This window comes from Patella vulgata, chromosome 1 (genome assembly GCF_932274485.2).
Source record: "Patella vulgata chromosome 1, xgPatVulg1.2, whole genome shotgun sequence".
In the NCBI taxonomy this organism is placed as follows: Eukaryota; Metazoa; Mollusca; class Gastropoda; family Patellidae; genus Patella; species Patella vulgata.
In genome coordinates this window covers 20600640-20672728 of record NC_065879.2, presented here as the reverse complement: position 1 = coordinate 20672728, position 72089 = coordinate 20600640, and the positions used below count along the sequence as shown (strand labels likewise).

The following is a 72089-nucleotide window of genomic DNA, read 5'->3' as shown; positions in this document are numbered from 1 at the left end:
TCAACCCTTCGCAAGAAAAGAAATGAATGTGTTTCTTTTAAATCAGGGTGAACTGGTCAAAAGTTCGAAAATGAAATACATTCTAAAAAAAAGTAAATTGATAAATAGTCGGAAACAGTCTCCAATTCTACGTAGGATTCTGACGAAATCCAGATTCGATTCAGATATTTCAAAACCTTCAGTATCCAAGTGTGGGGACTCACGTGCCATTTATGCACATATTTAATTGAGGGCGATTCAATCAAGACTCCTACTGATACAAAATTTCATGTGAAGTCAAATATGAATTGTAAATCCAAGTATGTGATATATCTAACAATATGCAATGTGTGTTCTGAAAAATATATTTGGAAAACTGATGACCAACCAAATATTAGAATGAATCTCCATCGTTCGCAAATTAGACACCCAGAAAACAGAACAACCCCATTTGCATAAATGCGGACGAAGCATATCCAAGGTGTTCCCTCATTATAAGGAAAATTCTAAAAATAGTAATTTATTAGAATGTAAAGAAATGAATTTTATTTAAAAATATATGCCCTCCTTAAATCGGAAAATTGGATAACTGAATATTAATAATGTTAGATGTTGTAATATTTTATGTTTTACTATCTGGAATTGTACTTAATTTTTTCATGTTTCGTATACGCTCTGACGTAACGTCATTGTCTTATACAATATATTATATTATATCAATATGGCCTGAAGAAGTTCAAGAGAACTGAAAACGTTAGCCATAAACATGTGTTTATTTCTTTTTTCAACGTAATTTTATATATATCCAAAAATATTAGCACAACCGTAAAGCTGCACTACTTATATGTATTTTTAGATCTGTAAAACGCACGGAAAGACTTAGGAGACGACGGTGCTATGTAATGATGATAATTTAAATGTCACGGAATCCAAAGGGACTTGTATTTTCCCCACCTATTTTAGATATCGACATTTCATATAATTATTTCAGATAGCTAATCGGTTTCTTAAAGGAGAATACTAACGCAAAAAGTTGTTTTCAATATGAAAAATAACGTTAATATTAGAATATTTTTGGCCCTGCGAAATTTTGAAAGTCAGTCATTTATACATATCTGCAGCCTCGTTTTAATTTTTTTCGTGAGTGACGTCAGAGACGACAGACGTTGTGAATTTCCCTGTAGAAGGTTATTGCAACTGAACACTGAATCCCGTCATTCTGACTAACTGGAAGCATAAACATTCTGAAATGCGTTACACAATGAACTAAATAAATGATAAAATTGAACTTTTACTATAGCATTCTCCTTTAATTTCATTAGATACATTATCTGGTTACAGATAAATCATACATGTCGCCATTAAATAGATTTTCTATAAATCATTTGCCAAGTATTTTATCTTTGTCAAAAGGAAAACGTCTTGTGGTAATGTTTACCATAATATAAGGTATGGTTGGTAAGATGCGACTGATAGAATGTGTGATGTAATCAACGACCCGTTATATTTTCATGACGTCATATTTCTATGTGTGTGACATTTTATTAAATGGAAGCAGACTAAATACCTAACAAAATTCTTGAAGTATACTTGGTGTTTTCGACTAACATCGTCGATTTAGGATTTAAAATGTCGGTCAACTAGCTTAGTGTCTGTTTGCAAGCGGAGCTAATTGTAGACAGGCAGCGTAAGTTTAGTATGAACTTGTTTGCGCCAATCTTCGGAATGATGAAGATAGGTACGCGCCATGAAGTGTACCATGAGGGAACATTTACCCAGACAGCTGCGCTATGGTCTACTCTTTTTTCGACTTCCAACTGCCAAGGTTCCTTCTCCGTGTGCGCCAATCTGTACGCGGGCTTCGGTTTCGTCAGTAATAATATCTAGTCATTCGGTTGTCATGAAAACCTACGGCCCATGTACGCTTTGATGTGTACCTAAACAAACACTTGGGAGTTTGGCACAGAGTGGCAATACTGTCCCCATAGCACATTGCATGAAGTATGTCAATCTTGAATAGAAATGTTGGATGCTAAAGTCCCGAATAAAACTTCCATCGATCTATGCTGCTCGCTATGCAAATAGCTTGTTGCCAGGCCATTTTTGAAAAAAAAATCGAATTGAATCCAAGCCGCCAGCCGGGGACTTTAAACCACGTTTAATTTCAAATGATTGCTATAATTATACTGTTGTACTGATTTAGATATGTTTAGGCAAAATGGTGATGATTAGGAAAACAGGGTCGGCTTAATGAAACGGGGCAATATAAAAGAGAATCTTCCGTTTGCTGTCTTCCTTTTTTGGACATTTTACAGTGTTATAATGGTAGTCTGAAATATTACGTCTTCAATATTTTACAGTGCTAAGGTAGTGTAGTTGTTTTGAACCATCGGTGACATGACATCTGATCGATCTAGTTCGTGACATGACAAGGGATCAATCTGTTTAAGATAAATGATTGATAAACAGGATAAAACAATGATTGTGATTAGTTAGATTATAGTATAATAAGCCAAATATTGTCATCCTTAAATATCAGTGATAGATAGTATCTTTATCAGAATATGTATAATTACTCATCAGTAAAATAATAAGGCCTATTATGTCCTCGTCGTATTATGATAAATCGATTTATATCTAATTGTGGATGTCTTACTGATGCTCGTTCTTTTAAAACTATGATAGGACGCGAGTCCGCGGTGACTCAGTGAGGAATATAGGTTTATATATTTCTTGGTAACATGTGCAATACGAGGAGAATTCTGTCTGGGTAGCAGGGCATTGCGTTTTAACTCTAAAGGTTTCTTTTAAATGTACGCCGGTATGTAAACGGATAGACTGAGGTTTTACATACCATACAAAAGGGTCCTGAAAATCTCAACACAATGGGATTCTAACCCGAGACGCGGGGTTGGATGGCCGAAAAGTGCACGTATGTGCGTTGCATCCTAATGTATGCCATTGAACCAATTGGCGTGGATTCGATTCCCCGCTTGTACTTGACAAGGAGTAATATCGCTGTCCAACCTCGATTGTCTGCTCCCACTGCTAAAGACCCCTACGCGCAAGCGAATTAACGAAGTAATACAATTGATCCATATGTTAGTCCCGAAATGACCTAGTTTGTGCCGAGCGGACGTTAATCTCTCTCGACATTAAAATCTACCATGGTTCCCCAATTGGAGTAACACCACAAGTTTTAACAGATATATAATACTATATAGCCGCTTAATAATTAATTACCGTTGTCACCAATCCGATTATATTGTCTTATAGATGAATGAATAATAACTCTTACAGAAGATTTACACCAATCATATTAACACGGGGATTTATCACTATACAATGGGGTCATGAAGTTTGGATTAAACTCACTGTAGCATTTCCCGACGTTAAAACCTAAGAAGACTGGTCGGCATTCTCTAGGTTAAAAGGTTGCGCAATCGATAATTATTTTGTTGGGGGGGGGGGGGTATATAGTGGTCCAGAGAGTCGAGCTTCCAGCTCTAGCTGACCTGTCACCTCTGACTTTCGGTCATTGTTTCAATCCCCGGGTTGAGCGTATGTGACTTCGAGATAAGGGTGGGGAGGAGGCGTCATCTCAAACTCGAGAGTTTACTACCTTTACTGCGGGTTAATCCCACATAAATGACCCCTCAGATAATAAAACCATAAGAATAAGTCAACATGACTGCTATATCACCGCCGAAACAGACGTTAAACACCACTAACAACAGCACAGCTGACTGTTTTCAATTTAAATATAGAAGTAGAACTCATTAACTAGTTCTCTTGTTAAATCTTGATTTTTTTAAAAGATTTTCGCCACGGTCCTAAACCCCGATCATCCAGGCAGCAGAATGTTGGTTGTGATTAAGCTTCGTCTTGTTGGCGGTGGTTTGGCGTTTGTTGGTTGACTCCAGAATGTGCCAAAACGAAATCAAATGAAATATGACCATCCCAACTTTTTTTTTGATAAAAAAAAACAAATAGAAGATTTGAATGTACAGACGCCTTGAACAATTGCTAATCAATATAATCGCTTTATCGTTCACCGCACAGTTCATCTTATGCTTTAGTCTGTCTTTAATTAAGTCACATAATTCTAAAATCATTCCAATCGGCTTATAGCCACAACACTACAAGCAGATTTGAAAAAAAATATAACACAATGCACGTATTGAATCGTATCAAGCGATAATTGAAGCGACACGGCCGAAAAATTTAAGCGACTTTTTGTACAGTTCTGGAAGCTATACTTGTCTCCGCACACGGATCATACCGTCATGTTTTTAATGAGTATTTCTGTACATCATGCAAACAATTTGTGCTGCTTTGAAAATATGTTATGTAAAGAGTTGGTCGTTCTTGCTTTAATAGTTGAAACATAGATAATGAGACATGTATTTATTGAACATTTTAACACTATAGTCTCGATTGTCGTGTACCATTACTACGATTTTAACACAACCTTGATTAACCAGCCTTTCTTTAAATTTTAAATGGCGAGAGTTTTCCCATCCATTAAATATCTAAGTCATCCGAGAGCTGTTTAAGGCCTTGTTATGTGATAAAATGTTGAAATAGCGGCGGAGGAAACTGGGAGACCCGGAGAAAACCCGCGAGGTTGGACAGGCCATCCTACTCATTGTCCCGTACAAGCGGGGAATCGATACTACGTCACTTGATCCTGATCTAAAGCTTACACGTCAGACCAATCCACCACCCATCGCCAGCTTATAGTATGAAAGAAACCCTAATAGCCTATCTACACACCCACGATAACAACAGCAGGCGATCGCCTTTAAGTCTAAATTTCTAAGCTTATGAATCAATAAACTTTTATAAATAAGATCAAACCCAACTAGATAATAAATCTAATACATGACATTAATTAAAGTGTATCCATGATAAGACCACTCCTCGAGTTAATTAATTAATTAATTTTTAACTCATTGTACATCACAATTATCTTTATACTACCTGTCTCGCTAGAGATATCAGCACATGTACATGTACGTCAATTATTATTCTCGTTGTCAATGTATTTAGGATTGTTTACATATAAGAGTCAGGGCTGTGTGCTTCGTGTTGTGTTCAAAGAGAGGGGGGGGGGGCAGAGAGATGAAAATAAAATGAAATGGGGTCTAACATCCTACTTGCCGCTCCAACTATTATATCGAATTCCAACTGCCAAGGGAATTTTTACGTGCACGTCTATGTGTACATGGGACTTCGGCTTTTAGTTCCATCCAAACGACTATGAAAGCTTAACACGGAACGAAGTAAAAACAAGTATAAAACAATATTCTAATTGTAATAAATGAAACGAAATAAGATCAGAATAGAAATGAGCTTGAATAATTTCTGTTGTTGTTGATGTTGTTTATTACAAAGTTAAACATACGTTATGCAAGATCTAAATCTGCCTATTGCAGGTCTTTCGTTAGGTCTGTATTTCGTTTCGGTTTTTTTTTATAATTTTGATGACCTCTACGACATTAAGATATGACCAGTTGTAGTGGGAGGTCGTTTCAGGAGTCATATGAGCCGCTTTTGAACCTATGACGTTTATGTTTCAGCGTTTATGTTTCTAGTGGGATGCCCACAGTTCCGTACATCGTACGCCAAGAGCTTGCTGCAACATACCGTTTCATTGGCTAATCCGTCACATCAACCAGAACGCGGGTTATATAACAACTTTTCCATATCCTATTGTAGTAAAGAAAAGTAAAACGAATTTTTGAACTTTTAAAAGGGAAACGAAATAGGATCCGTGTTTTAACCAGATAGTTAGAGATTTTTAAAACATGACAAGACCATAATCAAATCTCGATGTCATCTGATGGGTTCTCGATTTTCATTGGATTTGAATCCGATCTGCCGTTCAACGGCCGTTCATGATTGTAACATTGTAACAATGACGATCGAGGCTACAGTGTCATTAAAATGGGTATTTCTCAGCTCAGAGTGAAGTAATGTGATTTTAAGTTTCAACATATTCCTGTTACATTATCTAATTTTTTTTAACTATTTAACGAGAACTATCAGCTCTTTATCTAATCTTCAAATAGTGCCGTTACATTATGCATGATATTATGGACAGGTGAATTTAATAACGATTATTTACATATGAAGGAGTAATAATGTGTTAATTTATTTAATATCAAACACCAACTAAAGATTGTTTCTAGAAATATTATTTACGATCCGGTAATTTGTTGTAAAAACGTCTCAAATACAAATCATTGCCAAATAATAAGCTAAGATTATAAACGGATTAATGCGATTAATACCCGTCACGCTAATTCTAGTTAATCCATAGTAACCTGGTTTCAATATAAATAATTATCGCCCCTCTACCTGATCACACGACTTGATTATAATTTTACAACCTGTACGTATAGTCAAACATCAAACTACAAGGTAAGTTTTACAATATTTCTTATTTCAATAGGTTGATGTGACAAATACACATGGTATGATTTTAACTATTCTTTATTTTAAACAAATGTCTTATACAAGTCGATGCGACACATAGTCCGACAAGAATTAATTAGTTTTATCCCAAATATTTTTTAATTCTGAGATAAAAGAGTTGGATGTTTCAGGATTCTATATTTCTGTTCCATTTATATACATCTTATTAGCATGGGTCGATACCAGTATCCATATGAATTGACAGGAATACAGAATCCCAAAACCTTAAACCTACTTTCCTCAGGACTAGAAAATGTTTGGGTAGAATTAGTTAATTCTCGATTAACGACATATACAGTGTTAAAGACAGAAAGAGAAATGGATTTTAACGTCACCTCGACACTAACTATGGTCCAATTTTTTATTTTAAGATTTCGCTTGCGCGTAGGGTCTTTAGCAGTAGGAGGAAACCGGATGTCCAGGAGAAAAATGCATGAAGTTGGACAGTCGACCCTACTCCTTGTCAAGTACAAGCGGGGAAACGAAACCATGCCATTTGACTCAATTACATCCTTCATGATGCAATGCACACGCGTTAACCATTCGGCCTCCCAACCCACCCCTATACAGTGTTAAAACAGATTTACGTGGAACATATCTCTTTTTCTAAACGTGCAGCTAATCGCATGGCTTCGGTTTTATTGTTTCACCTCCCCACCAAAACTTAATATAAACTTTAAATATAATCAGCCCAGACACACATATCATGGTGTTTAACGTCTTTTGAATATAAAAATTCAATCATTTGGAGACTAACACACAATTGTTTCCATAGTCACATGCACAATCCATTGGACGAAAAAGTTGACCTGGAAGGCTTACTGCGTTTTGACTACGTCGGGATTTTTCAATGCTGGATCTTTACTTGTGTATCCCGTTTACACATTGGCGTGCCCGTTAAAGACCCCTAGGCACTTGGAATTCGATAGAAGCGTAGGACGTAGCGCCGCTGTACGGGCAAAATTTCCCTCATAGCACACTGTATACCATATTCTCATCTTCATTAGCCCAGTCAGAGCAGAACAGTAAGAAGTTAAACCCCATTTCATTTCATTTCTTTATTTGTGGGCGGGCAAAGTATAAACGAACATTTGGCTGAGTTGGAATTGGATGAAAACTACGTCGAACCGCAAATATATTCCCCCTTCTATTGCACGGGTAACAATAGAAACAAAAATAATCGCGTGTTAGTCTCATAATGATCAACATGTTGTGTTGACGCTGGGACTTCCTAGTCATGAGATCAGTGGTCTTACCCCTTAATTACGACAGCTGAATAATATAATTATAGAAAAAGATAAATGGGGTTTAACGTCCACTCGACACAAACTAGGCCATTTCGGGACTAACTTACGATTTAATTTGATTTTAATAATTCGCTTGCGGGGAGTTGAAACCACGCCATTTGACTCAATGATAGACATTGTGATTTCACGCGCACGCGTTAAACCACTAGACCACCCAACCCCGCCCATCAGAATTAAGATCAGTGTCCTATCTAGTAACTTGATACATGAATTGACGTCTTCAATAACTATCGGTACATATTTCACCACAGAAAGCAATACAACCGCATCCTGATACCGATATCATAATATGTTCTTAAACTAAAAGCATTTCTGTCAAATAATAAAATTATTAGCACACTGAACCGACGATGGTAATGTAGGAACAATTAGCTTAGTGTGTGGATATTTACAGACATTTCATGTGAAGAGGATTTCTATCCATAGTTGACCTTAATCAACGACTAACATCATTTCCACCAAAACCAAAATCTAGAGACGAAGAGTAAATTGATTTTTTCGGAAGCAATAATTTACAGTTAGGTTAGATTCAGGGACCTTAAGTGACTATTTCAATCTAGGCTTTGATTGAGTTACTGCCAGTGTCTCAAAGTATGCGAACTCGACCATCAGTGTAGCTCCGCAGTTGATGATCAGCCGGAAGTCATGAGGAAGAAGAAAGGCCATAACGTCAGTCGGTGTTGGAAGTAATGGTGGTGATTTATTGATGGCAGTGACTGTTACACTGATTCGATTTGAACTTTGGTCGGACAACCTAAATAATGTGTTTTTGTACGCACGGTTTTTGGATAATGAGATATATTTTGAGTGGACAGCGGCACTACAGCATACTCTTATATCGAATTACAACTGTCAAAGGATCTTTTACGTGCACGCTAATGTGTACACGGGACCTCGAATTTTCGTCCTATCCGAACGACTATACATTGTCCCTTGCTAGGCACTCTATCCTGCACCACTGACAAGGCGGACTTTGTCGGCCAATGCAGGAATCGAACACGGGACTTCGCTGTAGGTTAGCGAGCCAACGTCTTTCCCAATTTTGCCCGGACAGCGGCACTATGGCATTCTCTTATTTCCAACTCCCAAAGGATCTTTTACATGCACGCCAATGTGTACATTGTTGTGCCTCCATTAACTCGCCAGCACATGGCAAACATACGTCAATGGTGTAGGCAGCGTAGAAATTGGGGTAATCGTCGATGGGCGCTTTTAATGTTCTCAGATGAGTCCAGATTTACTCTGGATTTCACCGATAGGCGTGTAAATGAGCGTCATGCTAACCTTAACGTCAGACAGCATGACATATTCGGGCGTGGGGAGGAATCACCATGACTGGCAGAACGGACTTGCATATTGTTCACTGGTGTGTACTACCGTGACCACATCCTGGCACCGATAGTTCTGCCAATTGCTCAACGTGCAGGTCGACGTTTCATCTTTCAAGATTATAATGCCCGTGCCGACCGCGCTCATGTCGTGAATGACTACCTCCAGCGTCACCATATTGTCCATATGCCTTGGCCAGTCATGAGTCCTGACCTTTCCCCTACAGAGTATGTCTGGGACATGATCGGGGGACGTGTTCGTCGACGTCAACTTCAACCGACAACACTGCAAGAATTGGCCGTGGCACTCCAAGAGGAGTGGGTCAGATTGCACCAAATCGTGATTCGGTGGTTGATTAGGAGCATGCCACGACGAATTACTGAATGTTTGTGGATTGATGGAGCAATTACTCATTATTAAGACAAAAATCAAAAACGTCCATTTTCACTTTTGACAGTGTATCTCTTTGCGAGTGAAATGGGGTCGTCAGATAAGCCGCCCATATGAACTGTTTATGTTCATGTGTATGCAATTGGCCTGTTATTAACATACACTGGTTACCTCTCATAAACACAGCAGTGCATTTCTGCAGTTTTGTATTGTTTCTCAATATCCCCTACATTTTTTAAGAGTATATTATTGCCACCCAAACCATATGTACAATAAATTCCTATAGTGTTTGCGCCTGCAGAAAAAGTCCATAATGAAATGAAATGATGTTTAAATTCCCAATTTTCTCTAAAGGATCCGTCAGTGTGCTACAAGGAACAATTTGCTGTATTAACGACGTTTTCGGTCTGGTCTCCATCGATTCCGGGATGGAAATTGTCTACAAAACAGTTTTTAACGTTTATTTTGTTTATTTAATATCTTCGGTAAAATGTTACCTTCAGTGCGACCCTAATAATGTAAACTAGACAATAAAGTTAACATGAGATGCAGTGAAATTGGGTTTAACGCCCAACGTTACTATGTCTAATAAAGAAGGGGAGCCACGGTGGCTAAGTGGGTAAGACGCTGGCTCGCTGGCCTGGAGGTCGCGTGTTCGATCCCTGCATTGACCGAGAAAATTCATCGGATGGGACGAAAAACCGAGACTCCCTGTATACATTGGCGAGCACGTAAACGATCCCTTGACAGGGGGAATTCTATAGAAAAGTAGGCCATAGTATGACCGTATTCAGTCGTAACAAAACAGTAGGACGTTAAACCCCATATCATTTCATTTCTAATGAAGGACATACTTCATACTGTGTGCTGTGACTGAAATGCGTTCCGTGCAGCGACGCCACGATCTACTCTTATTTCGAATTCCAACTGCCAAAGCGTGCAAGCAAATGTATACAGGGGACCTCGATTGTTCCTCCCATCCGGACCACTATAGGTTGTTCCTTGGCATAAGTCGCTTAGGGTGTTTTGGAAAAGGTGTGCCTCTTACGTCTCGTGCCAACCACCAGAATTTGTAACGAGATGACATTAAACTTGAAATAGTTTACTGGTGAAACAGTAATCCAATCAAACACGTGTGATTAAATATCTTTGTAAATCTTCTAAAGCACATGATACCAATTCTAACACACCCGATATCATTTCTAGAACACATGATATCATTTCAAGAACACCCGGTACCATTTCTAGAACACATTATACAATTTCTAAAACACCGGATATCATTTTCAAAACACATAAAATAATTTATATAACATAATGATACCATTTCTAAAATATCTGGATTTATATATTGCGCCAAATATATGGGGATTATGAGACACATTTAACAACTATCATATGTAAATATTTATGTACTTAAACATGCATTATGCAAGAGCAAAATCTGTTTATTACAAGTCTTTCTTTAGGCCTGAAATGTTATCTAAATTATCAATTAGACATTAATTAACTTATCCAGACCATAATAAACTCTCGATGCCAAGGCTAGCCTTCGATGTTGGCTGGATTAGATTCCTATATGCCGCTAACGGCTATTGATAATTAAATCAATAAAAGTGGATAATCGAGGCTATGCTGTTTATATTAATGATTTTAGTAATGATGACCGAGACTATGCAAAAATTACACCCGCTTCTTTCTCGGCTCATAGTGGATCAATTTGACTGAAATTTTCAGCAAATTACCTTTAAACTATCTAGTTTTTAACTATTATAGCGAGAACTGACATCTCTTTATCTTATCTCCCATAATGTATCTTTAATTAAAAACAAATATCACAGACTATTTACTGAAATAAAAACAAAAATCACATAGCTTTATGTATGTAAATAGTAAAATTTTAAAATGAAAACACGATTATATAAATAATTTAATATTTATTATAAAAAAATTATTAGATAGCACATTTTTATAACTGTGAACGACCAATTCTAGAGCATATAATACAATTTTTTCTTGGAAAGCTCACGTGGCTCAAACTTATGATTATGATGTTCATTTTGTATTTATTCAACTTGGACGGTGACTTTGCTTTTTGCCAATCTTCTGAGGTTACTTTGTACCCAGACGGTTCGACTCCAGCTCGATGGAAAAACCACTTTTCATTTATTTTTGAAGTTTACACAGCTTCTTAATTAAAGGATAAGTTGTAACCTGTATTATAGAAAGAGTAATGATATACTGCTATCATGTATGATACATACCACTAGCTAAATTGAACCATAGTTTGAATATTTATATCTCTGTTGGATATCACTTGTCATCACCCCGGGAGTTCGTTAGGTCCTTTTTGAGGTCCCCAAACATATAGACTAAGTTTTTTCGGTCACAGATGCTTCTCATAGCCAACCTTTGGGATTCATTACCCTTGACCATAAATAATTCACATTCACAATCCCTTGGCAGTTTCAAAAAGTTGGTAAAGACTCATCTTTTTCGACTGCTTATCAACATTAATTGTATTTGTGTCTAGTGATAAGTGATGAGCTAAATTCACTTTAACATTAATTTTGATGGAATTGTGTGCAATATAAGATCCCACTATTATTATATTTTTTTTTATACTATCTATACTAGCCTACTAATTCATAACAAAACGCAACACAAGGTATATATGAATATAACTACTTCTTTATTATTTAATAACGACGTTTCGTAACACATACATGTCACGTTTTCAATAGTTAACCGTGCTTCTAGATGACATTTAAAGAATTTATATATAACTAATGACTGTTTAAAAATTTTCTATATTATTATTACAGAACAAGATGAATTCCATGACTTTATTGCTGGTGGCAATGGCCGCTTTCATCACCATGTGTAAGTATAACCGCGTGAAAACACAAGGTCTGTCATTGAGTAGGGTCGTCTGGCCATCCTTGTGGGTTTTCTCCCGGTACTCCGGTCCCCGACCCCACTGCTAAAGACCCCTAACCGCAAGAGAATTATTGAAATGAAATTGAACCAGATGTTAGTCCCGAAAAGATCTAGTTTGTGTCGAGTGGACGTTACCCCCCCCCACTCTCCCTCTCTCTCTCTCTCTGTATGTGTAGGTATAGCTGTGAATATTGTCTCATTTCGGGGATATATCATACACATCGCCTTTTGCATTGTACGAGAGCGATAAATAGGGCTTAAAGGACAATATTGTTGCCAGTCATTATCATATATGTGATAGAACTGGTTAAACACGATCCAAATATTATTTTATCACATAGATCATTGCTACGATAGATGCGCAATCAATGCTTTAACAATCGGAAGTGACGAACGGAAAAGGAAAACACGCTGTCCGGGAAAATTTTTCCTCATAGCCCACTGTACCTATGGCACATGCCCGTCTCTATTAGCCCAGTAGCGACTGAAAAGTAGGGCGTTAAACCCCGTTTCATTTCATTTCATTGGTCCCTTGGTTTCCTCCCACTGCTAAAGACGACTACGCGCAAGCGACTCACTGAAATATCATTTGGATCATATCGTATACGTACTATTTTCCTGAATGGCGGGTATGGCACCAGGCAGGGTATGCTTACTCTTACGGACACCTGTTACCACTGTTCATCATGTATTTTGTACATGAACAGTCCATTTACCGATTACACTATTTTGCTTTTACTGTTTTTTTACGATTTCGAATATTGTCTAACGGTTTGGATTTTTCTTACTTTGTTTTATTTTATTTTTAAAACAAAATCAAACCTTACCCAAAATTTGAATTAAATAATGTATTAATCATATTTTTGATAGGCGGTGCAACGTGTTCCTTGCCGAGTGATCTACAAGGAAGTTGGGCGACTGAAGGAAGACTCGGTACCACGACTATAACATCATCCATGTTAATTGGACTGCGTCTTGAACAGTATCCTGATATAGTATTTAACTGTCACATAAACTCGGGATCTAAATATGTCTTTAGGTAAGTCATCCTCAGACCACAACAATTTTAATGTATGTTCGTCGGAAACACATATTAAATATTTTGCCTCTGCTTTACCCAATGAAAAGTTGTTATCTTAGCCTAGTTGCTCTTCTCAAAAACGTTTAGTTCCAAATATTAAAAGTTTTAACATTTTAACAAAAACACTGGGGCGGGGGTAGTGGTCTAGAGTGTCACTTTTCGAGCTTGTGGCTTGGAGATAGGGCCGCCTTCTCACCTCCACCCCTCCACCCGCCCCAGGAAAGACCCCTGTTAGTGCACTAAGCAAAATAAAATAAGACACCGTGTCTGTGATATCACCACCGGTGGAAGCGAACGTTAAGCACTAAAAGAAGAATACGAACTTAAAATATAAATTGCAATCTGGGCTATTTTGGGGGTGTTTAGCGCCAGAGAAATCTGCCACAGCACCCCGTCAACAAACCCAAAAGCCTGTTTTTATAATCAAATTAAATATGCATTATGTGAGCGGTAAATCTATCTATTTCAGGTCTTTTTGGGCTTCAAATGTTATATAACTTCTTTTTTAATCAACTCTCTGTGCCATTGGAGGACATCGATTTTAAACAAATAACACCACATTTAAGAGTTAATGATAAAATACATGTAGATAATCGATAAAAAAGACAATCTATGCTACATTTTGTCAAAATTCAAACACTCACCACATCGCACAGAATAAAGTAATTTGAGTGCAATTTAAAACATATTTAAGAATAACCTGATTAAAACACAGAACCTATTTCGTTTCGTTTTTTTATAGTTCAAAATTTCGTTTTACTTGTCTTCACAACACTAGAATCCGGAAGAGTCGTTATATAACAGACGTTCTAGTTGATGTGAGGAATGAACCAGTGAAACGATCTGTTACAACCAGTTCTTGGCGTTCTCTGCACGGAACTGTGGGTGAACTCCTAGAAACATCAACGCTGATTGATTAATCAATGCCTGACGTCATAGGTCAAGAGCCGCCTGTATGACCCCGACGCGACCCCCCAGTACAACTAGTCAGATCTTCATGAAGTGTAGGCCATTAAAAGTATTTTTTTAAAAAAGGAAATGAAATATAGATCTGTATTTTAATCAGATTGATTCAAGAACGTCCAGCTCTTTATCTAAACCTTACATAATGTATCTTTAAGTAATTAAAAATATATTCAAGTAGACCCACTCTGAAAATATTCTTCACTTCTAGAGAAAGATCAGTTGTAAATAATTATTTATTTCCGTTCCAGTTCAAATGTGGAAAGATTGTTCGGTGTAGCAGTTAAAATATACTTTTGCTTGGATTTTCAAAAAACGTCCTCTTCCTCCTTCGAAATGTATGAACTGACTCGTAAGTAGCACAATAAATATGTATATCTGAATTATTAATACAACTGTACTATATTATTAATACAACTGTACTATATTATTAATACATCTCTATTATATCATTTAACATAACTCTCCTATAATAATTATTATAAATCTCCTATAATTGTTATTATAAATCTACTATAATGGTTATTATGAATCTACAATTGTTATTATAAATCTCTTATAATTATTATTATAAATCTCCTATCATTGTTAATAAACTCTCATATAATTGTTATTATAAATCTCCTATAAATGTTAATATGTCTCCTATAATTGTTATTATATATATACTATAATTGTTCACATAAATCTCCTATAATTGTTAATAAAACTCTTCTATAATTGTTAATATAACTCACCTATAATTGTTATTATAGATCTACTTTAATTGTTATCATAAATCTACTTTAATTGTTATTTTAAATCTACTATAATTGTTAATATAACGCCCCTGTCATTACTTGACGCTACCTTATTAATATAAAGTTCATATAATATTTAACATAACCCCAATATAACTATTAATATAAATCTCCTATAATAACTAATATAGCCCCCTATAATTATTATTATAAATCAACTATAGTTATTATTATAAATCCATTATAATTTTTAATAGTACGCCCCTACAATTATTTCTATAAACTCTATCATAACGCCCCTATAATTTTGAATATAACGTTACTATGAATATCATGTATAGCGTCATATATTAATAGTTTTTAATATAATGCTCGAACAGATAATTAACATGTCTTTACTAAAATTATGAATATACCGCTACTATAATTATTAATATTAATATAAATTATTAATATAAATATAAATTATTAACATAACACCCTAGATGTATTAATGTAATGTCTATATAAATATACTACTATAAATATAATGTTATACCCTTTTAACCATATTAATAACAATCAAGGGGATTATCAGACACATTTATTTTTCACATTTCGTCCATTGTAGATAAAGTAGGACTATACTACGAGGATAGAGCTAGAGCATTTCTGATATCCGATGACCCCAGTGTTTCGATGAGTGATGTTTGTCAGCTGACCAGATCTGAAGTCATACCGAGAACTATCAAGCGACTTTAAATATCATCAAAATACGTATCCAGGACTGAATGATCGGGAGGGCTGACTGAACTGCAACCAAATATAAAAGGGGTCCTCAAATTAGTTCTAAAATACATTTCATGCAATAAATACCACCCTGGTAATTTGACCGTTGCATATAATTTGACTGAGGCATATAATTTATTTAGTTATAATTTTATGATTTATATTGTCCAGGCACCGAACTTCCTTGATTCAACGTGTTTATTGTCTAGACACCGAACTTCCTTGATTCAACGCGTTTATTGTCTAGACATCTGTCGTCCTGGATTCAACGTGTATATTGTCTAGACCACGAACTTCCGTCATTTAACGTGTTTATTACCTAGACACCGAGCGTCCTTGATTCAGCGTGTCTATATCTAGACACCAAACTTCCATAATTCAATGTGTTTATTACCTAGACCGTATTATCTATTTATGTACACGTATTCTCTGTATATGTATATAGATATCGACATTTATCATTACGTACATCCTGCGATTTTTTCACACTTCCTCATCAACTTTCTTTGATTCATTGTGTTCTGTTTTATTGCTAACACATATACCACGAAAGGTTAAATTCTGTGGTATGATTGATTTACTTGTGTTGGTAAACATATGTTTTTGTCAATATTGTTACGCCAGTAGATACAACCATTAAAAATATGGAATATAGTAGACAATCAACAGAGATGAAATGAAATTGGGTTTAAGACGCGCATAGGGCATGCAGTGTGCTATGAGATATATTTTGTCTGTACAGCGGCGTTTCCCCGGGGAAATTTATCGCAGCCACAAGTGGGATCTTAGTGAACCAATACCTTTCTTAACAGTTTAAGTAAACTAAGAAACTGAAATCTATTAAAAGCTAACTCAATCAAAAAATACCAATTCGAACTAAAATCTATTATTGAAATAGCTTACCAAATGTCATACATCACCTCTGTTCAATGCAGTACGGATGACCTCACAAGAACAACGCCCAGTCGTTCGGATGGGACGAAAAGCCGTATCCCATACGTCAAAGAAGGCATACGAAATAGAGAGTTACCTGATAAAATATTCTCGAGCACACTGCATGGCCTATGACCGCCTTCATTAAACAAGTCGGTGCAAATGAAATGAAATTGGTCTTCATGTCATGCAAAAACGTCGGAAGTTATACCCCATTTCATTTCACTTCAACATTTGATCTGATCTAAATCAAAATAGATTTGGACCCTTTAAATATAAATTACTTGTAAAACCCGACGTGAAATATTATTATAAAAAAAATTTTCGGTTTACATCTATAGCTATAAATCTCTTCTGCAGAATGAATCAGAACAAAAAAATGTCTTTTGAACATTTAGCAGTCATTTATTTTTTATCCATTTGGTTTTAATTTATTGGTTTGATATTTCTGTTTTATATGTCATGTATATTGCGATATTTGTAATAAATTGTCTGCATACAGTACACAATGGTGTTAATCGTTTAGTTTTGGAAAGTAAAGAATCTGACAATGATTTCTGTCTGGCCAGGTGTGAAATGCCACAGAGGGTGGACGGGGTTTATATCCACCATTCTTTCATATACTCCATCTTCATTAGCCCAGAAAGGTGTATGGTTGAACCCCATTTCATTCATTTATACATTCATTCCTTGATTAATTCGGGGGGTTGGATGGCTGAATGGTTAGCGTGCGCGCGCTGTATCATAAAGTCTGTCATTGAGTCGACTGACGTGGTTTCGAATCCCCGGTTGTACGTGGCAAGGAGTAGGGTCGCCTGTCCAACTTCGTGGGTTTTCTCCGGGGCCTCCTCATTTCCTCCCACTGCCAAAGACCCCTACGCGCAAGCGAATTATGTAAATACAATTAAACCATATGTTAGTCCCGAAATGACCTAGTTTGTGTCGAGTGGACGTTAAACCCCATTTCTCTCTCTCTCTCTCTTGATTAATTCATTAATCAATTCATTTGTTGATATCCAACGTTCCAGTACTTTCCGAATGCACGACATCTGCCAGGTGTGAACACTGATTCTGTTCGGCCTACGCCCCAATAAGAAGCCTTTTAGTGGTTAGGCCTGTCCACGCCCATCACCACGGGTTAATATGTTATATAACACATGATGCATTGCAATTATTATTTAATTGGGGTAGTCAAGACACTCTGGAAAATGAAATGAGATGGAGATTAACGTCTTACTATTCCGTACTAATTGGGTTAATGAAGATGGCAACCCATTATCAAGGATAATCTATACAGACAAAACAGGTCTAAAGCAGAATCCTGGATTTACCGTGCATTGGTAAATGGGAAATAACTCCAATCTCAAAATGTCAGTGATCAAACGTTTCAAATTTATATTAGCGGTGCTAGATCGCTAATTTAGCGGTGTTAAATGAGAAATAACAGTCCTCTAAACTCTAAAGAATCTGTGTTATTCTTCTAATTAAAACCTAGCAGTACGTTTTCCTCCCGCTTTCTAATGAAAGAACAACTGAAAGTGTATGAGATTATATTAAAAATTAAAAGTCATACATTTGATCCTAGAATTGTCGGAACTCTATTCAGCAAGCCTATTGTAGATATTCCTCCATTTGTTCTTTATTAAATCTAAAAACCCTCCTTCCACCATCTGCAGTCGTATCTTGAGCACCTTGTTTATTGTAGAAATTCATCCCTCGTTTATTGAATTCCATTACTTCCCATTGGAGTCTAATAAAACCCTCTTCTACACAAAGCTGTTATAAGTATAACAAGTACACGTATCATTAATTAGTGGTTCAGTTAGTAAGAGGTTGACGTGCACATTAAAGATCCCTTGACAAGTGGAATTCGATTTAACAGTAGACCGTAGCGCCGCTGGGCGGGCAACATTTCCCTCAAGCCAAACCTACTAGCTTATGCCCGTCTTCATTAGCCCTGTCGGGGGTCAAGGTGGCTAAGTGGGTAAGACGCTGGGTCGCTAACCTGGAGGTCGGGTGTTCGATCCCTGCATTGGCCGAGAAAGTCCATCCAGATTTTCCGGAGTGGTTCCCCCTTCTCAGTGATACAGGACGGAAGGCCTGACAAGGACAACTGTCTAGTCATTCGGATGGGACAATAACCCAAGTCATAGGAGAAAGTTTTCCGAACACGGTGACACGATGGGGCTATATTTACGTTATTTTACTCAATAATCGGCGCGAATGAATGTTTGATGCCGTCAAGGCAAGTCACAATATCTTCCACAATATTGTCACCCCGCACTAACGTGGCAGTCGGAATGTACTTTTAAGACGATAAGACGTTTTTTCCAACACTATCTCCAAGGCATCCACGTTGAGTGATTTTAAGATTAAATGAAACGAAATGGGGATTAACGTCTTGTTGTTCTGCATCGACTTTGAGATGATGGCTGTGTCCATGTCAATCACTAAATGACATTGAAACAACGTAATAGCTTAATGCACATCGTTCGAAATCTATAATTAGTGGAAAATATCATTAAGAGTTGTGTTTTATATCCATTATAAGATCATTTATAATATAATATTTATCAGTCAGATATCCCTCATGGGATTTATCCTATTATTATCGCCGCTGTTTGGACGTATTCATTTGGCAATAAAGTAGCTTTGACTCAAATGGTCGAATGGAACTCGATAGAACAGAGATATAAATGGCATACCTGTACTAATCTTTTCAGGAGAGCGACACCCACACCTTTACTTCGTTCGCGCTCTGTAACGAATAAATCTTCCATAAACATACCCTTTCCTATCCAGGAACTGTAGAATGGAAAGAATAAAGCGTGCCCGATTATCTCCCCTGAAATACAATTAAACGTGGCATTTCCAAATAAAAATTTCCAAACAGCAATGTTTTCCTTACGCCCGTTTGAGCTTTTGATGGCAATGTTTTCCTTACGTCCGTTTGAGCTTTTGTATGGCAATTTTTCCTTACGCCCGTTTGAGCTTTAATTTGGCAATGTTTTCCTTACGCCCGTTGGGCTTTTGTATGGATGTGTTTTTCCTTACGCCCGTTGAGCTTTTGTATAGCATGTGTTTATCATTGCGCCCGTTTAAGCTTTTGTTTTGCTTTTTAGGGATTGCTGCCATGGTGTCAGGGATATAACAAACTAGACCCAGAGTTCACAAGGCATTCTCAGACTTAGATTAAGAATTTACTAAACATGGTTCGCCTTATTTTAAAACTTTCGTTGTTTTAATGTATCAAATATATCAATAAAAGATATATTGATATGTGGAAAGTTTTCTGTTTCTGGATCAATGATATTTCTCATAAACATTGATTAAAAGTTGAGTAAATTCTTAAATTAAGTCTGAAAATGCTTTGCGCAATCGGGGCCAGAACTCACCCCGATAGGGCAGACCAATTGACATTCTTAGGAAGACACGATGTACGTTAATCTTTTCCAGAAGTTAGCTCATCGGGCTAGGATGAGCTTAGAAGGTTGATAAAAGACCGGAAGACATGCCCGAATATGTAGAGAGAGAGAGAGAGAGAGAAATGGGGTTTAACGTCCACTCGACACAAACTAGGTCATTTCGGGACTAACATATGGTTTTTAATTTTATTTACATAAAATGTGACAAGGAGTAGGGTCGCCTGTCCAACCTCGTGGGTTTTCTCCGGGTCCTCCGGTTCCCCCCCACTGTTAAAGGTCCCTACGTGCAAGCGAATAAATGAAATAGAACCATATGTTATCCCCGAATCCGAATGACCTAGTTTGTGTTTAGTGGACTTTATCAGCCCCCCCCCTCTCTCTCCCCTGTTACATATATGTAATCACCCAAAACTCCGCACAGACCGCTTTTACATTCATATCTAAACCTATTATACACACATTTGGTCCCATTTTCATGTAATTAGAAGTTCTGTTTCCACAGTCACACTCCGATACCAATAGCATAGCCAACTCCACTAAATATTAAAATGACAGGCCACAGTGGATGTTAATAGAATAAGGAACTCAACTATGTTACACCTTGAAGTACACATGGTATATAAACATAAGACAAGGGAATATGGGACCACATACCACGGAATATTATAGGTAAGAATGTGATACCTGAGTTAATATTTTCAGCAACCTGACATCTAAATAGAGGATTTTCACCAAAACCATCTTTTTTAAGGGCTGTAAAACATAACATAGAAATGCGGAAGAAGCTCAAAGGACATAAAGTAACTATGACAAGGATTAAGCATAACTAGGTCATTTCGGGACTGACATTGTGGTTCAATTTAATATCAATAATTCACTTGCACGCAAGGGTCTTTAGCAGTGTATGCGGGGGTGGGGGCGGAAGACCGGGAGAAAGTCCTCGAGGTTGGGCAGGCGGCTCTACACCCTGTCACATTTAAGCCGTAATCACACACACGATACCTACTGACAAGAAACAATGTACAAAACAAGCGTCCACTGTATACTGTTCTATGACAGTTTTCTTTCAAATTCTATAAACTTCCTGAACATATTCGCTGTTGGTATATTGACCATATTAGGTTAAAGGAGCTAAATCGCTAATATTTGGGATCTATAAATTGGCACAAATGGGTCGCAACACATATAATAATGTAATATGAATTTATATAAACTGATCTACATTCAATCGTGTCCGTTTTACTGTGAATTGTCGTCAGTTATGTTCGGCGAAATACTCCAGAAGTTTCAACCGCAAGTCAGTTTCTAGCGTCTGGTTATTCCAGTCAACACCGATATTATTTATTGCGCATGCTCTCCAAATAAGAATATGATATCACCGTTTGACATGACTTGTGGAATATGTCTAGCCTCATTCTTTGAGCACCTTGTTACAAATGGCGCTGAAACGCATTATGGTACACGATCGTGTACCAATGGTAAAATTTTTATTTTTTCTTAAATATTGGATATCAGAAGCCCATCTTTTCCAGGTAAGATCACAACACTAATGCTGATTTAAATTGCAAAAAAAATCGTGTTTTCAATGTCGAAGATTTTGGATGATATTGAGTTACGGACTTCGCTACTTTAAATAGTTTGACACGGCAGTGTAGGTGGGGTATGAGAAATATGGGAGAGCGATGTGATACGATAAATAGTCATGGACACTTGACATGCTTTGAGAGTATGTTCACAGATGAAGAACTTATCGCCCCAACAGAACCACTGAGCTGCATGTGCGACACGCAATAGCGCCATAAACGAGGGAGGGGTTCATTGTCAAATTTGACACTTCAAGGAAGGGTTGATGAAAACTGCCGCGTGCTGGTTTATCCTATCCATGTTTGCTTTCCTATCGGTTCTTGCATAAGATTTACTGTTAAGCGTATCTTTGCTTTAGCGTGTTTCGTTTAATTTGATCGGGAGACGTGTTCGTCGACGTCAACGTCAACGGACAACCCTGCAAGAATTGACCGTGGCACCGCAAGTGGAGTTGGTCAGATTGCCTCAAATTGTGATTGGACGGTTGATTAGGAGCATGCCACGACGAATTGCTGAATGTCTGAGGATTGGTGGAGCAATTACTCATTATTAAGACAAAAATAAAAAACGTCCATTTTCACTTTTGACAGTGTATCTCTTTGCGAGTGAAATGGGGCCTGTTTATGTTTAAGTGTAGGCAATTAGCCTGTTATTAACATACACTGGTTACCTCTAATAAAAACAGCTGTGCATTTCCGCAGTTTTGTATTGTTTCTGAATATCCCCTACTTATATATATTGTAACAACAAGAGGGCCGTATATATTACGCAATGTCTTAAGCTTGAGAGCATTAAACGACTTAAAAACAGACACCCCGCACGTGCTTTTACAGTTAGTCTAATGTTTCACTAGTATAAATAATGTACGTTTGGCAAGTTGCCCGTACGATTATTTGAAATAATGGTACGCCAACATCAAAGGGTGACGTCACATCTGTATTTTGAAATATTGGACACGCGTAACGTATTTCAATGTAAAAGCACGTGCGGAGTGTCTGTATTTTAAGTCGTTTAATGGTCTCGAGCTTAAGACATTGCGTAATATATTGTAAAAACACTCGGGCCTACGGCTCTCTTGTTGTTACAATACATTACTTAATGTCTCGCTCTCGACCATTAAACAATACATATATCACAAACAGATATGCTTTTACAGTGAGTCTAATGTTTCACTAGTATAAATAATGTACGTTTGGCAAGTTGCCCGTACGATTATTTGAAATAATGGTACGCCAACATCAAAGGGTGACGTCACATCTGTATTTTGAAATATTGAACACGCGTAACGTATTTCAATGTAAAAGCACGTGCGGAGTGTCTGTATTTTAAGTCGTTTAATGGTCTCGAGCTTAAGACATTGCGTAATATATTGTAAAAACACTCGGGCCTACGGCTCTCTTGTTGTTACAATACATTACTTAATGTCTCGCTCTCGACCATTAAACAATACATATATCACAAACAGATATGGCGTTTGTTTCCGTTTCACAAACCTCAAGGCCCTTCCGCTATGATTACACATAAACAGGTACCAGAATGATTTAGCGATATATGTGTGGGGCTACTTACTGTCGACTGTTAATTTTACACCATTTGGAGAATGATGATGGACTGCTAGTTCCTATATTTTTTTAAAAAAAAAATAATAGATGAATTTGGAACATTTTAATATAAGTTTGTTTGTAGAAAATGATGGTGTTTTTTTTAAATGTAGGCCTGCCCTTAATTGCCCGGTTACTGAATTGTGCAATCCGAATTATAACAATAACAATATCTAAGTCGTCCTTAAAGTCCACAAAGTTTGTTGCATTTCAATTTTTTGGTGCAGATAAGGTGGGGGCGTTCCATTTATAGGACAGTAAAGACAGACCACGAGTAACCACCTTTAGGTCTTAAATGTTATATACACTATTAATTAGACATTAATTATTAACTGGAAAAGACCATAATCAACTCTCAATGCCATCTTATCTGTCTGACTTTTATTGGATTTGAATCCCATCTGCTGTTCAACCATCCGTTGATGACTAAACGCAAAACTGGGTAATCGAGACTTTGTTAATTATCGTGACAGAGGTAACAACGACAATCACGACTACAAAGATGTTAAAATACGGTTTTCTTGGCTTAGAGTGAATCAATTTGACTGAAATTTTCAGCAAATTCCCATACGTCATCTAGTTTTTAACTATTATAGTGAGAACTGTCAGCTATTTATCTAATCTTCTATAATGTATCTTTAAATTATTACAATTTTATTGGTAGTTTTTTCTCGGTGTCAGGGGTGTCGACAATATGCGCCACGCCCCAATAATTATCATTGTTGTTCTATAAAACTCAATGAAATCTACACGTACTAGTGAAATAAAAGGCTCAGGGAAGCACATATGCTAATAATTGCAAGAAAATGAAATCATATGGGATCCAGCGTAAAATTATTCTGCTATTATTATGCTAATCAAGTGAACAACTGTACATGAAAGAAAGAAACAAAATGAAAAGGGGTTTACCGTCCAACTGTTCTGCTCCGACTGGTCTAATGAAGACGGACATGCGCAATACAGTGTGCAATGAGGGAAATTTAGCCCGGACACCGGCACTACAGCCTACTCTTATATCGAATTTCAACTGTCAGGGAATCTTTTACGTGCACGCCACTGTGTACACGGGACTTGGCCTCTCCGTCCCATCCGAACGATTATAAGTTGTCCCTTGCGAGGCCTTCTGCCCTGAAACACTGACGAGGTGGAACCACGCTGGAAAATCCCGATAAACGTTTTCGGTCAAAACAGGGATTCAACACGGGACCTCAAGGTTAGCGAGCCAATCTCTTACTCACTGAGCCACCGTGACTTCTATGACAGAAAGCTTAGACCCGAGTTTTTGTTATGTTATCGTTATTGTTGTACTAGAAGAATGCCCGGCTTCGCTCTGGGGTCATAACCCCGAAACTGGAAGTGGTAGACTAACGCCACCTGGCCTATGTTACTCCCCGATCCGAGCTACCCCTATATCCCAAATTTCAGACTCGGGGCAGACCTAGTGTAGCCGGCAACCCCGAACAGACAGACAAACGACAGTCACAAATATTAGTATAGACTGGCAGGATACCCGGCTTCGCTCGGGGGTCATAACTCCGAAACCGGAAGTGGTAGACTAACGCCACGTCTGGCCTATGTTACTCCCCGGTCCGAGCTACCCCTTTACCGCAGATGTAGCAGCCAACCCCGAACAGACTGACTTCGCTCAGGGGTCAAAACTCCGAAACCGGAAGTTGTAGACTAACGCCACCTGGCCTATGTTACTCCCCGGTCCGAGCTACCCATAAACCCCAAATTTCAAACTCGGGGCAGACATAGTGTAGCCGCCAACCCCGAACAGACCGGCTTCGCTCGGGGGTCATAACTCCGAAACCGGAAGTGGTAGACTAACGCCACCTGGCCTATGTTACCCCCCGGTCCGAGCTACCCCTATACCCCAAATTTCAGACTCGGGGCAGACCTAGTGTAGCCGCCAACCCCGAACAGACAGACAGACAGACAGACAAACGACAGTCACAAATATATATATAGATAGATATGATTATTTGTCTAAACTTCAAGTACTTTTCGAGGAGCACGTCAGAAATAATGTCATTGTGTATATATCCAAATGTTAAGCTTTTATTAAAACAGTGTTGAAATTATTTTGGGTCGGCATATGTAGGTTACATATAGATTAGTACTTTACCTTTATGTTTTTAAATATTCCTTCACAATCATTAATTACAGCGTCTCTAATTCTATAATCAGCCATTTTCAACTACAAATGTTGTTGTTTAAGGCCTATTTCCACCCAATTATATAATACTGAAGCCAGTTAATTTTCACAAATACATCTTACACACGGGACAGCTTTTTTACATAATGACTCCTATTCAAGCAGTATTGTTTCAGTAATGTTGGTACAGGCCTGTTGGTGTTTACACTGTGTGTAGAGTAGGCTATAGGGAGATATAGGTCAAAAGATATTCAGCTCACAAACGATTTATATAATATACATAATAATGTCAGCTGTTCTCTAGGTCACAAACCATATGCAGTGATGTATAGTATATAATATAATAAGAACTGTTCTCCACGCACAGCTAAACCCGCTGTCATGTAAATTATAGAGTTAAAATCGATGCATATCTCTGCACCCACACACAATAATTATGCGACGTTGCTTGTGTATTTCAACACGATGTAATCCGAGCAAGCAAGAGATAGAGGAGGGGGGGGGGGGGTGTAAGGTCTACTCGACACAGAACAGGTCATTTCTGGACTGACTTATCGGTCAACATTTTTTAAATAATTCGCTGCGCCTAGGGGTCTTTAGGTGTGGGAGAAAGCGTGAAGACCCGGAGGAGCCCACGAGGTTGGATAGGCGACTATACCCCTTCTCGTGTACAAGCGGGAATTCGAAATCACTGCACTTGACTACATGGCAGACCTGATGATGTATCGCGTAGGCGTTTAACCATTGATAATATATGCTGTACATATTATAATATTTGGCCTGGTTTTTTTTTTACTTTATCAACTTGTATTGATATTTTATGATATCAAAAAACACTCGTAGGAGATTCTCTATATACATGTTATCAGTAAGCCGCACTTTTCACCTTACTATACTTAAGTATGTAAGGGTACATGTTACTGTCTTCAGAACGTAGTATACTAAGCAGCAAAAGAAACGTCAGGTTGGTATGTTTCTCTGAATAGACGCATTGCATAAATCTTACCAAATGTTTTTATTGTATACTTGTGACCACATCTCCACCTTTACCTGAGCAATATATCTCCGTTCCAAACACAGAATTGATCCCAGGAAATGTTCTCAAAAACGCAACCTGACTTCTGAGATAGTAATGTGTTCTCCGTGATTTTCATGTAACCATCCTGCACGTGCTGTTCACCGGGACCAGTCCTATAAAATGCACCCCCATACGTAGTTGAATCATTCACACTACAACGTCAGCGGCATGCCACGACTCACGACAGCTCGGAGGAACCATGCGTTTGGAAGACTCGACGCTGGCCACATTGCCAAAGCCGTTGCCAATCACTTCCAGGTCAATGTTCAGACCATCTACAGACTTTAGCAACGCCACGGATGATCGCCCCCGAAATGGTAGAAGGGTTACCACAAGGCGACAAGACCGCCATATTGTACGACAACACGTGCAGAATCCCTTCACACAGGCATCTGACAGTGGGAACACACGGAAGACCCATCAGTACCGATAGAATGCGCCGATGTCTCACCAGAGAGAACATCCATTTCCGTAACCCTTACCGTAGACCGATCCTCATCCCTTGCCATCCATGTGAACGTCTATAGTTTCCCAACAACACCAGAACTGGCGACACAAGCAATGTTCTGTTCACAGATGAGTGTTGGTATTGCGTATCAACTGCAGAAGGCAGGACCAGATAATGGCGTCGACTTGGCCAGCGTTATTCTGACCAATGTGTCATGGAACGAGACACGCGTGGAGGTCCAAGCATAATGGTTTTGGGTGGAATGGGCCTGAACCAGAGTGGGCCCTGTGGAGAGGAGGCGGTATCACAGCAGTGCGCTACATCGATCAAGCTCTCAGACACCACCTCATACCACATTTCGCACGTCATCGAAACAACGTTTTCCAGCATGACAACGCACGTGCCCACACTGCCAGAGTTACTCGGGACTTTCTACAGCACAACGGTGTCAACGTTATGCACTGGCCAGCCCGTAGATCGGACTTAAACCCGATTGAACATCTTTGGGAGACTTAACAACGTCGTACCGAGACCAAACACAGCCGATGGATTGAGCCAGTCGTTTCTGAGAGTGTGGTTCCAGGTGCCAATGGCGTTCATCAATCGTCTGGTCCACTCCCATGTACAGACGCTGCGCTGTTGTTATTGACACTCGCCGTGGACACACCAGATACTGATGTATAGACTATGTACAGACTCTAAACCTTCTCGTAATGTTTTGGAATTGTGCTGAATTAATCACTAATGTGTCAACATACTGTTCACCAAAAAATTGGTTTGATCCATTTAGTAAATCGTTTTCTAGAATGATTTGATTAAAGTGCCTCTCTGATTAAGAAATCGTACTGACCTATTTTGGGTGTTTGTTGTTTTTTGCTGTATATATAGAGAATCTCCTACGAGTCTTTTCTGATATCAAAAAAGGCGAATAGGAGATTTTATTTATCATACAATCCTTTCTTACATGCACAAATAAATGAATATAATTCTTTGCTGTTGAGTTCACTTTTACTGAACCTGATTACATTACGGCTTAGTGATACATCATTTTTGACAGCAATTCAACCATTGCAAATCCTTTATATTGACCCAGTGTTTCCATCAAGGTCAATTAAATAACAATAGTTCATTTTTAATTTAAAAAAAGGTTACTTTTAATAGAAATGAACTGTTCTTTGAAAATAAAAAAAGTAGTTCCTTTTCAACTGACCAATCAAATACATGTAAAGCGATATCTGGCAGTAGATTATGAAATATATCACACAAGCAATATCTACTGTAGAATGTATTATTGGGTTATAAATTGAATTATGTCATCAGGCGTATTATTCACCTTACTCTACTTACGTATATGGCAGTGCACAGGTTACTGTCTCCAGAACGTAGTATACTCTTCAAAAATAAATAGGGGATATTAAGAAACAATACAAAACTGCGGAAATGCACTGCTGTTTTTATTAGAGGTAACCAGTGTATGTTAATAACAGGCCAATTGCCTACACATGAACATAAACAGATGATATGGGCGGCTTATTTGACGGCCCCATTTCACTCGCAAAGAGATACACCGTCAAAAATGAAAATGGACATTTTTGAATTTTGTCTTAATAATGAGTAATTGCTCCACCAATCATCAGACATTTAGCAATTCGTCGTAGCATGCTCCTAATCAACCGTTCAATCACGATTTGGGGCAATCTGAACCACTTCTCTTGCAGTGCCACGGCATTATCGTCATATCCCCAACTCCTATTTTAACCGTGGTCATATCTCTTTATTTGTACCTCCCTTATTGTACCCATCTGACAGGCATTTTTCGTCACACAATCACATGATATGTTGATCATGTGACATGTTACTGCGGTAAAGGGGGATTCATCCGCATTCTATTAGGGAAAATTTAATGGTGTTTGGGAGGGAAAATGTTGTAATCAAAGTCTTGGTATAGGACGTACATGTGTATACAAAGGAAACAAACATACAGTAGTCATTACCACACTGATCTCGTGGATCTCGTGGATTTCTAACTAAATGAAGTACGCGGTTGTTTTGTACAACCACACCTAATCAGGAAAGAAAAGTAACGGTGAGTATTTCTTTTCCGTGCAAAACTATTGAATATATTTTTTCAGTTATGGGAGCCACGGTAAGACGCTAGCTCGCTAGCATGGAGACCGCGGGTTCGCTTTCCCAGTGTTGGCCGACAAAGTTCATCGGGATTTTCCGACATCGTTTCCCCATGACAATGGTGTAGGAAGAATGGTTGTCTAGTCATTTGGATGGGCCGGAAAACCGAGGTCGCTTGTACACATTGGCGGGCACGTAAAAGGTCCCTCGAAAGATGGAATTCAATATAAGAGTAGGCCATAGCTCCGCTGTCCAGAAAAAATTCCCTGATAGCACAATGTATGGCGTATGCCCGTCTTCATTAGTCCGATCGGAGCAGGGCAGTGGGACGTTAAAGCCGTCCAAATCAAGCTAGAGATCAAGTCCAAGAGCTATATGAAATGGTTATTTTGCTCAAAAATGGCACACATTTCTCGAAACAAAAATTTTGCGGCATGGCATGATTGATTACACTCTAATATATATACGTAGTTATTCCCCTTTACTGTATTGTCTTTCGACGACACTTTTCGGCAAATCATATTTAAGGAAATTTCTCATTTGTGCTACATCGGTATTAATTAGACAATAGAACAGGGAGTTTCTGTAACATATGCTGAAGTGTGTTAACATTTTAATTAATCCTATCTGATAAAGATGATATCAAATCTCCAAGTTCGATTTTATTTACCAACGAAATGTATGTAAGAAATGAAATGAAATGAAATGGGGCTTAACGTCCTACTGTTCTGCTCCTATGCTGGGCTAATGAAGACGGGCATAAGCCATACAGTGTGCTATGAGGGAAATTTTGCCCGGGGAGCGGCACTATCGACTAGTCTTATATCGATTTCCAACTGCCAAGGGATCTTTTACGTGCATCCCAATGTATACACGGGACCTCGGTTTGTTAGATTTATAATGTGTAATATTATCGCTAGATTAAATACTATTTTTTATCGAAAATTTTAATAATATATTTGTTAAACGAATTTACATAATTCATGTAATCAATGACATGGCCATTTGTTTGATAATGCCACATATGCTAATAACTAGAGTTTCTTCATGGCCTCCTTGGTTAATATAAATATTTTTCTTCCTCCATCAAGCAAGGCCGTGTCTTGACCGTTCAGTTTATTTATATAGAAAGCAATTGCTCTGTCATTCCAATTCATTGACTCCCACTGAAGTCTAACATAATCTTCTTCTACACAAACCTGTTAAAATATAAAAGATTACAAAAACAGGGACAGGAAACATGTGCCACCACACGGACCCTGACTTATGTCGGAATTCCTACGCATCACTAATTTGTCAGCGACTATCAGCCCGTCATTTAGCGTCAAATTTACAAGGCGAATGTCTCCCTCTATTTTAAGCTTCCGCCACGCCACGTTCATCCTTCTATCTTGTAAATTCAACGTCCGATGACGCAACCTCGTGCATGTATTTTGCAAGAAACTCCCAAAAGTAGAGTGGCCGTATTATGTATTTAAATTATGGACTACATTTTGTATAAAGATAGCTACGATTTGTAAACATTAAATGGTAGGTTACAATTGATCTATACGAATATATTTTGCAGAAAATGTTTTTTGTAAACGTACTTTCTGGCATGGTAAGTTTTCCGGAAAAGATCTAGAATCTTCTTTGATTCATAAATCCGATCCATATCATTTTTCAGATGGTGGTGAAGGGTCATCTTAGCAAATACTGAAAATATTTACCTGTGCCAATCGTTTCACGAGAGCCTGACCAATGCCTATACCTCTTGCACTCTCTGTAACAAAAAGCTCTTGCATGAACATAGTCTTTCCCATAAATGAAATATAAAAGGGAAAGAACAGCGAGTATCCGACTATCTCACCTGAAATACACGAAAATATAAATGATTTTTGGTGCCTCAAAAAATGGCCATTTTCTTTAAAAATAAATCTACGATTTGTAGATAATCCTGTTTTTACATATTTGAACCCAAATTAAACAAGCTCAGAGATTTGTCAACAATTTACCTGGACCATTTTGAGACTGGCATGCGGCGTTTAGAATTTTGCAAAACAGGGCATTTTTCCACCAGCTCCTTAGTGTCGTCTTTGGTTACGTGTATGGGTTGACAAGTTATGTTCCGATCCGCTATATAGCAACTTGGATTATCTAACTTGGATTACAAGAGGTCAGAGTTGGACCTTGTGTCTATATTCAAAACCGCTTCACAATGTTTGACCAATCAATATGCCTATGTGTATATTTAAAACCACTTCACAATGTTTGGCCAATCAATGCACGTTATCGCCGTGACCTACCAAAATATTACATTACAACCAGGTATTATCACGTGTTCCCCCAATAACACGGACAAAGGTTAGCAGGATACGATCAAGAACAAAGGTAGGGGAACAGCCTCCTGCTTTGCTACCAACCTGAATCAATTTTTTCAGCTACATGGCATCTAAATAAAGGATTTTCACCAAAAGCATCTTTTCTGAAGGCTGTAAAATAGAATATAATTTTAACAATACTTTAGCTTTACATACCGCGCATTCTTTTAAATAACCTAACTGATCGTTTTAGGTACAGGTAAGTATAACACGCAACGGAGGACCGAACAAACCTCTCCAGCCAAGGGGCAGTTTTTTTTTCAGAGGCCAATCTCAACCACACCGACCACCATGCCAGCTCCAGCCACCACTTCACCAATACAAGATGAAAGTTAGCGTCATTCAAGGAACGTCCACACAGTATCAAATTCTCAGAAGCAGAACACCCAAAAATCATAAATGTATCATCCGTAGTTCTAAATCATTGCGAGATAAACCTCCTACAGAGAGAGAAAGAAATGGGGTTTAACGTCCACTCGACACAAACTAGGTCATTTCGGGACTAACCTCCTACAGAAAGGACTAAAATTCACATCTACGCCTAAAACTAATATACGGAAATTAGAGTGTGATATCAACGCCTTCTGTAGGAAACTACGACTAAAGGAATTTTTCGGCGATAGGGAAGACGGAGGATATTGTGAGGAACAAAAGTAACTCCAGGCAGGGTAAGCTTACTCTTCCGGACACCTGTTACCACTGTTTGTCGTGTATTTTGTACACGGTGAACAGTCCATATGCTGATTACACTATTTTGCCTTATTACACTATTTTGCCTATACCGTTTTTTAGGACTTCGAATTTTGTCTAATGGTTTGGATTGTTCGTACTTGGTTTTATTTTATTTAACCCCTTGGCGGTGTAAGGACGTGACGCTGAACAATTTCATCGACTATTTAACTAAGATGCCACTCCCTATAAACCGCAACGCAAAATCAAATGTGTCGAAGAGGAAGTGCGCTATAAATTCTTTAAAATCTAACGATACGATCGTTATTAAAGAAAGCGATAAAGGGTGGTGCCATTATTATCATGGATGTGGAATATTATGAGAGAAACGTCCTTAAAATACTTGAAGACAAACGGGTGTATACAACCATACATTTGAACCATGATAAAAGAACAATGGGATTAATAAATGGCTTAAATCAAGATCACAAAAACGGACAACGAACAGGATTATCTCCGAAAATTCGAGTATAAAACAAGTCAGTTTTATGGTCTTTCAAAAATCCAAGACGATCAAAGGGGCTATTTAACATCAAAATGCCGGATTCATCAGTGTTTTCCAGCCAGACGATCTCCCATTCACACCAATAATAGCCGGTCTTACTTATTGATATCTTACTTAAGCCGTACGTGCCAAATGTAAAATCTGTTATTCGGGATGACTTAAGATTTTTTTAATAGATTGCCCCAATATCTAAACGATGGCGACGTTTTCGTAACCATGGATGTTTGTCATATATATGGCAACATTTCCATGACCTATGCTTTCAGGCCATAGAATATTGGTTGGATAAACATCCTGAATGCAGTCATGAGAGAATTTCAAACAACTTCATCCTCAAACCTATACGAATCATCCCGACTAACAACACTTTTACATTTGGCGAAACAAATTACAAACAGATTCTTGGTATAGCGATGGCTACCAAGGCGGCACCACAATTAAGTAATTTAACAATGGGATTTCTTGAGGAAAAATTATAACCAATAGAAATTGAACATGTCATGGATTACAAATAATATTCAGAAAATCAGTTGAAACGATGCCTGGACGATATATTCTGTATTTGGAATGAAAGAATTGGCAACGTTGCAGATTTGTAACAAATAATGATTGATTTAGATCTAAATATCAAATTCACAATTTAGTCCAGGCATTTTAACTCTATTTCGCACCATTCCGGACAGTTGCAGCAATAGAAATGCCGACCACGGTTTATTGCCGGTCTATACCTATATTGTCATTTAAAAAGGTCCCAGTCCGAAATCCGAGCCCAAATGGGTCAAATTGGCAAAAATCCAAAATGGCCGCCAGTTTTTACTGGAAAATGCCAATTTTCATCACTCTAATTTAATAAGAACTAAAGTTATCGTGTCCCAAAGCATCAACCGATCAAATTGCTTATCTCTGCTTAGCCTAAGCAGAAAATGCTCATTTTCGAACTGCATCAAGGCATTGACCTAATAAACACCAAGTTTGAACATTCTAGGTCAATTAAAAGGAGAGTTATTGTGTCTCAAAAAGTGTGACGGACGGACGGACGGACAGACAGACCCATTTTAAATTTGAAAAAAAAATATACAAGATTATAAATATTTAACGGATGATGAGCAGGACTATCTAGTGAATTATGAATCGAAACCGACCTACTTTTATGAATTACTTAAAATTCATAAAAGTAATGAAATTCAGAACAAGTAGAGAATCAGAATTCCGAGGTAATAATCGTTAAAAAACCCAGATGATCTAAGTTTTCGACCAATTTTTGGAGGGCCAGAAAGCGTCACGCAAAGACTAAGTAATCTTGTCGATATCATCCTTAAACCTTTATGTAAATATGTCAAAAGCTGTCTGTGGGATGGTACAAATTTCCTATCAAAATTACCAAAAACAACGATACCGGGAAGCACATTAGTAAGTTTTGACGTTGTCAATCCCTACAGCAACATCGATTCTAAACTAGGAAATACGGAAATAGAGTACTGGGTCAATAAGCACAGAGATGAAATCTCAGACCGCTTTACAACAAAGTTTATTCTTGGGGCATTGGACCTAGTAATTACAAACAACATTTTCTATTTTGATGCAAAATACTACAGCCAAATCAAGGAAGTAGCTTTATATGGGAACAAACGTAGCACCAACCTATACAACGTTATCCCTTGGCTATTTAGAAGTTCTATTTTATAACGATGTGGAGAGAAGACTGGGGTTCGATAATCGACAACATTTAGAAGAATCTGGGAGGCGATTTCTAGATGACTGCATTGACATCCTTTCGGATAAAGAGGACCTACAAACAATCCACGAAATATTAAACTCTTTGGATTCATCGCTCAAGTTCACAATGAAAAGCAGCAAATCCAAATTGAGCTTCTTAGATGTTGAAGTACATTTATCGAAAAATGGTGTTATTGAAACAGACTTATTTTATAACAAAACAGATACTCACCAATATCTTAACTTCAAATCGAGTCATCCCGCACACACAAAACGAAATATCCCGTTTAATCTAGCAAGACGGATCTGTACAATTGTGTCGAATGAAACGTGGCAGAATCAAAGACTTGGTGAGCTAAACCAATTTTTCGTAAAACAAGATTATCCAATAAAGCTGATCGACAATGCCATAAAGACAGCTTTAACACTAGACCAAGATACTCTACGAGTCCCAAAACAGAAGAAGGATAACAATAACATCATGACATTAGTCCCAACATTTAACTCACACCACAATAGACCGATGAACCTCATCGACATGAATAAACAGATGCTGGATAAATGCCCCAAAATGAAGAAGATTGTTTCTAACACCAACTTCATAAGCAGTTTAACACAGTCAGTAAATATAAGGAAACTGTTGACATCGTCCCGTTTTGATATGGATAAAAATACGGAAAGACCATGCGTTCCAAAATGCGGCGATAAGCGGTGTGGAATATGTAAAGGCTCCACATTCCCCATGTCAAATAACCGAGTATTCGAAGTATAACAAAACATGAACTGTAAAACCAAACATGTGGTTTACTTGTTAGCTTGCTCGGGATGTAAGGAATATTATATTGGCAAAAGCGACCAACAGCTGAATGTTCGAATGAAATGAAATGAAATGGAGTTTAACGTCCTACTTTTCTGCTCCTAACCTGGGCTAATGAAGACGGGCATACGCCATACAGTGTGCTATGAGGGAAATTTTGCCCGGACAGCGGCACTACGGCCTACTCTTATATCGAATTCCAACTGCCAAGGGATCTTTTACGTGCACGCCAATGTGTACACGGGACCTCGGTTTTTCGTCCCATCCGAACGACTAGACAGCTTTCCTTGTCAGCCCCTCCGCCCTGCATCACTGACAAGGGAGAACCACGCCGGAAAATCTGGATGAACTTTCTCGGCCAATGCAGGGATCGAACATCCGACCTCCAGACTAGCGAGCTAGCGTCTTACCCACTTAGCCACGTGATCCCCGAATGTTCGAATGAACTTACACAGGTCCCAAATACTACATCCGGAAAAAAGAACAATTCCGCTTGGTAGTCATCTCGAAACCTGTGGAAAGAGCGAATTCAAAGTTGCACCAATATATAAATTGAATTTCATCAATGAACAGTTGCTGGAAGCCAAAGAGAAAAGACTAATAGAATTATTCTCTCCGAAGCTTAATGGTCGAAGATGAACATTCACTTTATAAATAATTAATTCCCCTTTGACATACATTATAGGATGATCCCGTGGACATATAGATATTTGTTTGTGTTGGTTGCAAATTTAGCGTTTTTTCCGATGTACAAGCTTAATAGCAATAATAATGATTTATTAGAAGCCAAAGAGGCATATTTTATTGACAAATATCGGCCAGCTTTAAATGCAAAATTGTAGTAATTTCATTGCATATACGGGGATCACGTGGCTAAGCGGGTAAGACGCTGGCTCGCTAGCCTGGAAGTCGGGTGTTCGATCCCTGCATTGACCGAGAAAGTTCATCAAGATTTTCCAGCGTGATTCCCCCTTGTCAGTGATGCAGGACGGAGGGCCTGACAAGGACAGCGTCTAGTCGTTCGAATGGACCGAAAAACCGAGGTCCCGTGTATACGTTGGCGTGCACGTAAAAGATCCCTTGTCAGTTGGAATTTCCCTAATAGCACACTGTATGGCGTATGCCCGTCTTCATTAGCCTAGTTTGGGAGCAGAAAAGTAGGACGTTAAACCCCATTTCATTTCATTTCATTGCACATAGGCCTAGTTATTGTTGTCTGATTTGATATTTAAGTTATGTTCCCTCTTTGTACTACTGTGTTGCTATGACATTGTTGTATTACCAAAATGTTGAATATCTGAAGAGCTTAATATAAGTGCTAGCCAAAGTACTAGCAATCGAATGTAGTTCTTTTTTCCAAAAACTTTTATATTTTTGTGTATTTAATACCTAAGAGTAGTTATCTTTAACTTTTCGTATATATATATATTCTAAAAGATTAAGTAGAAAATACCATTAAAGAAATTTTATTTAAATGCCTACATGTTTCGCCGTTAGGTTTTCAAGGCAATAATAGATAATGGCGTTACGTCATTATGTAGCGTCAATATGGAGAGATAGTTACAATAATTTTTCATAAAAATTTAAACGAAATAATATCACTGGTTAAGTTTGGGTTTAAATTTGTTTATAAAATACTCTTCTTTAACTCTTAATTTTGTGATATTATTATCAGACAGTTTATAAAAGGGGAAAATATGAAAATGTGGCGATTTATTTTTAGCACACTCCGTCATATGCCCACTTAATGGGATTTTGCGGTATATTTCCTCTTTTATATGCTGTTTATGTACTGTCACACGCTTCCGTAATTCATTTGTGGATCCAATGTATAATTCATTACACCCAAGGCATGTAATTACATATACTACATATGTGACAGAGCATGTCATACTACTATTTATTTTAAATAGTATTTTGTTCATTCGTTCACTACGTCTCAGTAGAGCAAAGTTATCTCGGAGTACATTGGTCAAATTCGGGTTTCGAGGATTGTACGTGGAGATGTATGGTATGCACTTTTCTTTTTTATTTTTGGTCTCACTGTTCTAAGTTCAAAGGTACGAATGGGAAGTCAATCGCGTGACCGTAACTGGCAAACTGTTAAACCAAGAAAACGGAATGGAAATACAAATCAGGACTCGAACATGGTGAACAAGAACACGAATAGAGGTAAACGATATTCCAACGTGGAAAATAATAGCCATAACAAGTCCACACTAAACAGGAATTTTTTAGCGGAACCCCCCTCCTTAAAAAAGAGACGAGAGGGACAGACCCAAAAGTGGTCAATATCACAGAGAAGACATTAAGTGAAAATCAGCTTAGTGTGTTGAAGAAGGGAATAAAATTTACTCCCACCCCATCCAAAAGCAACACACAAGAAGTCAACGAGGATGTCAAAGAATGTACTAGAAAATTAAGAAATTTAGAATATTTTTATGATAACGATAATTTACCGCCTTAATCCATAGTAAGGAACAAGACTGGCGGATGTGCTCCTCTCGGGCGAATCCCAGAACTCGATGATTACATATCATTCATAAACAAAGTTGAAATAACTCCAAATAGAACAAATAACGTTCGAAGAAATATAACTCCTCAACAAAAAACGAAATAATCCAGCTATCAAAGGATAAATCCATAGTTATAAAACAGGCGGACAAAGGAGGAGCAACAGTTCTTATGGATGCAGATCACTATACAGAAATGGTATTATCGATAATATCGAAGAAGCACAATGGAGGACAATATGAAAAGACTCCGAAAACTTGTCAATTCATTTTTAAGAATCCTTCATGAAGATGATGAAAAATCATTTCTTACCATATTTGATGTGAAACCAATCAGTTTTTATGGACTACCCAAAGTCCACAAGAGCAAAGAGATAACTGAAGCATGCGAAAAAACAGAAAAGTGATTACATTACGATAGAAAGGCCAAAAGGCCTGAAATTACGCCCCATTATTGCCGGGCCTTCCTGCGAAACCCATCGTCTAAGTCAACTTTTAGATATACCGTTACGTCCATATATACTTAGGGTAAAAAGTAATATTATAGATAGTGTTGATTTTCTGAACCAGCTTCCGCCATCGGTCGCAGAAAATGCTACGCTAGTTACTTACGATGTCACATACCTCTACTCAAATATTACTTTTGATTTAGGATTAACAGCTATCGAATTCTGGGTAGATAGATACCCACAAGATCTCCATGAACGTTTCACAAAAGATTTTATATTATGTAGTTTGAAGTTCGTACTTAAAAATAACTGCTTCTATTTCGATGCAAAATTCTATAAACAGCTAGTTGGCACTGCTATTACGGTAGATAATAATAAAGTACAAGTACATAATACTACATAATAATCATTTTATTTCTACGTCACTTACTATCTATTGTGGATGTTATGTGGTCTTCAAGGTCGTGAAAAACTGCCTGTTCCTAAGGTAAAAAACAAGGTTTCACAAGATAACATCAAAATAAATTTAACTTGAAAATACCTTTAGAAACGAGAGAGAGAGAGACTAGGTCATTTCGGGACTAACATATGGTTTAATTTTATTTCAATATTACGCTTGCGCGTAGGGGTCTTTAGCAGTGGGAGGAAACCGGAGGACCCGGAGAAAACCCACGAGGTTGGGCAGGTGACCAGCCGGGGATTCGAAACCACGCCAGTTAACTCAATGACAAGCCTTATGATACAGCACGTGCTAACCATTCGGCCATCCAACCCCACACCTTCAGAAACACTTAATGGTAAGACCATTTGTCGAATATTTACAGTTGTTGAAAGAGTTGTTTTATATCAAAACAGAAATCAAGCAAACTTAAAGGCAGGCTTTTCTGAAAGTTTGGTTCCAGGTGCCAATGGGGTTCATCAATCGTCTGGTCCACTCCATGTACAGACGCTGCGATGCTGTTATTGACACTCGCGGTGCGCACACCAGATACTTATATATATATATACTGTGTACAGACTCTAAACCTTAAGGTAATGTCTTGGAATACTGTGTACAGGTGTACAGACGCTAAACATTCTCGTAATGTCTTGGAATACTGTGTACAGACTCTAACCCTTCTCGTAATGTCTTGGAATAGTTGATTAGTTCCTTAGTAGACTGTCATCCCCTTGAGTTCACGTCTTTTGATCTTCTTGTTGTTATTTGTGCGGTTTCAGTTCTGTTGTTATAAATTGTTCTGTATAGATGTGGTTTAACGTCCACTCGACACAAACTAGGTCATTTCGGGACTAACATTCAATTTTATTTCAATAATTGGCTTGCGCGTAGGGGTCTTTAGGAGTGGGAGAAAACCCACGAGGTTGGACAGGCGACCCTACTCCTTGTCACGTACCACATGTGAATCGAAACCACGCCAGTTGACTCAATGACAGACGTGTAGGATAAAGCATGAGACCGAGGTTATGTCGGGGAACGAAAGACTGAAGAAAATAACCTGACAAAAAGAAAACCCGAGGCCGGTAGTTTATTTTGCTTATAAACCGTCTATGTTTACATGTACGTAAAATGAGAATATCCCAGAATTCCAGCAAGAAAAACCCGATATCATGTTTTCTTATGCCAAAAAAAAACCCCACCCTACCATGGAAGAATAACCCGATACAGATTTAAAGAAACACTTTCAGAAGAATAACCCCAAATTCCTCACTATATATTCAGACTGCAAGTTATTAGGGGGTTAGAATATACCACAAAGATCAAAGAGATTTACCGTTATAGGTTTATAACTTATGATAAAACGGGCACGTGCTAAACCATTCGGCAATCCAACCCCGCTTTAATGTCGAAGCCTTTGGATGATATTTAGTACATTAATTCCAGTTTTACTAATTATGCTACACGTACCTTGCACACTCTGAATATTTCTTCACAATCATCAATTACAGCATCTCTGATTCTAAAAACAGCCATTTTTAAATAATATCGTCTCCGTCTCCCAGACTCGACTCACAGCCGGCATTAACAGTCGATAGCTATTTCACGAATACCAATGACACAACACGGATAAATGATTGAAGCGTTATTTGGGTTAATAAATACTATATGGTGTTCTATTTCGGCCACTTTCCGCGTCGCGCAACGCCCTTTTTTCGATATTAAGCTATGGAGAAAAAAAGCGACGTCGACTTTTTAACACGGCGTCGCCCTTTATAAAGAGACGCGTCGCCTTGTGCGTCGTGCGTCGCTTTTCAAAATTATTTATCGATTTACTTCCCTTAGGGAAACTGCGTTATTTTGCATACATTTTTAATGTAAGTACAATAATTCTTAAAAATGCACCTACAATTTTGTAAGTTTTTTCGGTTTTGTTATATTTATAAATTACTATTTGAAAAATTTATATCCTATTATAATGTTTTATCTCAGAACTTTTGTAGTAGCCAGGCCCTCACAATTGGGGGGGGGGGGTATTGAATGGGGCATACGCCTGGGGCGACTCTTCTTTGGGGAGGGGGTGTATCTAAGTGCTTACCTTGGAGGTTGAGATAACAAATCTCCTAAACATATGTAGACCGGGACATATTTCAGTAAATAGAGGGGGTATAATTATAGGGTTTTTCGACCAATCGGAGGGTTGAAGGGGATATAATACAACACCTGAGAACCTACAAAACAACTAATGTAAATAACGGAAACAATAACCACAACGTTATCAGTACCTGTAATTGCCGAGACCACGAGGTCGCTCATTCACATCAGAGTTTACGATTTTAAGTTTAGAACATATAATCTGGGTATTATAGAAATGTAATGTTATATAAAGGATATTAATGGCAGTTCCTTCTGTCCAATATAAATTACTGTATTGAAAATAAAATACCAAAGGCCAATAAACTGCAAATGAATTCTCCTGGTACATGCGCATTTCATAACAAAACTATAAACAATATCCGTATAGAAAAAGCGAAGGGCGACGCGACGTGGGATGTGTCGCCTTTTGAAGCGCGACGTCGTGTAAAAAAGTCGACGCCCCTTTTTTTCTCTATAGCATAATCTTGAAACTAGTGACACGCAACGCGGATTTTGCGTCGCGCGTTGCGGTATTGAAGGGTGACGCGGGAAGTGGCCGAAAAAGGACACCATATATTACAGCTTGCAAATTACCCGCGTGGTGTCTGGTTTACAGTGTTATTAGGGTGACCTCGACCTAGTTCTGCACGCCACTCATGATCTTAAAAATAGAGGTGAAAGTCTACAGTGATAAGAATGAAAATTTAATGGAGTTTAAAGGCGTCGTTCCTCCTTGTCAGTGATGCGGGACGGGTGGCCTGACAAGGACAGCTGTCTAGTCGTTTGGATGGAACGAAAAACCGAGGTCCCGTTTACACATTGGCGTGCACGTAAAAGATCCTTGGCAGTTGGAATTCGATATAAGAGTAGGCAGTAGTGCCGCTGTCCGGGGAAAATTTCGCTTATAGCGCACTGTATGGCGTATGCCTGTCTTCATTAGCCCAGTTCGGAGCAGAACAGTAGGACGTTAAACCCAATATCATTTCATTTCATAGAATCAATATTTGTTTTACAAATCAGACATTTGTCATATCCGATTTGTGAAGAAGTGCCTGGTCCTGTGAGACAAAACAACAAGGCTTTATAAGGTCATAATAATATCACCCCTAGTGGAAGTGAAAGTAAAACTCTAGGGACGCACGAAACATCACAAAGCAAATGATAACGAATGTGAATATAGCCTTAAGACTACAATGATAACCAAACATTTACATACACGCCTATAAAAATCTCAAAATGAAAAAAAATAGCAATTGGAATCTTGTTCATGTCTTTAGCAGAACAGAAGTTTATTTACAACTCAGCTCATATACATGATATAGAGGTGGTGGTTTATTTACATATTTAGTCAAGGGGCATAAAATCTTTATTATTATCTGGGGATCACGGTGGCTAAGTGGGTAAGGCGCTGGCTCGCTAGCCTGGAGGTCGGGTGTTAGATCCCTGCATTGGCCGAGAAAGTTCATCCAGATTTTCCGGCGTGGTTTCCGCTTGTCAGTGATGCAGGACGGAGGGCCTGACAAGGACAGCTGTCTAGTCATTCGGATGATACGAAAAACCGAGGTCCCGAGTACACATTGGCGTGCACGTAAAAGATCCCTTGACAGTTGGAATTCGATATAAGAGTAGGCCGTGGTGCCGCTGTCCGGGCAAAATTTCCATCATAACACACTGTATGGCGTATGCCCGTCTTCATTAGCCCAGTTCGGAGCAAAACAGTAGGACGTTAAACCCCATTTCATTTATTATTATCTACAAGGACATACATTATTTTCCAACCTCGTGGGTTTTCTCCGGGTCCTCCGGTTTCCTCCCACTGCTAAAGACCACTACGCGCAAGCGAGTTATGTAAATAAAATTAAACCATATGTTAGTCCCGAAATGACTTAGTTTGTGTCGAGTGGACGTTAAACCCCATTTCTCTCTCTCTCTCACATACATTATTTGACAATTATTGGTTCCTTGGTTGAATTGAAATGGTCATTATATTTAATAGTATTAGGTCTGATATAATAATATCAGGATCTGAATTGCTGGCTTTCTGTAATGAAATAAGTATAGTTGAATACGTTATCGTTATGGTATTCATCGTCAATTGTATTTGATTTACATAAAGGACAAATTCGGTGTTCAACATCTACATTCATCCCTCTCGGCCTAAACCGGGAGTATTTGGCTATATGTTCTATATCTTATAAAAGTATATTTAAAATTAGCAATTACCAGAATATTATACTGGGGAAATATTGAGACGGTTGGAAACTAGCCTCTATAAGGTATTGAAGCATAATATGTGAAGATCTAGCGGGTTATCAATTTTACAATAGACAATTTAAAGCATGCAGTAGGCATGTACAGAATATAAACCTAAATGATCAGAGATGTTCAAATTCAATTTTGAAACGCATGTTCAAACCCTTCTCTATTCTATAGCCTGTGGAATTATGTTTACCTTTAAATATTATTATAATTAGGATTTTATTATTTGCCATATTACGTCATCTCTAATATTATCATTATTGATATATGGTTTGCGTCAGCATACCGGATTATAATTATGCACATTATTAAAATGTTTTTCAAAATCAATTCTTCGCACAAATTTAATTGGCCTTTATTGCTACTTAATTTGGGGACAGCTCACTTTCCCCACATCTATTGTTTAGAGTCTGGGTCCACCAGGCCATGACTAATTAATCAACAAAGGGGGTTTAAAGTATAGTCTGTAACAAGTTTGTGACACTTCAACAAAATGATTTAAATATTATTAATGAAAAAGATTACATGTAAAAAAATACATATAATATGGATTCTTATATTATACCATTTCCAGAATTTTAATAATATACAAATTAATACATATATAATATAATAAATAAATAATAAGTACAAATATATAATAAATATATATAGAAAAAAATAATAAAGGTAAGAAATACCTAAAGAAGGTATATACTATTGTTTAATTGTCTACATGTTTCGGGGGGGGGGGGGTTGGATGGCTGAATGGTTAGCGTGCGCGCGCTGTATCATAAAGTCTGTCATTGAGTCGATTGGCGTGGTTTCGAATCCCCGGTTGTACGTGACAAGGAGTAGGTCGCCTGTCCAATCTCGTGGGTTTTCTCCGGGTCCTCTGGTTTCCTCCCACTGCTAAAGACCCCTACGCGCAAGCGAACTATGTAAATAAAATTAAACCATATGTTAGTCCCGAAATGACCTAGTTTGTGTCGAGTGGACGTTAAACCCCATTTCTCTCTCTCTCTCTACATGTTTCGCCTGAGCTTGTCAAGACATACAATAAGTAATACATAGTAAGTGCATATATTAAAATGAGTAAATAAATAAATAAATACATTTTTATAGTATAAATATTTATAAACAGTTTTGATAAACATGACAATTCACAGTCCAACAAAATTCATAATTAATGGAGATATTTAATTTATTCACTATAATTTACGTAACGGATACCCCTTATGTTATTCAATATATTTTTAATTAACGGAGATTTCTAAGCTGACTTGGTAATTTATTCAAAGACTTAGCTGTATTTCGGTTTTACATTTCCTGCTTAAGTTATTATTCTTCCTCCATTAATTAAAACGTATTATTTTCCTATGTTTATTTATATAAAAATTAATCTTTAAATTTTATATTATCCGAGGTGCACTTCTCCATTTCTGGTTTATTCATTATAAATATTCGTCTCCCCCCATCAGCTATTGTTGTATCTGTACCTCCTATTTTATTATAAAATTTAATTGCTTTATCATTCCATCCCATTGCATCCCACTGCAGTCTAACACATCCTTCTTGTAGACTAACCTGTGACAAATATTGAAAATAAAAACTAAAATTAACATTCTCTCACATGTAAGTGGTTGGACGCTAGGATAACTCAACCCTCTGGGAATCCTACACAGAATATCGACCTTTCATTTACATTCAGTTTGGAAATGAACCGGGGTTTATTGTCCTATTTTTCTGGGGTGGGGGTGGATGGCTGGTTAGCGTGAGCGCGCTATATAATAAAGTCTGTCATTGAGTCGACTGGCGTGGTTTCGAATCCCCGGTTGTACGTGACAAGGGGTAGGGTCGCCTGTCCAACCTCGTGGATTTTCTCCGAGTCCTCCGGTTTCCTCCCACTGCTAAAGACCCCTACGCTCAAGCGAATTATTGAAATAAAATTAAACCATATGTTAGTCCGGAATGACATAGTTTGTGTCGAGTGGACGTTAAACCCCATTTCTCTCTCTCTCTCTCTCTCTCTCTCTCTCTCTCTCTCTCTCTCTCTGCACCAACTGGGTTAATGAAGACGGGTATTTCAACCCTGTGGAAATCCCTTCATCATAAGAGAATTATAAGTGAATATCAACCTTTCATTTATATTCCGTTTGGAAATTGAACATGGTTTAATATCCTACTTTTCTGCACCAACTGGGATAATGAAGAAGGAAATACGCCATACAGTGCGCAATGAGGGAAACTTTCCACAGAAAGCGGACTACGGCCTACTCTTATTTCGAATTCCAACTGTCATAAAATAAACATTGTAGTCTATCTTTATTTTCAATCACTTGTTGTTTTTGAAAAAAACACGGTTGCTGCTGTTGTGATGTTATTAAGCACCAGGAACTAAATGAGGGAGTGCAATGAAGCGCTTATGTCGATGGTTTAGAGTTCTTGCGCCCCCTTGATTTGCTGCCATCATTCTCAAATGTATATAACTCACAGGGTTTCATTACACTTTTCAAAATCTGTTCTAACATAACTAGAATTGTGAAATCATTTCGTCATACTCAAATTGCTCAACCAATGTCAAGCTACGAATTGACTCTAGCATATTCCACACCGTCAACAATTTCTCTGACTGACCCTCATAACTATAGAACCATAAATCGACACATCGAATATTTAGATTGATCGAGTGAAAAAAAACTTTGGACAGCAATTCATTTTAAATTGAAATGTCTTCAATTCTCTATTGAAGTTTCATTCCGGTATGTTTAAGAAATATCACTTCAACATTTCATTTTCCAGATGCTTGTGAGCTTTGGATGGATTCTCAAAGTAAATAAACAATTTACCTGTGCCAATCGATTTACAAGAGCCCGTCCGACACCTTTGCCCCGCTCAGTTTCTGTAACATGTAGGTCACTCATGAGCATGCATTTTCCCATCCATGAAACATAGAACGGACTGAACATAGTGTATGCTATTGCCTTGCCTGAAATACAATACACGAAAACATAGTATTCTCTATTCAGTAGAATATCCTGTATTTTACACGGTTGGGCCTACTTAAAATATAAAATAATTCAGTAATTTGTCAATAAAATATCTGTGTCGTTTGCAGACTAGTAAACGGTTTTATCTACAAGTGCTGTGAGTGTGTGTAATGTGAAGAAATGAATTTGACAAAGAAAATCATCGTTTCGGTCGACTTCGAATTTCGCCTGTAAAATGGTGGACCTAGCGTAACTGGCATCCCAGCGAACCGGGTCGTAAAGTGTTGCATAGACTCGTCAAAGTATAGAGTTATTAATCTCCCCTTCTATTCTGTCCTAATGAGGGGGGAGGGGGTCATAGGATCTGTCATTGAGTCATAATGAAAAGTTTTCTTTAAAGCCGGGATTGGCATCCTTGTTATTATTGTCGAATATGTCGGCCCATGTGAATCTTGACCACCTGCGAATACCTTGATCGTTTGTGTATTAGTAAAATAAAACCAATGCGGAGAATCGCCATTGGTTGGTTAATTTCAAATTTACCCTATCATACTTTTATAAGCAATAAACAACTGGGTCACACCACCCACAGCTTATTCCGAGCTGAGCATTTCAATAATACGTTCGCTATTTTAAAGCCATGCGCATGTCTGGACTATCATATGACATAATTTTGTGTATCGCCGAAACCCAATCGGGGCTTTGGATGGCTAAGTGGTCTAGAGTGTAAGGTGTTTGCTTGAATTGGATTTTATATTGAAAATCTGAAATGCTTACACCTTGATAATTACCTTTTTCACATACCCATTCACTAATCCCCAATGACTTTTTTCTTTTTCGAATCAAATACAGACAAAACCCTATACCATCAAAGACTTATTCATTTGATAATTTAATTTTTTTTGGACAAAAATGTCCCTTTAAGTAACAGATAAGAATCACAGCCTATAATTGCCCAAGGTATTAATGCAAATAAAAAGAATAATTCTTTTTTTTGCTTTTTTAATTCTACTGCTATCCTTTGTCAGACTGTTTATAAATACTGATGAAATTGTAAATGTGAGCACACCTTTTATAACAATATTACAGCATCTTTTTCGGTATCTATACCTTTATTAAAAAGAACAGAATTTTTAACGATTTAATATGTACACCAAATCTTGTACATGTATATATATAGAAATTAATGAAGTTAAATTATGTAATCTGACGTATCTACATTTGATTAGCTCAGTTCATAAGCCTCATTCAGTAGCAGACGATACATCGCCACCTGCGCGGTGTTTGACCTAGTTATTTACACTTAATAGTCCCATTTTTCCAGTTATAATGCTACTGTACGAAACTCTATAGACTAGACCATCCAGTACTTTTTAAACTACAACATGTAAAATGCCTATTGTAAACCTGTTTGAATCATTTCCTCTGTAAATTTCTAATTATATACAACTTTTTTGTTTAAACTTTCATTATTGTGTATCAAAGCCACCAAATATAGCAATATCTGATACTTTAAAGATCATATTTTAAATATAAAGCCCTATTTCCTGACAAACACTGCTCAGCCATTACACAGAATTTTCTACATTGAAATAACTCATTGCAAACTTGTACTGAACATTTTCTATATAAAATCCTAATTCAATCCAATTTACCTTTTCACACTAAGTCCACTTAGTAAGATTTATTACTACGAAATATTTATTTAAAATTTAAAAGACTTTCTATCATTGTTAGTGACCGAACTCAAAATCTGAATATTTTTAATATAGTATTAGTGTATAAATCCAGGCAATGTTTTTAACTGTACATAACACATTTTAACTTTATACTTTTGTACACTTTTAAATAACCAAAAATATCTGCTTTTATTTTTGTAATATAATTTTTTTGCCTGGGCGTATATATATGTTAGTATTATAGTTTTGCCTAATTATGAAATATATTTAATACCTGATATAATTGTAATATTTAATGTTTATTTTTTCTGGGAATAAATTTATAAAATAAAAAAAAAAAGAGTGTCGCGCTTCGATCTCTAGCTGACCCGGTCACCTATAGCTATGGTCGTGGGTCGTGGTCGTGGTTTCGATCCCTGATGTGAGCATATGTGACTTGGACATAGGGGCGCCTTCTGAACCGTGTGGGTTTACTCCGCGAACACATGTAAGACCCCTTGGAGTTCGCTAAGATAGTACAAAAAATAAGACAATTTGTCTTTGATATCACCTTAGGTGGAAGCGGATGTCAAGCACCACGAACAACCAATTGAACAACTAGTTCGTATATCTCTACATCATCGGCATTGCCCTCACTGGTTCTTTATTTTTAGTGGGGTAATTGCAATTGTTTTCAGGGGAGGGGGGTGTATCATGTCACCACTATTTACAATAATATAATTGACCTAGATAAGGACAAAGAAAAGGGTAAGATCATTCTGCTTTGCGTACCAACCTGAATCAATTTTTTCAGCTACAAGACATCCAAATAAAGGTTTTTCACCAAAACCATCTTTTCTGAGGGCTGTAAACAGAATAAAATTTAATATTAATAATAATTATGATAGGGTGACTTTATTAATAGGGTTTCCTGCAATCTGATTAAAACACAGATCCTATTTCGTTTCGTGTTTTATAGTTCAATGTTACTATTATCAACTGATGGTGTCACTTACTGATGATGTTATATATTATGTTACCATCTACTGGTGACGTCACTCTGTTTACTGGTGATGTTATATTCGCCACTCAATGTCTACTGATGATGTTGTTATGTTACTATTTACTGATGTTGTCACTTACTGTCTACTGATGATGTTATATATATATATTACTTAATGTCAACTGATTATGTTATGTAATATGTTACTTACTGTTTACTGGTGTTACTCCCTACTGATGATGTTATATGTGTTACTGGTGTTATGCTTTACTTACTGTCTACTGATGATGTAATATATGTTACTATCTACTGAACATGTCACTTACTGTGTACTAATGATGTTATATACGTTACTTACTGTCTACTGATGATGGTGTATATATGATACTTACTGTCTACTGATGATATTATCTCATGGGCCCAGCCGTGAAGAAGTGCCTGGTCCTGTGAGACAAAACAACAAGGCTTTATAAGGCCATAATAATATCACCCCTGGTGGAAGTGAAAGTAAAACTCTAGGGGCGAACGAATCATCACAAAGCAAATGATAACGAATGTGAATATAGCCTTAAGACTACAATGATAACCAAACATTTACATACACGCCTATAAAAATCTCAAAATGAAAATGGTTTTAGAGCAAAAAATAGCAATTCGAATTTTGTTCATGTCTTTAGCAGAACAGAAGTGGGTTATTTACATATTTAGTCAAGGGGCATAGAATTTGTTTATTATTATCTGCAAGAACATACATTATTTAACAATTATTGGTTCCTTGGTTGAATTGAACAGTTCATTATATTTAATAGTATTAGGTCTGATATAATAATATCAAGATCTGAATTGCTCGCTTTCTGTAATGAAATAAGTATAGTTGAATACGTTATCGTTATGGTATTCATCGTCAATTGTATTTGATTTACATAAAGGACAAATTCGGTGTTCAACATCTACATTCATCCCTCTCGGCCTAAACCGGGAGTATTTGGATATATGTTCTATATCTTATAAAAGTATATTTAAAATTAGCAATCACCAGAATATTATACTGGGGAAATATTGAGACGGTTGGAAACTAGCCTCTATAAGGTATTGAAGCATAATATGTGAAGATCTAGCGGGTTATCAATTTTACAATAGACAATTTAAAGCATGCGGTAGGCATGTACAGAATATAAACCTAAATGATCAGAGATGTTCAAATTCAATTTTGAAACACATGTTCAAACCCTTCTCTATTCTATAGCCTTTGGAATTAAGTTTACCTTTAAATATACTATTCAAAAAAAGTAGGGGATATTTGATTTTTAAGTGTTATTAAAGTCACCTAATGAAACTGACTAAGAAACAAATGACAAAATGAAATGAAGTTCACATTCATCGATTTATTCCAAATGATCGTTAGACTAAGTAAGGCACAGACTGACCATTATAAGGGTAAAATGATACCCGGGGTCAAACAGCAAAGTTACCACAGCATCACAACCAAGTCAGTAACGGGTAAATCCTCCTCTGTTTGCCAAACAAGCATTGATCCGACGTGGCATACTCCTAATGAGACGTCTAAGGTCATTTTGGTCCAGATTGTCCCATTCCTGTTGCAACGCAGCAGCAAGTTCTTGGACATTGGCAGGACGTTGTTGACGTTGACGTAACCTCTGTCCAAGCATGTCCCAGACATGCTCGATGGGGGAGAGGTCGGGACTCAGTGCTGGCCAAGGTAATGTGGTGATGTTCTGTTGTTGGAGGTAACCTGTAACGATCCTGGCCCTGTGACATCTTGCGTTGTCATCCTGGAAGATGAAACGGCGGCCATGACGTCGTGCGAACGGCACAACATGGACTGCCAAGATGCTGTCCCGGTAGTACTGGCCTGTAACACGCCCTGCAACAACATGTAAAGCCGTTCTTCCAGCAACAGTGATGCCTCCCCACACCATAACAGAACCACCCCCAAATCGATCATGTCTGATGACGTTAACGTCTTGGAAGCGCTCGTTTCGACGACGCCACACCCTCCTACGTCTGTCCAAAAAATCAACAGTGAACCTTGACTCATCTGAAAACATCACATTGCTCCAGCGTCGATTATCCCAGTGTTGACGATCCCTACACCAACGACGTCTTGCCTGAATGTGATGATCTCTCAAACAAGGGATCACGCGAGGACGTCGGGCGCGAAGGTGACCCCTATGCAGTCGATTCCGAATCGTCTGGCCACTCACTCTCACACCAGTGTCTGTTTGAAGACGAGCGCTGATCTGATTTGCTGTGATGACACGATTTCTCAAGGCCAAGGTACGGATAAATCGATCCTGGGCTTGAGTTGTCGCCCTTGGTCGACCTGAGCGTGGTCTGTCCTGTACAGATTGTGTATCACGGTATCTGGACCATAGCCTGCTTATGACAGACTGAGAAACATTCATCGTCCGCGCCACAACCGCCTGTGTTGTGCCGATCTGTAGCATGCCAAGGGCACGTAACCTTTCATTTTGGGTAAGCCGACGCATATCAAAATTTGTTTTCTGGTCACTAAAACAATTAAACTGATGTTTCCACCCTGGAATTCAATGCCACAATGACTGTAACATTCAAAGTCAGAGTCGTGCAAATCTTGGGTTGGACCCCCATGATGATCCCAAGCATCACCTGCATTCCATGCGGTAGCTATTGGTGCGTTTGGGCGTCACATGTAACTGGAAATGTTTCTTCTGTTAGGTTCTATAGTGACTTTTTTCGTAGTCATTTGCATATTTTAGTATTATGCCCCCAAAATCAAATATCCCCTACTTTTTTTGAATAGTATATTATTATAATTAGGATTTTATTATTTGCCATATTACGTCATCTCTAATATTATCATTATTGATATATGGTTTGCGTCAGCATACCGGATTTTATTATTTGCCATATTACGTCATCTCTAATATTATCATTATTGATAATCACTACCTATTCAATTGTACTTATTTTATTAAAAAAAGCGAAAATATATATATCCAGATATTATTATACAAGACCTAATACTTTTAAATATTATAAACTTTTTAATTCAAGCAAACAATCAATAATTATAAAATTATGTATGTTTTTAAAGATAATACTTAACAAATTTATGTCCATTGACTAAGAAATTAAAAGCCTCCATCTTGTAAGTATGTAAATAACCTATCACTCATATGTCATGTATTTAATGTCGAAGTCTTTGGATGATATTTAGTTAGAGACTTGGCTACATTAATTCCAGTTTTACTAATTATGCTACACGTACCTTGCACATTCTGAATATTTCTTCACAATCATCAATTACAGCATCTCTGATTCTAAAAACAGCCATTTTAAATAATATCGTCTCCGTTTGCCAGACCCAGCACTCACATTAAATGGTCCAGCTGTTACACTTATAAAGCGTAATATACACGGTCAATTTATGTGTTTCCACTGTTCAATTGACTATTGAGAAGTGGGCTGCCATTTTGTAAGATCGTTGCGATTCATGTCTGTTTTCAATGCAACGAGTAAATCTTTTTTTACATAACGAACCCGGAGCCACAATGACACAAACTAGGATAAATGATTGAAACGTTATTTACGTAAATAAATACTATGGTGTTCTATTTCGGCCACTTTCCGCGTTGCGCAACGCCCTATTTCGATATTAAGCTATGGAGAAAAAAAGCGACGTCGACTTTTTAACACGGCGTCGCCCTTTATAAAGAGACGCGTCGCCTTGTGCGTCGTGCGTCGCTTTTCAAAATTATTTATCGATTTACTTCCCTTAGGGAAACTGCGTTATTTTGCATACATTTTTAAATGTAAGTACAATAATTCTTAAAAATGCACCTACAATTTTGTAAGTTTTTTCGGTTTTGTTATATTTATAAATTACTATTTGAAAAATTTATATCCTATTATAATGTTTTATCTCAGAACTTTTGTAGTAGTAGCCAGGCCCTCACAATTGGGGGGGGGGGGGTATTGAATGGGGCATACGCCTGGGGCGACTCTTCTTTGGGGAGGGGGTGTATCATAACAAAACTATAAACAATATCCGTACAGAAAAAGCGAAGGGCGACGCGACGTGGGATGCGCCGCCTTTTGAAGCGCGACGTCGTGTTAAAAAGTCGACGTCCCTTTTTTTCTCTATAGCATAATCTTGAAACGAGTGACGCGCAACGTGGATTTTGCGTCGGTTTATTGAAGGGTGACGCGGGAAGTGGCCGAAAAAGAACACCATATATTACTGCTTGCAAATTACCCGCGTGGTGTCTGGTTTACAGTGTTATTAGGGTGACCTAGACAGCTCTATAGAGGTGAATGTCTACAGTGATAAAAATGAATTGAAATGAAATGGAGTTTAACGGCGTGGTTCCTCCTTGTTAGTGATGCAGGACGGAGGGCCTGACAAGGACAGCTGTGTAGTCGTTCGGAAGGGACGAAAACCGAGGTCCCATGTACACATTTGTGTGCACGTAAAAGATCCTTAGCAGTTGGAATTCGATATAAGAGTAGGCAGTAGTGCAGCTGTCCGAGCAAAATTTCCCTCATAGCGCACTGTATGGCGTATGCCCGTCTTCGTTAGCCCAGTTCGGAGCAGAACAGTAGGACGTTAAACCCAATTTCATTTCATTTCATAGAATCAATATTTGTTTTACAAATCAGACATTTGTCATATCAGATTTGTAAATTGTATTTTTGATTAATTTAATTGCAGTTGAATATCAAGATAAAATTTATTTTAGAAAATCAAAAAGAAAAATAGCCTACATTTACATTTCATCAGAAACATACAACGAACAACAACTGGATGTCAAACCCTTTCTCTTTTTCTGTTAAATGTTATATATATCAGTACACTATAAAACTTTACACGTGAGTAGTTACGTATACTGTTATTCTGAAAACATTGACAAACACTATCTAGAATATAGGACAAGTATACCCGGGGGCATAATAATACTAATTAGTTATTCGTGTATGGGAGCCATGCAACCATAGTACAATTTTAACATATTTATGAAAAACATAAAAAGAATATCGGGAGAGAGAAATGGGGTTTAACTTGCACTCAACACAAACGATGTCATTTCGGGACTAACATGGTTCAATTACATTTCAAGAATTCTATTGCGCGTAGATGTCTTTAGCGGTACATGTGATTCTCCTTAAACGGCGAATGGCGAACGCCAAAAAATAGGGATAATTTGACTTGATGATCAAGATTCCTTTATTTCCCGCGTATTTTTATTCTGCTATTTCTCTTTTTCTGTTAAATGTTATATATATCAGTACACTATAAAACTTTACACGTGAGTAGTTACGTATACTGTTATTCTGAAAACATTGACAAATACTATCTAGAATATAGGACAAGTATACCCGGGGGCATAATAATACTAATTAGTTATTCGTGTATGGGAGCCATGCAACCATAGTACAATTTTAACATATTTATGAAAAACATAAAAAGAATATCGGGAGAGAGAAATGGGGTTTAACTTGCACTCAACACAAACGATGTCATTTCGGGACTAACATGGTTCAATTACATTTCAAGAATTCTATTGCGCGTAGATGTCTTTAGCGGTACATGTGATTCTCCTTAAACGGCACAAAAATAGGGATAATTTGACTTGATGATCAAGATTCCTTTATTTCCCGCGTATTTTTATTCTGCTATAAAAAATTAGAACTACCGGGAAATTCATAACGGAACGAAGAAATGCCATGTGCTGATAATACGTGAAGTTAGTCGTATATTTTAAATGTCATTTAAAGACATATCTTCTATTCACTTAATTCATTAAATATTCGCTTATATGTGTTAATAATTTTACCCTGATGAAATAATAATTATTATTTGCAATTTTTCGACCAAAATTATATTTTAAGATAATTTAAAGTGGCAGATTCGTCTAACTTTTTATCCATATGACTACTACATGTTTACATTACAAAGTATGCAATAATTTAGACGAATCTGTCCATTCACATTTAAGTTAAGAGAGAACTCAGGTATTAAATTATCTTGAAATCTAATTTTGGTCGAAAAACTGTAAACAATAATTGGACGGTGTTATGCAAATGCGATTTAACCCTAAATTTGAGAGAGAGAGAGAGAGAGAGAGAGAGAGAGAGGCTTAACGTCCACTCGACACAAACTAGGTCATTTCGGGACTAACATATGGTTTAATTTTATTTCAATAATTCGCTTGCGCGTAGGGGTCTTTAGCAGTGGGAGGAAACCGGAGGACCCGGAGAAAACCCACGAGGTTGGACAGGCGACCCTACTCCTTGTCACGTACAACTGAGGATTCGAAACCACACCAGTTGACTCAATGACAGGCCGTATGCCCTAAATTTGAAGTTTTGAGAAAACACCGAAAATAGAAATCATTCAAATAAAGAAAAATCTTCCAGAAAACTTTTATTACTTTAACATCATGAAATACATTATAGGACTAAAATGTACTAAAATAATTTAAATATGGAATAGTAACCATGGGAACTTAATTTCGCCTGAAAATGATACAACCGATTAAAGTAATTATGCATCACCAACTCCAATTCAAAGTCTATGATTCCTTTAAAGCCATCAGTGTCTTTTCTTATATTTTTGTCACCATCAAAGCCCATATAAAACTGTGTGCTATTACCAGGAATAATGTCCACAAAAATTAAATAGTGTGGTGAGGTTGTGGTGAAATGCGGAAAACCCTCCTAAGTGTGAAGCATGAAGTTTTGACGAACTGGAGACGGCATGACGTCATTTTACCATTATGACGATTGAAGCCAGTGACGCCATTCCCAAAACATTAAGAATATAATTGGTTGTGTGGAGTTAATATAAATTTTCTTTTGTTTTAAAACGAGAATGAGGTAATACCTAATTTTTCCAGGGGAAATTTGTTTTACACAGTGAAAAGCAACACATAATATATAAAAATAAATTATAAAGTTATATTAAATCTACAAAGTTAAGCCTATAGTATTAAAAAATATCATCTCAGAGTAGCTTATATACAGCAGATTGCATAGATATGTGAAAATTAAATTGATTACACATGAAAGGCAACACATATACAGTTATAATAAATAAAGTTATGACATTAAAAATGTCCGCTCAAACCGAGTAGCCTGTCCTATACAACAGATTGTATAGATTTATGAAATTTTCAATACACATAATATATTTTATATTTAATAAAATGAAATGAATGATTGCTATATAAAAATACCGTGTTATTAGAATATTATGTAAGAGAAGTTATATCTTCAGCTTTATTAGAGGCGTACTGGGTGGGTAGGCAGGGTAGGTGGTGTTTGCAAAAACAAAAGAAACTGGAAATGGTTGATAGCAATCGAATCCGGTGAGATTCCCAGCTAGGGTATATGAATTCGTGTGGCTATGTACCCTCTGTTCCGAAAAAGCGCCCTCTCAATGTACGTACATGTACATGCACCATTGATCAATCCTCCTTATTCGTTGGCTTTAGTCCTCAGTTGGACAGGAAACGACCTATTGTATGGCGGGTATCTAAGTTCCTCTGAATTCGATTTTTAAATCCACATTTATCCCCGGATTAAAATTGTCAGGGGAGGACTGGGTAGCTCTATATCCTCCGACCAACTGGTTTCGTCCCCCCCGCCAATCGCGATGAAGAATAAGTGACATGACGAGAAAACGAAACTAGTTTGACAATTCCTGCACCTCACTCATATAGATCATTTTTCTCCTCAGATTGAGGACATTATTTTTTTTTCAGTGGATACGAAGATGAATTTTAGTTATTTTGAAAAAAAAAAATATGTCAAATTGTGTTTTTCTCAGTCTGGTGGTCTGAGACCTAGCCCACCACTGACAACAGATGAGTAGTAACTGTACTTGTTGCCCTGGGCCAATCAAGAAGTGTAGGATTTTGGCACAAATTTCTGGAGAAAATGACGGAGGCTCATATTTTGGGAGATTGTTTAGTCATTTCCACCTTGCCAAGATTACGCGGGGTTCCGACCAGATTGCGGCCAAGAGCCCCAATGTTTAAGGAGCCCCCCGCCCCCCCCCCCAAAAAAAAAATTAGTTCTAAACAAATATTTTAAGATTTAATTTATGTTGTGCCAAATAAATCTATCGACCATACTGACATACAAATTGCATTTGTGTGTGTGCGACGGACAATGACTAGAATATGCCTGTTGACATTTTCAGTCAAGGGACCCATGCCGACTTCCACTGATGACTTACAGATTAGATTTCACAACCGGATTAATATTTCCATAATATTCAAAATGCTTGGTTTTCTTTACTCGTTTAGTTCTTGATTGCTGCTAACTATGTCCATGTTCACATCTTCAGGACTTAATCATAATCCCTCAACCAAATGTCAATGTATGGTATGCCGTGGCTCAGATATACGTCAAATCCATTCTAGCATGTGTCGCCTTCCCCTTGCCCAAAAGTATCCTAAATTTTGCCCGAAAACTGTCGCACAATGCAGATTGGTTAAAAGATAATAGGATTTCGGACACTTCTTTTTTTTTGGTGACTAGAAGGCAGAAGGTTTGGGGGTTTTTTCACAAGAAATGTTATATTTCTGATTTTATTTTTCACAGGTTTAGAAAATGCTTCCGCTTTCCTTCATAAAATTGAAGATTGGTAACACTGTACAGCAGATGCGTTTGTAAAACAATGTTCAAAACAGGGTTTGGCTCAATTTTGCCACTATTTTACCAAGGACAAGCAATTATATTCCTTCTTTGAAACATTACATTCTTGTCGCATTGTGGTAACCCGTGGTGTTGGTTTCCCGAAAGCCTGTAGATGGTCCGAACATTGACCTGCAAGTGATTGGCAACGGCTTGGGCAGTCTGGCCAGCGTGGAGTCTTCCAAGCGCCTGGTACACTGTAAAAAAACTTGTGTTGAAACAACACAAACTTGTGTTGTTTTCAACACAAGTAAGGTGTCTCTATTTAACAACACAAACTTGTGTTGAAACAACACAAAACTTGTGTTAAATGTTGAAACAACACAAAACTTGTGTTAAAATTTATCAAACAACACAAACTTGTGTTGAAACTTGTGTGAAAATCTACACAATACTTGTGTTGAAATGTTTGAAACTTGTGTTGAAATTTTTGAAACTTGTGTTGAAATTTCTGAAACTTGTGTTGAAATTTCTGAAACTTGTGTGGTTTAATAACAAGTGTATGACCATCCACAAAAACTTGTGTTGTGTTTTTCTCCAATTTATATACAGTATAGCAACCTTTTTATGCAGGACCCATCTCTTTGCTCTGTTAGACCTGTAAAGTTTGATAAAAGAAGGAAACAAAAGTTTTTTTTGTTTTTGTAAGATTATTATTTATTCATAAAATCATAGGAAAAGGTAAATTAATACATCAAAACTAAATAGATATTTGAAATGTTAACAGAAAAACAGAGAATTATAATACTAATTATATTGTGTTATATATAATGACCCCCCCCCCCCACACACACACACACACACACACACACACCCCACTTTACCCATCACAAAATATAACATAGCTATTTAAATTGTTCTTAACCCCACACACTTTACCTATCACAAAATATAAAATAGCTATATAAATTGTTCTTTACCCCAAAACAAGAACTGAGAATATAAAGATATGTACACAGTATCCCTACCCCATACTCCAAAATATATAATTCAAATAATATCTAAATTTAATAACATCCAAACCAAGCACTAAGATTAATTATGCACTAAATTGAAACAATTTCAAAAACTGAAAAGTGCTACAAAATCACACTACAAGTGATTTGTGAGACATATAGAAATAACTAATATACACAGAAAACTAACAAATGAAAAATGCACTATTTTGCAGGAGTAATAAAATGTTGTAAAACCTTTTCCTCATTAAAAAAACCCCAAACAAAATGAATATTTTGTAAATAAAAGAATCAAAGCATCAAGATTACAGGATTGAAATAAAAAAATATCATATGTACAAAAAATTTATATACAATCACAAGTCATAAGCCACAGTGGTTCAGTGAGTATAAGGTGTTGGCCGAGAAATTTCAACTGGATTTTCCGGCATAGTTCCCACTTGTCAGTAGTGTTGGATATGGCAAGGGATAATTGGGTACAAGCCCGGAATCGAAAGAGAGAGAGAGAGGGAGAAATGGGGTTTAACGTCCACTTGACACAAACTAGGTCATTTCGGGATTAACATATGGTTTAATTTTATTTCAATAATTCGTTGCGCATAGGGGTCTTTAGCAGTGGGAGGAAACCGGAGGTCCCGGAGAAAACCCACAAGATTGGACAGGCGACCCTACTCCTTGTCACGTACAACCGGGGATTCGAAACCACGCCAGTTGACTCAATGACAGGCCGTATGATACCGCACGCACGTGCTTACCATTCGGCCATCCACCACCCCCTCCCCCATTTCCGGAATCGAAACCACCCCCACTGCGTTCACTTAGAAGAACCCTTGACAATTGAATTATTTGACTCAATGACAGACTTCCTGATCAAATGTGTGTGTGTTAATCATTGCCCCCCCACCCCCGGGTTCCCGTTAAAGAACCCTTGACAGTTGAAATATTGGATATAAGAGTAAGGTGTAGGGCAGAATCACTCTAAGAACACAGAAAAGTAGGATACTAAACCGTATTTCATTTCATAAGCAAGGGAAAGTCACCTTTATGTAGGTCAAGGTTTTTTGTTATTCTGGGTGTATTTGATCTACATTTGGTTTCTAGTAATGCCTATTAAATACTTTATGATTTCTGACCAAATTCTAAGTGATTTATATGTCACTTTACTTGCTATATTATACATACATTTCTGAAGAGAATTAAAATCTAATTGTGTTTTGGAAGAAAATTTAACATTAATAACAAAAAATAAATATTTAAAAATTGGGTCAAATGCATTCTTTCCCAGAAGTATAAAATAAATTGATGCTTGGGTTTTCTTGTTGTTATCATACAGCAAATACTCTTTCAATGGTGTTCCAGCCTAAAAAATAAAAAGTAGGCAATAAGAATACTTTCTATGGTTCACAACGTTTAAATAAACAATTTATTTTGCCACATCGAGACCGAGTCTCTATTTGGTTTCAACTTTGCGTAACGCTTATTGTGTCTTGTCCAGTTACAGACCCAGTCAGATTATTATGCTCAAATCAAATGAGTTAGAAGTCAGAAAAAAGTCTTGAGATTTGGGACTGAAGTCTCATAATAGGTCAACTATTCACCCTTTCATACATGTATTGTCTGCAAATCCAGATTCCCTACTACATCATGGCAGCACCTATTTACTTGGCAATGTCTAATTATTTTTGGACCCATTCTTATTTTATTTCCATTGACAACAAATTGGATATTACCCTTTAAAATCTATTGAAATCTATTTGAAAGTAAAATACTGTCCATCATTATTTTACTGCTATTTACTGTAAAAATACACATACATGTAGGGCCTATCACAACTTGAAGGAAATCAATGGATGTGATTGGCAAAAATCAAGCATGCCAAGTACTTGAAACAGCAGAGTCCTAGGCATTGCCCCAAGAAGAATAACTAGATTACCAAGCAAGTGTATAGAAGTACTTCCTGATTAAAAATACAAATATATATGTTACTTACATTTTGCGTGTTTTCCCCTTGTCAGTGATACAGGACGGAGGACCTGACAAGGACAGCTGTCTAGTCGTTCGGATGGGACGAAAAAGCGAGGTCCCGTGTACACATTGGCGTGCACGTAAAAGATTCCTTGGCAATTCGAATTCGATATAAGAGTAGGCTGTAGCGCCGCTGCCCGGGCAAAATTCCCTTCATAGCACACTGTATGGCGTATGCCCGTCTTCATTAGCCCAATTTATGAGCAAAACAGTAGGATGTTAAACCCCATTTCATTTCATTTTCAAAATTATAAAATCATTTGATGGCTTAATATTCAAAAGGTACAGTCCTTCATGTTTATAAAATTGTACGGGAGCCATAAAAAGCTCCTGATACCTTGAATATATGCAGTTTAAAAGTAAACAAAAATCTCAATATTTAGGAGAGAGAGAAATGGGGTTTAACGTCCATCCAACCCCCCCCCCCCCACCAAGTGTATAGAACCAGTTCCTGATTTAAAAAGCAAATATGCATGGTACTTACATAGTCTTTGTCTGATAAGCAAGATCTGTGAGAAAACGTCTCCACAATATCAATAGCCCTTTCCAACTTGATCTTCCGAGGTGGGTAATTGAAAAAAAAAATAGCAATGTATTAGTTGGCTTAAATTGACTAGACAGTTTTGATTAATTAAAAAAATGTTAATTTAATTACATTTGTTTTGTTTCATGTGTTGGTTTGCTTTGCCACAGACGAGACAGTGATATCTACATATAACTAAGATTCTGTCTCTGCTCATACATGACGTGTACAGTTTTACTATACTAAACTGAATTTTAGATTTCAAAATAGCATAACAATCTTTTCTATTAGAATTGAATAGTTACCCACCGAGAAAAAGCTGCTCTATCATCATTTTTTCCAGCCATTTCTTCTTCCATTTTTTTCTTATATAATTTCTTTTGTTATTACATGATCTTTTTCTGGCTGATTTGCATATACATCCAATATTGAAACTGAAAAAATAAATACATGATATGTAATATACGATTAAAGCTACCTTACCATATATACAAACTGTGTGATATGAAATTGAAACTAATGTATCTATATGTATCAAAAGTTTTAATCCCAAGGAACTACCTAAGCCGTAAAAGTTTATCTTAATAATCCTTGTTTGTCACATGGTTTAACTGTCGCAGTAATTAGACGACGGCCATGGTGACTGAGTAAATTAGGTGCTGGCACACTAGCATGGAGGCCACAGGTTATCTCTTGGGGTTGACCGAGAAAGCTCATCTTGATTTTGCAGAATGGTTTCCCCTGAGATCCAATGTACACATTGGCGTACACATAAAAGTTCTCTCTCTTGGCAGTTTGAATTCGGTATGAGAGTAGGCCATAGTGTCGCTGCCCAGACAAACATTTTCACTTAGCACAATGCATTAGACCAGTCGGAGCTGACCAGTAGGACGTTGTCTTTAAACCCCATTTCATTTCAGGTAATCTAGTATTTTTCTAGTAAGATTGAAGTCTCTCTACTTTCTTTATATGTAAATATCATATTTGAAATAAGTCATACTTTTATTCGATATGGGGTGGGGCTGGGGGGAATGGTCTAGTAGGTAATGCATGCGCATGAAGTCACAGGGTTTGTCATTCTGTTAAGTGGCATGGTTTCAATTTCAAGGAGTAGAGTCGCCTGTCCAATCTCTTGAGTTTTTTCGCTGGGTCATTCGGTTTCCTCCGTTTTCTAAATACATGTACCCCTACGCCAAGCGAATTATTCATATTAAATTGAAGCATACCTTCTCTAATCTCTGGGTCCTTTTGTTTCCTCCTTTTGCTAAATACCCATACCCGCAAGCGAATTATTCATATTAAATTTAACCTTACCTGTCCTTTTTCCCGAAACGACCTAGCGTAGATATAAGGACCCATCTTGCAACAACTCTACATGTATGCATATAGGCACAGCATGGACTACTTGATTCTTCAAATACAAGTACATGTAAGGCCTTGTTTATGTCATTTCTCTTTCTCTCTCTCTCTCTCTCTCTCTCTCTGTTGCATGTAAGTGCCATATAAATACTTTATTTTGGATTGTATGTTCACATACACTAATCATTGTAGGACATTGGTAAAAAAAAAATAGAAAATATAAAAATTAATTGAAATTTTTACCTGTTTTTCTTCGATTCAATGCCAATGGAGTCCTTGGTAAATGCTGGAAGGTGGAAAGAGTCACATATCATCATTGACTGGAAAAAATAATAAAACTATAGAGAAACTTCCACAGGCTGATTCTAGTTCCATTATTTATTAACTGTGACTGAATCAGGCAAAAATATGACCACGACATTTGGGACTCGGGTATACGACGTTTGGGACTTTGGTATACGTCGTTTGGGACTCGGGTTAACGACGTTTGGGACTCGGGATAATTTATTAGAAATAGGCCAATTCAAAACACGAAAGAAAATATTTATTAACATGAAACACGTGGTTAGTAAAAGGCTCAACCAAACGATAAAACATTAGTTGCACTTACGGTTCTTTGATAATCATCGTTTCTCATAAAAGTTTTATATTTATTTAAAACGAATAATATGCTGATGAATTTATTTGAAAATGACCTACACAAAAAACAAAATAAATATTTACACGACATGCAATCTTTTTTTACAAGCCCCTAGAAATTGTTAACGATAATCCGTGAGCTGCACGTTGACATGCTTGTCGTAGATGGCAATAACAATTGATATATTAGTGCGTACAAGGCAAAGTTTTTTTGTGGAAAATATAAGAAATGGCAACGAACAAAGCGGGATAATTAAAGCTGATTAACTGATAATCCCAATGTTATTACAGTATGTTCAAAGAAACCTAACGGTTCTTTGGTGGATGAGGAAAAACGTGAGTTGTCAATCATCGAGAATGGCGGCCGTGTGTTGATTGCAGTTATACCGTTTCACGAAAAAACATTAGCAGTGGTCGGTCAATCAAGCTCGTTTACTATTTATAACGCAAATTTTTCTATTCAGTTAAAACAAAATATACGTCCATTTTAATTGGCCGAAGGATGTGTGACTAATAGAAATATGGCGGGCGGACAAACTGACCAAACAGTATATTTCGAGGTATTTGAGGTAAGCTAATTTAATATTATATCATAACTGCATGTGCATACTTGTGTTTCTGTGTGATTAAATATTCAAAAAATCATTCTTAGGATACAGCCTCGACACCAGTCCGCCTTGAATTGCAATGTTTGTTTTGTGTTCTGGGCGCCATTTTGAAAAAAACTGACATGACCTATATAATACAATCCAGCGATAGTGCAGTCAATTTCCTTTAAAAGGGAATCCGAATTTGTTAATTTTCTGCAATATCACTTCGGTGGTAGCGGACGTTAAATAAAGCTATTTCACGTACAAAGACCTACAATAAAATCCAGGTGAATTGGGAAAAATATTCATGTATTTTCTTGATGAAGAGTAGCTATTTCAATTTGTAAATGCCCAGTCATCTTAGACAAATAATAATTCCAACTTCAAATCAGTTGTATTTATTCAAATCATACTATGAATAATTGTATTTTTCCACTTGCATAATAATAAAAACTTTACTTTTATTATTTTATTTCTTCAGGCCAAGAACATGGAAAATTGGTAATTGCCTTGTATCACTGCTAACTATAAGGCACAGGGAGCCTTGGGCAGAAATGATAATAATATGGTTCTCAGATATGTTACTGTGTACAGACTGAACAAAAAATATATATACACTTGCTATTACATGTACATTATATCATTGGCAATAATAAGACCCAATTTTAGTTTTTAGTTACACACTGTTAACCACCAATAGATGACAATAAATCATAAAATGTATTCAGCTCGACGTAAGACTTAAATAAATAGATACAGTTGGTTTAACTTGAATAGAAGTTTTGATTATCTATGCTGCATATATGCATATATCACCTTACAGCTGAATCACATTACATATCTTTTTAGTTGATGTTCATATCGTCTTACGTATTTGTCAACATCAATGTGACCTTGTTCTATGTCACATTAGCCTTTTCAGACTATTACCACGAATTTACTCACCACACCCTCGCATAGTTATGAATTTATTGTTTCACTTGACTAAAGAAACATTTTGTAGGAATGTATGCTTTTATATATTGGACACTTGTTTGCAATATCATTGTCGGTGGAAACTGGCACTATACCTAAAGAATGACTGAACAAATAGCGGAGACGGGGTTTCAGCCGGCTGATTTAAATTATTTCTTTAAATACAGTAAAGCTTGAAATATGTCAGTTTTCACTCTTTAGAATGTTTTTGTAAATAAGTTTTTATTGTAGTTTCCGTGGCGTATTCCCAATAAGCGTTAGAAACAAAGATATACACCCTTAATTCCGGTGCCGATAAATGTTGGGTTGTGTGGAACATGCTAACAAATCTCGGGTACGATATATGTTTGATTCTGGTTGAGAACAGCATGAGAGCAACATGAATGTTTTCATTGGAGATGAGACGCAAATATTCAAAGGGGTCAGACAAACTCTAAACCAACCGCGTTCCCTTTACTGAGTCCCTTCAAAGGAGGCCCTGTCTGTCTACCTGTGGAATAACATGCATTTGTATCTGTTAAATTTGTGTGGTAGACAGAGTGATATTATTTATATAACGTCTTACCCCAAACAAATTGCAAAAGAAACCATGAAGTTTCTGAGAGCGATATTTCGTAATTAGTGTGCTTTAATGGTGGGAGAATAAATAATTTCTTTTTAAATTTTTCAAACACAAACTGGTCATATATAAAATAGCATTTTCTGACAAGACAGCGATAATCTCGTAAGATATGACTTTTACTATGTCTATTAAATGGTTTTCGACGTCTCTTCAAGGTCACCGTCTTGCGCCAAAGTCGTGAAACGCACCGTCGGGGGATTTGTTGGGGCCTGTCTCCCCCAGAAAAATTTCTAGAAATTTCAAGTCGGTCTTGCCTGGCCGTGAATACGGCAACCTGAAAGTGGTCGATTTTAATGTAGACATCTGAACTCCAATCAACAAATCAGTCAACCAGGCTGTTGTCGTTGCATTCACATGACACCAGACGTGTCACCGATGAAACAAATATGCCTGAAACAAATGTCGCTGTTAGTGCGACCCATTTGTGACAATTTCAAGGTCCCAAATAATAGTCCTTTTTTACTACACTGAAAAAAAACTTGTGTTGAAAGAACACAAACTTGTGTTAAATTCAACACAAGTTAGGTGTCTCTATTTAACAACACAAACTTGTGTTAAAACAACACAAAACTTGTGTTAAATGTTGAAACAACACAAAACTTGTGTTAAAATGTATCAAACAACACAAAACTTGTGTTGAAACTTGTGTGAAATCTACACAATACTTGTGTTGAAACTTGTGTTGAAATTTCTGAAACTTGTGTTAAAATTTCTGAAACTTGTGTGGTTTCATACAAACTTGTGTATAACCATCATCAAAAACTTGTGTTGTATTTTCCCCCAATTTATATCTAGCATAGCAACCTTGCTATGCAGGACCCCTCTCTTTGCTCTGTTAGACCTGTAAAGTTTGATAAAAGAAGGAAACAAAAAAAAATTTTGTAAGATTATTATTTATTCATAAAATCATAGGAAAAAGTAAATTAATACATCAAAACTAAATAGATATTTGAAATGTTAACAGAAAAACAGAGACTTCAATTCTAATACAAATTATATTGTGTTATATATAATGACCCCCCACCCCACTTTACCCATCACAAAATATAAAATAGCTATTTAAATTGTTTTTTGCCCCACACACTTTACCCATCACAAAATATAAAATAGCTATTTAAATTGTTCTTTACCCCAAAACAAGAACTGAGAATATAAAGATATGTACACAGTATCCCTACCCCATACCCCAAAATATATAATTCAAATATATCTAAATTTAATAACATCCAAACTAAGCACTAATAAGATTAATTATGCACTAAATTGAAACAATTTCAAAAAATTAAAAAAATGCTACAAAATCACACTACAAATGATTTGTGAGGCATCTAGAAATAACTAGCATACACAGAAAACTAACAAAAGAAAATTGCTCTATTTTGCAGGAGTAATAAAATGATGTAGAGCCTTTTCCTCATTAAAAAAACCCAAACAAAATGAATATTTTATAAGTAAAAGAAGCAAAGCATCAAGATTACAGGATTGAAATAAAAAAATATCATATCATATGTACAAAAGATTTATATACAATCACAAGTCATAAGCCACAGTGGTTCAGTGAGCATAAGGCGTTGGCCGCGAAATTTCAACTGGATTTTCCGGCATAGTTCCCACTTTTCAGTGTTGGATATGGCAAGGGATAATTGGGTACAAGCCCAGAATCAAAAGAGAGAGAGACAGAGAGAAATGGGGTTTAACGTCTACTCGACACAAACTAGATCATTTTGGGACTAACATATGGTTTAATTTTATTTCAATAATTCGCTAGCGCGTAGGGGTCTTTAGCAGTGGGAGGAAACCGGAGGTCCCGGAGAAAACCCTCAAGATTGGACAGGCGACCCTACTCCTTGTCTACAACCGGGGATTCGAAACCATGCCAGTTGACTCAATGACAGGAGGCCGTATGATACAGCATGCACGTGCTAACCATTCGGCCATCCACCCCCACCCCCCAGAATTGAAACCAACCCAACTGCGTACACTTTGAAGAACCCTTGAAAATTGAATTATTTGAATCAATGACAGACCTTCTGATCAAATGTGTGCGTGTTAACCATTCGGCTCCCCTGGGTACCCTTTAAAGAACCCTTGACAGTTGAAATATTTGATATAAGGGTAGGGTAGAATCACTCTAAGAACACAGAAAAGCAGGATATTAAAACGTATTTCATTTCATAAGCAAGGGAAAGTCACCTTAATGTAGGTCAAGGTTTTTTGTAATTCTGGGTGTATTTGATCTACATTTGGTTTCTAGTAATGCCTATTAAATACTTTATGATTTCCGACCAAATTCTAAGTGATTTATATGTCAGTTTACTTGCTATATTATACATACATATTTGAAGAGAATTAAAATCTAATTGTGTTTTGGAAGAAAATTTAACATTAAAAACAAAAAATAAATATTTAAAAATTGGGTCAAATGCATTCTTTCCCAGAAGTATAAAATAAATTGATGCTTGGGTTCTCTTGTTGTTATCATACACCAAATACTCTTTCAAGGGTGTTCCAGCCAAAAAAATAAAAAGTAGGCAATAAGAATACAATGTTTAAATAAACAATTTATTTTGCCACATCGAGACTGAGTCTCTATTTGGTTTCAACTTTGCGTAACGCTTATTGTGTCTTGTCCACTTAAAGACCCAGGCAGATTATTATGCTCAAATCAAATGGGTTAAAAGTCAGAAAAATGAAATGAAATGGGGTTTAACGTCCTACTGTTCTGCTCCTATACTGGGCTAATAATGACGGGCATATGCCACACAGTGTGCTATGAGGGAATTTTTGCCCGGGCAGCGGCACTATCATCTATTCTTATATCGAATTCCAACTGCCAGGGGATCTTTTACGTGCATTCCAATATTCATCTCATCGGAAGGACTAGACAGCTGTCTTTGTCAGGCCAAGTCAGAAAAAAGTCTTGAGATTTGGGACTGAAGTCTCATAATAGGTCAACTATTCACCCGGTTCATACATGTATTGTCTGCAAATCCAGATTCCCTACTACATCATTGGCAGCACCTATTTACTTGGCAATGTCTAATTATTTTTGGACCCATTCTTATTTTATTTCCATTGACAACAAATTGGATATTACCCTTTAAAATCTATTGAAATCTATTTGAAAAGTAAAATATTGTCCATCATTATTTTACTGCTATTTACTGTAATGGATGTGATTGGCAAAAATCAAGCATGCCAAGTACTTGAAATAGCTGAGTCCTAGGCATTGCCCCAAGAAGAATAACTAGATTACCAAGCAAGTGTATAAAACTACTTCCTGATTAAAAATACAAATATGTATGTTACTTACATTTTGCCTGATTATCAAGCTCTGTGAGAAAAGTTTCCACAATATGAATAGCCATTTCCAACTGTTTTTATCTTTCTGATGTAGTTAACTGGAAAAAAACATACTATGTATTAGATGACTTAAATTGACTCAACAGTTAAAAGATGAAAGTTTTAATTTACAGTCTATATTTTACACAAATTTCTGGAGAGAATTAAAATATAATTGTGTTTGAGAGGGATATTTAACATTAAAAACAAAAATAAAATGCAACTGATAACTTATTAGCTTTTACAATCACTATATTCTTTTTCAAAATTATAAGGAGATCACATGGCTAAGAGGGTACGACGCTGGCCCACTAGCCTGGAGGTCGGGTGTTCGATCCCTGAATTGGCTGAGAAAGTTCATCCAGATTTTCCGACGTGTCTTCCCCTTGTCAGTGATACAGGACGGAGGACCTGACAAGGACAGCTGTCTAGTCGTTTGGATGGGATAAAAAAAACGAGGTCCTGTGTACACATTGGCGTGCATGTAAAAGATCCCTTGGCAGTTGGAATTCGATATAAGAGTAGGCTGTAGCGCCACTGCCCGGGCAAAATTTCCCTCATAGCACACTGTATGGTGTATGCCTGTCTTCATTAGCCCAGTTTATGAGCAAAACAGTAGGATGTTAAACCCCATTTCATTTCATTTTCAAAATTATAAAATAATTTGATGGCTTAATATTCAAGTATTATGACCAGGTAGAATTAGAGCATAGTTAATTTGAGGCCAGAGCCATTATAGATTAGCCAGAATCCTAATTAAAATAAACTCTGTAATTATATTAGAGAGACATTGTTTCATAAATTATTATCTATTGTAAAGTTATTCCAGTAAGGTATTAAGGATTATATTGTAACTAAAAACAAAGCTAAGGTATAAAAGTCCTAAAAATTGTATATTAAAGAAAAGGGCAGTTAACCACAGGCAGGCAGAGGACATACTGAAGGGCAGGTCTCTGATATAGTGAAAAGTTATTTCTTAGATGCTGTTCCTTATTACGTTACCTAGCCTGTGGGTCAGTATTATATGTATATATTATCTTTGTTAGATATTGTTACAGAATATAAGATTATACTAAGAGAAGTGAGTTATTGAATTATTGTATGTTCAACCGTACACCTCCAACTAGATTCAACATACAACCCATCGTCGAAGGTTGGACTATAAGTAGGTCCATAAACCCTGGATGATAGTATGTGGTTGAGTTGGCAATAAATATACTTTCTACGGTTCACAATTTTTAAATAAATAACTTATTTTTCCACACGTTGAGTCTCTATTTTGTTTCAACTTTGCATAATACTTATTGTATCTTTTCAAGTTACAGACCCAGGTAGATTATTATGCCTCAATGGGTCAGAAGCCAGAAGAAAAATCTTGAAAAAAAGACAAAATGAAAAAATAATCATTTAATTTACCAACTATCTCCACTAAGGCAGTGGTGAATACAGTATTGCAAACAGTATTACAATATGATATTAATTATATTTTACAAATTCATGCATTTGAACGCTTTATAATAATGATTATGAAAGGGTGTAACATTGCATCCATCTTATAGTTTTGAAGTCATATAGGTCTTTAGCAGTGGGAGGAAACCGGAGGACGTGGAGAAAACCCACGAGGTTGAACAGGCAACCCTACTCCTTGTCACGTACAACCGAGGATGACAGGCCGTATGATACAGCACGCACATGCTAACCATTCGGCCATCCACCCCCCCCCCCCACCAAGTGTATAGAACCAGTTCCTGATTCAAAAAGCAAATATGCATGGTACTTACATAGCCTTTGTCTGATAAGCAACCTCTGTAAGAAAACACTTCCACAATATCAATAGCCCTTTCCAGCTGTCTTGATCTTCCGAGGTGGCTAACTGAAAAAAAATATGCAATGTATTACATTAGTTGGCTTAAATTGACTAGACAGTTTTGATTAAGTCAAAAAATGTTAATTTAACTACATTTGTTTTGTTTCATGTGTTGGTTTGCTTTGCCACAGATGAGACAGTCATATCTAACTACGATTCTGTCTGTGCTCATACATGTACGTGTACAGTTTTACTATACTAAACTGAATTTTAGATTTCAAAATAGCATAACAGCAATCTTTTCTATAAGAATTGAATAGTTACCCACCAAGAAAAAGCTGCTCTATCATCATTTTTTCCAGCCATTTCTTCTTCCATTTTTTTACTTTTATAATTTCTTTTGTTACATGATCTTAATGTATCTATATGTATCAAAAATTTTAATCCCAAGGAACTACCTAAGCCGTAAAAATCTATTTTTATAATCCTTGTTTGTCACATGGTTTCAATGTCGCAGTAATTAGAAGACGACCATGGTGACTGAGTGAGTTAGGTGCTGGAATACTAGCATGGAGGCCACAGGTTACCTCTTGGGGTTGACCGAGAAAGCTCATCTTGATTTTTCAGAGTGGTTTCCCCTGAGATCCAATGTACACATTGGCGTACACATAAAAGTTCTTGGCAGTTTGAATTCGCTATGAGAGTAGGCCATAGTGTCGCTGCCCGGACAAACATTTTCTCTTAGCACACTGCATTAGACCAGTCGGAGCTGAACAGTAGGACGTTGTCTTTAAACCCCATTTCATTTCAGGTAATCTAGTATTTTTCTAGTAAGATTGAAGTCTCTCTACTTTCTTTATATGTAAATATCATATTTGAAATAAGCCATACTTTTATTCAATATGGGGTGGGGCTGGGGGGAATGGTCTGGTAGTTAATGCATTCACATGAAATCACAGGGTCTGTCATTGTGTTAAGTGGCATGGTTTCGATTTCAAGGAGTAGAGTCGCCTGTCCAATCTCTTGAGTTTTTCTCTGGGCCATTCGGTTTCCTCCGTTTGCTAAATACCCATACCAGCAAACGAATTATTCATATCAAATTTAACCTTACCTGTCCTTTTTCCCGAAACGACCTAGCGTCTGTAGGCTAAGTAGAATGGAACAGTGTGCAGGGAAAGGGTGGAAACGGAAGAAAGCTAATCGTCGTCGTAGTTGATTACCGGTATGCATATAGGCATAGCTTGGACTACTTGATTCTTCAAATACAAGTACATGTAAGGCCTTGTTTATGTCATTTTTCTCTCTCTCTGTTGCATGTAAGTGTCATATAAATACTTTACTTGGGATTGTATGTTCACATACACTAATCATTGTAGGACATTGGTAAAAAAAAAAAAAATAGAAAATATAAAAATTAAATGAAATTGTTACCAGTTTTTCTTCAAATTCCAATTCAATGCCAAAATGGAGTCCTTGAACGGTAAATTCTCAATACGGTAATTGCTGTAACTGTAAGGTGGAATGAGTCATATCATCACTGACTGGAAAAAATAATGAAACTATAGAGAAACTTCCACAGACTGATTCTAGTTCCATTATTTATTATTTATAAACTGTGACTGAATCAGGAAAATAGGGGCCTAATAATATTCCACAGAGTGACAGAG

At 37.1% G+C, this 72089-nt stretch overlaps 1 protein-coding gene and 3 long non-coding RNA genes across 4 annotated transcripts; all 4 read right to left on the bottom strand.

Moving 5' to 3' along the window:
- Window positions 1–18443: 18443 nt before the first annotated feature.
- LOC126816665 (uncharacterized) lies at window positions 18444–26168 on the bottom strand. Its single transcript, XR_007678493.2, has 5 exons — window positions 25649–26168; window positions 23489–23540; window positions 21020–21088; window positions 19616–19755; window positions 18444–18686 (listed from the first exon to the last, which is right to left on the bottom strand). It is a non-coding gene; the product is annotated as an uncharacterized LOC126816665 (long non-coding RNA).
- Window positions 26169–30251: 4083 nt separating this feature from the next.
- LOC126816720 (uncharacterized) lies at window positions 30252–40640 on the bottom strand. Its single transcript, XR_007678527.2, has 5 exons — window positions 40327–40640; window positions 38851–38902; window positions 31734–31802; window positions 31041–31180; window positions 30252–30530 (listed from the first exon to the last, which is right to left on the bottom strand). It is a non-coding gene; the product is annotated as an uncharacterized LOC126816720 (long non-coding RNA).
- A 1601-nt stretch (window positions 40641–42241) lies between these two features.
- Window positions 42242–52477, bottom strand: LOC126816628 (thialysine N-epsilon-acetyltransferase). Its single transcript, XM_050543331.2, has 5 exons — window positions 52153–52477; window positions 49274–49325; window positions 48675–48743; window positions 46080–46219; window positions 42242–44817 (listed from the first exon to the last, which is right to left on the bottom strand). Exons 1-5 carry the CDS (start codon window positions 52216–52218, stop codon window positions 44629–44631), a joined length of 516 nt encoding a protein of 171 aa, XP_050399288.2. The 5' UTR covers window positions 52219–52477; the 3' UTR covers window positions 42242–44628.
- Window positions 52478–59473: 6996 nt separating this feature from the next.
- Window positions 59474–70837, bottom strand: LOC130014301 (uncharacterized). The gene is made up of 4 exons (XR_008789256.1): window positions 70751–70837; window positions 70397–70488; window positions 68587–68674; window positions 59474–59900 (listed from the first exon to the last, which is right to left on the bottom strand). It is a non-coding gene; the product is annotated as an uncharacterized LOC130014301 (long non-coding RNA).
- Window positions 70838–72089: the final 1252 nt, after the last annotated feature.

What these genes read in the sequence shown, in the direction of transcription:
- LOC126816628 (XM_050543331.2), bottom strand. Translation starts at nt 52,218, where the DNA reads ATGGCTGTTTTTAGAATCAGAGATGCTGTAATTGATGATTGTGAAGAA. An exon ending in AGCTGAAAAAATTGATTCAG is followed by an intron (nt 46,220 to 48,674) that starts GTTGGTACGCAA and finishes ATTGTATTTCAG; the next exon opens with GCAAGGCAATAGCATACACT. An exon ending in TTGTAAATCGATTGGCACAG is followed by an intron (nt 44,818 to 46,079) that starts GTAAATTGTTTA and finishes TATTTGTCACAG; the next exon opens with GTTAGTCTACAAGAAGGATG.